At 36.0% G+C, this 72089-nt stretch overlaps 2 protein-coding genes, 1 long non-coding RNA gene and 1 pseudogene across 4 annotated transcripts; 1 reads left to right on the top strand and 3 right to left on the bottom strand.

Annotated features, from left to right (window-relative positions):
• Nucleotides 1-6956: 6956 nt before the first annotated feature.
• LOC136320031 (C-type lectin domain family 7 member A-like) lies at nt 6957-15402 on the bottom strand. 2 transcript variants are annotated; one of them, XM_066253178.1, is made up of 6 exons: nt 15331-15402; nt 12056-12169; nt 10177-10328; nt 8201-8307; nt 7930-7975; nt 6957-7826 (listed from the first exon to the last, which is right to left on the bottom strand). In XM_066253178.1, exons 1-4 carry the CDS (start codon nt 15332-15334, stop codon nt 8296-8298), a joined length of 282 nt encoding a protein of 93 aa, XP_066109275.1. In that variant the 5' UTR covers nt 15335-15402; the 3' UTR covers nt 6957-7826; nt 7930-7975; nt 8201-8295. The 2 variants fall into 2 exon arrangements, with proteins under 2 accessions (XP_066109275.1, XP_066109274.1); XM_066253177.1 differs by lacking the exon at nt 7930-7975.
• An 859-nt stretch (nt 15403-16261) lies between these two features.
• Nucleotides 16262-18289, bottom strand: LOC136320029 (uncharacterized). The gene is made up of 3 exons (XR_010728254.1): nt 18153-18289; nt 16666-16737; nt 16262-16357 (listed from the first exon to the last, which is right to left on the bottom strand). It is a non-coding gene; the product is annotated as an uncharacterized lncRNA (long non-coding RNA).
• Nucleotides 18290-25726: 7437 nt separating this feature from the next.
• Nucleotides 25727-26052, bottom strand: LOC136320028 (transcription initiation factor IIA subunit 2 pseudogene; annotated as a pseudogene).
• A 7889-nt stretch (nt 26053-33941) lies between these two features.
• LOC136320026 (C-type lectin domain family 1 member B-like) lies at nt 33942-64831 on the top strand. Its single transcript, XM_066253174.1, has 13 exons — nt 33942-34035; nt 35144-35263; nt 36352-36423; nt 36973-37124; nt 37943-38046; nt 42501-42550; nt 44689-44829; nt 47026-47122; nt 47360-47443; nt 54984-55097; nt 55694-55845; nt 61161-61267; nt 64492-64831. Exons 1-7 carry the CDS (start codon nt 34008-34010, stop codon nt 44730-44732), a joined length of 570 nt encoding a protein of 189 aa, XP_066109271.1. The 5' UTR covers nt 33942-34007; the 3' UTR covers nt 44733-44829; nt 47026-47122; nt 47360-47443; nt 54984-55097; nt 55694-55845; nt 61161-61267; nt 64492-64831.
• Nucleotides 64832-72089: the final 7258 nt, after the last annotated feature.

Here is a 72089-nt window from a genome sequence, read left to right as displayed (position 1 = left end):
CTTCTGTAGTAGGATTGTAGTGTGGGCTCAGATTGGCCTCACTCAAACAACGCCTCTAAAGGTTGCATGCTTAGTTGTTTAATGCAGCTCAGGTTGTAAATGAAACATTTGTGGGACTCCATATTTCAGGAGTCTCTTGGTCAGGAGCTTAGTATTGACAATGTGGCCCCCCACTCCAAATCTTTATCTCTCAGCCACTGCTGGATAGTCAAATTTTATTTCTCACCAATAAGACGAGCAGTAGGTTCAGACTGAGTGTGGCTGACAATCCATTATGCAGAAGTTTTTTTAGCTGTTGAGACCTCAGTCTCAGGGAGGAGAATGAGAAAGTCCTCTCCTGGGGCTGACTCTGTCCCTCCCAAATGTGCCTAAGCTCCTTGACCAGATCCATCAATAGACTCATAGGGACCCACACTTAAATATCCAAACTTCAAGCCTCTCTTCCTTCCCCTTGAGGACTCTAGACTAAGAGGACAGAATATCCAGTGCCCAGGATGGTTGAGTATGAAGCTCTTCCCTTTCCAATGCACAAGAGCCACTGTGCTGGTGCTGATCAGAGAGAGTGGAACTCTCCTTAGCTGGGCCTGGTGTGACGAGCTTTTCCTTAGAATACCTCTCTAGTAAGGGTTGTTACGTCCTGGTCCAATGCTTTCCACAGCTGGCCTCTGTATGTACCAGCTCTGGGCCTCCTAAGCAGGAATCCAGTGCAGACCAGTGGGAAAAACTGCCTGTGATGGGCCTTCAGCAACGTTCTTGGAGCCACAGTCAATTCAGAGTTTGTGGCTGCTTCTGCTGTGCCCAGGTGTACATGGAAATACCAAGCTGAAGTCCTTGGATGACTTTTACCCACTTTGGTCCTGAGGGAAATTCCAATCAAACGGCCAAGTTTCCCTAAGTCTCACCACTTGCAGCCTGTCTACTAGCTGCATGTTGGGCTCATTCACTAAAAAAAACCTGTGGGAGAGTCTAGAGTCTGCAGCAATTCTGGGATTAAGAAGGGTGGTGTGTGTGATCTGCCCCTTGGCCCCAAGTGACAGTCTGTCTAGACTTTTCTCAGACCCTAGTAAAGTGTGGCCCCAGGAGTCCAGTTGATGTGGCCTCTTAGACCCAGAGGCACACTCTGTCCCCTCTCAGGACAGTTTCAGCTGAGTTTCTTTTGAGGTGGAAGCACCAGTCATAGACTCAGGAGAGCGTGGTGGGAAGATCCAGTCTCAGCACCAGAAAACTGAGTCACTGATGCCACCCCTTGTTTCCTGGCCTCTCAGAACAACCCATCGCTATCCTTGGGATAGGAGAAACTCCCGAGGGCAAAGCAGCTGCTGTTTCCTAGGCTGATGCCACACAAAGGAGATGCTGCCCAAGAAAGATGGTCACTGCAGTACTGGAGAATGATTCAGCATATGGTTCTGGTGGCCATCCCCACATGTCTCTCCCTGGGCCTCCCACTTTACACTCTCCTTCTGCAACTCCAGTCCTCTCAGCTCTCTCTCGCCAGAGCCCCAGGTAAGTGTCTTAGAACGAGGTTTTATGTGCAGTCCCTTTAAACAGAGTCCACATCAGAGAGGTGTGTTTCTTTCTCCCGGACAGAAATCCTGTTCTTTTCATTAGTAAATGCTGTCTGGACACCTCTTCTTGGCTCTGGGGCTCTAAGTGGGCCTATGGGTCAGGAGCTGAGGACCCACACCTCTCACGGCAATCCATCCCGCTGTGAGAGTCCCTCCGGGCTTTCTACTTATCTCGGTGTGGCTTCTTCAGTGATACTTGGTTATAGATTCCTCTGAGTTTAGTCCAAAGTTGGTTTTTCAAGATGACTTCTTAAAATAAATTGTAATACAACTGTTAGGATTTGGTAGTTGGAAAATCCACCTACTTTATCGCCATCTTTCTTCTCTAATCAACTGATTTTCCACAAGTGTATTAATGGTAAATGATGGAATGCTTTTCTCAGGGGAATGTAATCAAGTTGTGTTCCCCTTAGAGTAGCTTAGGTCTAGTAGTCCTCTCTCCTTCCTCCTCCAGCCTCTTTTTGGTGAAATAATCCGCAATCTTAAGAGTTATTATCACAAACAAAACATATATATACATACACATATTTGGTCTCTATGTGACATGACAACTGTTATCAAATTTATTGTGGTAATCATTTCACAATATTAGTCAGGTCATTATTCTGTATACCTTAAACTTGTAAAGTTTTGTATGTCAATTATATCACAATGAAACTGGGAGGAAAAGCAGAACAATTGAAACTATCAAAGCAAAAATATCTCAGAAAGTAATGAGTGTTGGAAATGATGTGGAGAAATTGAAACCAGTGTGTAATGCTAGTGAAGAGTGGGGTGTTACAGCTGCTGTGAAAAACAGTATGTTTGTTCCTCAAAAAAGAGCTACCATATGATTCAACAATTCTTTTATTCATATGTATCCAATGGAAATGAAGTCCTAAACTGATGTTTGTACATCATGTTCATAGCAGCATTGTTCACATTAGGCAAAAAGTGGAATCAATCCAGGTCTCCATTTGTAAATGAATGGGTAAACAAAAAGTAGTATGTACATACAATGAAATATTATGTAGCCTTATATAGAATGGAAATTCAGACATATACTACAACGTGGATGAAACTTTAGGACATTATGTTATGTGAAATTAGCCAATCAAAGACAAATGTAATTTTTTATTCACTTCCATGAAGTGTCTGCAGTAGTCAAATTCAGTGAGAAAGAAAGTAGAACGGTGGTTTCTGAGGACTCTGGCAAAGGGGGAAGTGGGAATTATTGCAATTTCAGTTTTGCAAGATAATATTGGAGATTAATTGCACAATAATGTGAATATAGGTAACACGAACATTTTACTTAAAAGTATTAAAGATGCTAAATTTTCTGTTATGCCTGTTTTATAATGATTAAAAATTAAACAAACAAAACTGATAAAATCAAAGTAATAGGTCCACTGATTGTTCTAATGGTAATTTCCTAGTTTTTATATTATCATACATTTTATATGTAAGTTGTCATGCAAATGTTCAAAGTTATATATGATACTACCTTTGTGGAAATCTGGGTGTAAGATACATATGATTTCTCTGTCCTATATTTACAAAATCTTGTGAGTCTATGATATTTCAAAACAAATAAACAGAGAAAGCTAAAAAAAAACACTAAAAAATTAAAGAAGATATTTAAATTATATATAACAAAAACAACAATAAAAGGACTGTATTTAGATTTTTAAGAAACTTATTTAATGTAATAATATAAAAGACAACTTGAATGCTAAAAAAAAAACCCAGACCAATTATAAGAATAAGCAATTTCACCTATTGACAGAGATGTTTATTGCAGCAATATTGGTAGAGAAAAATGAGAAATACTTGAGATGTCTCAGAGCAGAGAAACAAATGAATGAACTCTTATGGATTTCATACAAAGGAATTCTGAACTGAGCTTAAAATGAAGTTCTAAATTTACTTACATCAATATGGGTAGAAGTTGGGAGACATAATGCTGAATAAAATAACAGCACAGATCGTGCATAGTGATAATCATCATTTAGATATTCTTCTATTTTGAATATCGCTCATTCATAATTATGTCATATAAATCAATACATAGTAGTACACATGTAGTCATGGAATACATAAGAGTTGTTAATATGTATTCAAATATGAAATCATGAACAAAGATACACATAAACTTCAAGATACAAGTTGTACATGTATCAGAAAGTGAATGGGCTTGGGGAGGAGTACAGTGTCCTTCTTAATGATATCTGGATCTGAAGCAAATATATAAGATATCAGTATTTATTATATTTTTAAGGTTAGATCCTTGTATCTGTTATAATGTTCTATGTACTTTAGAACTATATCTAAAATAAAATATAACCTTGATAGAACTGAAAAGAAAAATTTAGAAATCCACAATAGTAGAAGACTTAAACACTCTTTTAGTAACCAATAGCATATATAGTCATAAATTACTAAGGATATTGAAGAGTTGAACAAATCAATAATCTCAGCTTCCACCCTGAATAACTAGAAAAAGAAAAAACAGCAACCAAATCATGCAAAGTGAGGAAATAACAAAATTCAGAAGAGAAAATAGTAAAATTAGAAATAAAAAGATAAAAAAACTAAATGTAAAATAAGTGTTTAAGGCAGTGATTCTCAAAGTGTGCGCGAGTGCACACTGGTGCACCCTAGAAGATTTCTAGGTGCTCCATATGGTATTCCAGAGAAATATGTGCCTGTTGGGGACCAAAAAAAATCAGGGATTTTGGAGTTTAGATTTTTGGGGGACATAGGTATGGGGAATTGGCTGTAAGCTGACAGTGTTTCTAACTGCTCACCTCACTTGTCTGATTAGGTTGCAAAAGGCTGTTAAGCTGTGATGCTGGATTGTTTACACTAACCCCATATTCCCCGGAAAGATTGGAGGCAAATTTCTTCTATCCTATGTTTGGTGTCAAGTTGAGATGATATGTATGGTGGGGGTTTTCTGTACTCAACACAATTAAGAGTAAAAAGAGAGTAATTCTTTAATGTATTGACAAGAAAGTGAGAGTTTGTCTTTCAAATATATGCCCAAACATTGAGGAAATCATTAGGACACATCAAGCTCATGTTTCTCATAACACAAGAATGAAAAAACTTAACACATTCTCACTGGGACCTGCTGAATTTACTAAATCTTACTAAGAATGTTTCTATATCTATATCTATCTATCTATCTATATAACATTTTTGTCATTTTTAAAATTTTTTAACCCCTCTTTTTTATGAATTTTAAAAATATAACTCAAAAAATGTAACATAAAAATGTTTTTTAATGTCAGAATAATTTTAATTTTGTCATATTTATTTTGTTTAATTACAGTAAAAGCACACTTGGACTTTATATTTTTTTCTTTAATATTTGACTTATGATAACATATTTCTCAGAAATTGGTATATAGTGCGCCTACAATTATTTTTAGGATTTTAAATGCGTCCCAACTTCAAAGTGTTTGAGAACAACTGGTTTGAGGAGTGAGGAGTCCAGCCTCACTTCCTTGAAACACGAGTAACTACCTGATGAAGAATTTTTCAGCACAGGAGATTTGTCTCCTCTCCCTTATTTATTTATTTATTTATTTATTTACTCAATCATTATTTACTCTTATGAATTCACCGAAACTTTTTTATTTTGAGTTAGAATTCAATGATGCATTTTTTGTTGCTCAAATTGTTTTAGCTTTGGCTACGGGAAATTTTTACCTGGTTGTCATATCCTTTTTTTTTTTTTTTTACAGAGAAAGATTGAGTCAGAGAGAGGGACAGACAGACAGGAAGGGTGCAAGATGAGAAGTATCAATCATTAGTTTTTTGTTGTGATACCTTAGTTGTTCATTGATGGCTTTCTCATATGTGCCTTGACTGTGGGCCTTCAGCAGACCGAGTAACCCCTTGCTCAAGCCAGTGTCCTTGCATCCAAGCTGGTGAGCTTTGCTCAAACAAGAGGAGCCCACACTCAAGCTGGCAACCTCGGGGTCTTGAACCTTGGTCCTCCGCATCCCAGTCCAACGTTCTATCCACTGCGCCACCCTTTGACACACGCTGTTATGTTAGGCACTTCCTATTGTCCAGCACCACAGAATGCTCCAGGCTCACCTTTTATATTTCCTATCCCCATCTTAAAATCAGCCATTTCTCCAGCAGCCCTTGTTACTTTTACTGGGGTATGGAATTATAATCAAAATATGGCCTCTAGGGAAACTTTACTTTTCGGGGGAAAAAAAATTAAAACACCTTTGAGAAAACACAAAGTATTGTATTGTAGTTCAACTTACTATAAAATATGCTGTACACATGAATCTAATACAAGTTAACATTGTATGTAAACTGTACTTGAAAAAAGATAAGAAATCAAATAGACCCAGGCTCATAGAGAACAGGTTTGTTGTAGGTTGTGGTGGCTGGGTGAGGAGGTAAAGGTATTGACAAAAAGGAAAAAAAAGAGAAAAAATTCACAAACTCCAACAACTGTGTGCTGACTTCTGGAGTGAGGTGCAGTTGAGGTCAGTGGAGGAGGTACGGGGTGATCAATGGTGATTGATGAACTGAGGCTAGACTTGCAGTGGTGCACATACAATACTGTATACAGATGATGTGTTGTAGAATTGTGCACCTGAAACCTGCATAATTTTGTTAACCCAATAAATTCAATGAAAAGGGAAAAATTTTTTAGTACAAAATTTTTTAAAAGATTTTTATACGCAGCACCCACGTGTCCCAGACATGAATGTAGATTGTGTCATATTGAGTTGTACAGTTGAAAAATGTATCGTTTGGAGAACTAATTCAATCAAATAAATTAACAAATAAAATAAGTATATAAAATTGAAGTAAACACACAAAGACTATAAATTTAAAAAATAACCAAGATCTTGGTGAAAGAAGATAAATACCAATCAATGAAACCGAATAGAGATTTGAAATAGATCCATCCACATATAGTCAGTTGATTTCTGACAAAAATGCTATGATATTTCAATAGAATAATAGTGTTGTTTTAAAAAGTGGTGCTGAAATAGTCATTTATATGCAAAATTTTTTAAAAAAGAACTCAACCTGTACTTGCATCATATACAGAAATGAACATGAAATGAAGTATAGAATTTAATGTTAACTTTAACTTTTAGAAGAGAACATAGGACAAAAAGTTTCAACCTCTGGTTAATTTAAAATTTTTTAGGACACAAAAAAACTCCTTAAACCTTGTTATAAAGAATGAATTAAGAAAATGAAAGATAAAATTGAAAGACAATATAATAATATTTATAAAACATGTCTGATAAAATACCAGTACTCAAAATATATAAATAACTTTGTAACTCAATAATAACATAACAAACAACCCAAAATAAATTTAAAAATATTTTAATTAACATTATATTATAGAAGATATGTGGTTGACAAAAACGTGAAAAGATGATTAGCAACATTTATTTGAGAAATACAAATTAAAAATCACCATTAAATTATACTACACTCTTATTGAAATGATTTTTAAAACTGACAATATTGAATTCTGGAAATGTGCAAGCAAATGGAACTTTTATACACTGCTGATGGTACTGTCATTTTGCAAAAACAGCATTATAATTTTCCTACTAATAAGAAAACTAAGACTCCGAAGTTCAAACTTGCCAGAGAACACATATTCGTTGTGGTGCAGATCTTAAACTCATATCTAATTTAAAATACTATTCTCTTTCTAATATACTCTATTATCGTTGTCTGGAAAAGTAAGGAATGAAACAAATGCATACACCCTCACAGAATAATAACTTTAATGACAGTTGGCAATAATTCCCAGCCGCAACGTGCATTACAGTGACTGATTTTGTAGGACTGCTTGAGAAGTCTGTGTGAGTTGCAGGCATAGGGTATACAGAACTCTGCTTCCTAACCTCCATCAGGATCACTCACACTCTTTTACCCCACCAACCTGTGCTCATGCTCATTGTCAATTGGCGGTCTTCACAGCAGAGGGGCAGACTATGTGTCTGACATAACTCTTCATGATGTACCAATTATTCCAGCCTCAAATCAAGCAGAGGCTTAAATACTGGTACAGAAAATCAAAGATATCTGAAATGAAACAGAAACCCTAGAACTTCCAAGAGTCTTCTGTTGTTTTTGTTGTGTTCTCATTGTTAGGTCACAAGACAACCAATTTTCTTCTCACATACATAGTGCGAGCGTTTGTAATCATAAGAAGAAACAATCTTCCCTTCTGTTGTCATCCTTGCACAGTTTCCTGTCTTAGAATCTTCAAAATAGCTTAACATAAAATAGAAGCATATAAATGATGTAAAACATTCATTCACTATTGCAGACACAATAAAAGATATTCAGCAAATTTAAGGTGATAGGTTTTTCTTACTTTATAGACATATACTCTCGGTGCCCTAGGGTCTGTGAAAGAGTACCTTAAGAGAAATATAGGCATGAAGTTGAAAAAGCTGTAAAGACTCCTTCATTTACTGAGTTTAAGTCGTTACGATATGTGTGTGTACGTGTATGTACATATATATGTATGTATACATGCTTATATATATATGTGTGTGTGCATTTTTCCCTGTACACTTTCTGAAATGTAAACCAAAATCTGTGATTATAGAAATTCTTACTTTGCTTCTATTCTAGAGACTTACATTTCTGTAAATGGTCGTGAGCCATCTTCCCATATCCATTGACTGCTGATTCCTTTACGGTACAACCCAATCCAAGAGAGAGAGTGTAATTGGCTTCAAATGAACTTCTGTTATAAAATAAACATGCTTTATGAGTAAGAATCCTTTTATAATTCTAAAATAAAGATAATCTTGTTGAGATTTTTATTATTGTGAAAAACCAAAAATATAGAGATCATCTTCATCCTGATCTTATTTAAATTGTAAAATAATGGAAGCTCAGTTTTTGGTATTTTTTTAAATATAGAGGCATAATTGTGACAAAAAAACTACTCTCTTAATTTACCTATATTTATTTAGACTTACTGAAATCTTTTAATTTGCTTTCAATACTATGGCTGTAGCTTAAAAATGAGGTCTGAGGAAAGTCTGATTTCTGCTTTGGGCTCCAGGTGTGAAAGCTCACACTTTTCACTCTTTCTCTAATATTTCTGTAAGAATTCAGGGTGGGTTTAGTATAGTTATATAAGTATTTCTAAAAATCTGGTCACCATTCATTTAAATCTTATATATTTTTATCTCTAAAATGTCATTATTAATTTATGATAAACAGAGATAGAAAATCTGAAATATCACATTTGCTCCCTTAGCAGGCCACTTGTTTTAACGTTATCTTTTTATTAATTTTAGAGAGAGAGGAAGGGAGAGAGACACACACAGACAGGATAATTGATCTATTCCTGTATGTGCCCTGACCCAGGGATTGAACCAGAAACCTCAGTACTTCGGGAGGATGCTCCAACCAACCGGTCTATCTGGGACTTGGCCAATTTTCAATGTATATATTTTTATATAAGCTCTTTGTCAGTAAGCAAAATGGATTTTTAAAAATTTATTTTATTACCAGCAATTGCAATTTTCTGGTTAAAAATGGAAATATATTGATATAAGAGTTTATATTAATTTCAGGTATACAATGTAGTAAGCTTCTATTTGTACATATACAAAATGATCACCACATTGTCTAGTTAACATCTATTGCCATACAGGCAGTTATCTGTTGTACTAATAATAAGATTAATTCAGACTTTACAAATGTTTATTTTCTGGATTCAAATTTTTCTTTGTTTTCTGGATGGTTTTTAAATTTATATTCTTTTATAGTGACTCTTGAGTTGTTGAAAGCCATAAATATGAATAATTAGATTATCCAATCACTAAGAGTGATCTAGTGTTTTTAATCTACTTTGACCGAATATTTAAAAATTGATCTTGACATGGACTATTAAGATATATTGATTTTCTCAGAAATAATAGTAAATTAATTTTGTATTCAAAGCAAAATAAAATGATAAAGATTATGAAATAATTCAGTTCAGTTTTCTTTGGAAGCTAGTCCGAATTAAAATTTTAATAGAATTTAGAAATAATTGACCATCAACTTTAAATTCATATTGTTTTTCTTTTTACCTCTAACTCAGTGGTAATGTTATATTTTATAACTTTTTTAAGTGGTAAGATGCTTTTTTTAAGAGGAGCTGAAGCTAAACTTCTATAAAATTATCAATATAAGATATACAATTCTTCATAAAATAACGTATTTTAAGGCAAATATTTTTCTAACAGCATCATTTTTGACTTTATATTTGCTCTCTTGTGGAAATTCTACTTATGGAGGAGTTAGATGAATTAAATAAAATTATAATTTAATTTCCATTTGTGTTTCTGACTTTACCATAAGCACTTTGGATCTGAGTTAGGTTACTAATGTACACAGTGCTGAGACACTCAAATATTGTGAAGCATTGAGATTTAGCCAATAACTAATGGCCAAATAAATACAGGTGAGAAAAGATAGGTTTATAATTTTGTATATGAAAAACCATTTTCTTGTATTTTATTTACTAATTATTGTATTAGTTATTTTTATTACAACTCTAAAGCTACTTTTGCCCACCCCTGTACGGTGTGAGGTGGAAAACAAAGATATACATCACCAGTTCTTTTTCATCGTCTATCTTAACAAGTGTGGAGTCCATTTCATTGCAGAATTTCTTACTGTCTTCAAAGTTCTTAAGTTCATCCGAAAAATAATAACAACTGTTTCTATCACATGACCATTTATATTCACACATCCTGATCTTATTTCCTTGAAAACAAAAGATATTGCCAGACCAGTTAGTGTGTCTCCTGAAAAGATGTGGAGATGTTGAGAAATCCTACTTAGTCCTTCTTAAACCATTTGCTTTATGAGACTGATAAGTTTCTTTCAGATTACTAAAAAATGCTCTTGCCTGGTTAAAGAGTTTTATTACTTATATTTCTCCAAGTCTATGAATAATATTATTACAAATTTTAAAGAAATTTTCTAAGAAGATTGATATTTTTCCTCACAACTCAAACTGAAAGAACTTTACAATGAGAAGTGTTTCTTTGTACTATCTAGTCCAGTGATTCTCTCTCTCTCTTTTAGCAAGAGAGACAGAGAGAGAGAGAGAAAGAGAGAGAGAGAGGAACAAAGGATGGACAGATAAGATCAGAGAGACAAGAAGGAAAAGAGATGAGAAGCATCAATTCTTCACTGCAGCATCTTAGTTGTTCTTTGATTGCTTTCTCATATGTGCCTTGACCGGGGGGGCTACAGTAGATGAAGTGACTCCTTGCTCCAGCCAGCAACCTTGGGATCAAACAAGTGACCTTGGGCTTCATGCCAGCGACCTTTGGGATCAAGCTAGTTAGACCATGGGGTCATGTCTATGATCCACACTAAAGCCAGCCAACCTGTGCTCAAGCCAGCAACCTCGGGATTCCAAACTTGGATCCTCTGCATCCCAAGCCGTAGCTTTATCTTCTGTGCCACCACCTGGTCAGGCTAGACCAGTGATTTTCAACCGCAATGGCAGACTGGGATGTCACAAGAAATTGTAAAACATGGGGTACCTGACTATTTATTGAGGAGCACTGGCCTCTTTTCCCTTAGATTGTCAAGTAAAAAATGACAGCTAGGCCCTGGCCGGTTTGCACAGCAGTAGTGCGTCGGCCTGGCGTGCGGGGGACCCGGGTTCCATTCCCGGCCAGGGCACATAGGAGAAGCGCCCATTTGCTTCTCCACCCCCCCTTCCTCTCTGTCTCTTTCTTCCCCTCCCTCAACCAAGGCTCCATTGGAGCAAAGATGGCCCGGGCGCTGGGGATGGCTCCTTGGCCTCTGCCCCAGGCGCTAAAGTTGCTCTGGTCGTGGCAGAGCGATGCCTGGGAGGGGCAGAGCGTCACCCTTGGTGGACGTGCCAGGTGGATCCCGATCTGGCGCATGCGGGGGTCGGTCTGACTGTCTCTCCCCGTTTCCAGCTTCAGAAAAATACAAAAAAAAAAATGACAGCTAAAAAATCAATAGCTGTATGGGATGAATGAATCAAAATTATACTTAATTTTTTTGTCAGATTGACAATAATATATTTTTTGAAGCGCTGCCAAATTTTTGTAATCACCTTATATGTGACATGTGTAGAAAAGTTTGAAAATTACTGCTTTCGACTTAATAAAATCTGTAGGTACAGAGATAATCTAAACTTAGTACCTGATCTACATACCCATAATAAAGGTCCAAATAATGAATACAGGGTCTGGTAATGAAAACCTAGGTTTTTTGTTTGTTTTTCTGTTGAACTGGTACTACTTTAAAAAATATAATATTATGCATATAGAAAAATCTAACCTCAAGGACAGGTGATTTATTTTTGTTCAATTAAATAAAGAAGAAATTTGGATTTCACAATTGTTTATTCTATAAGAATATTCAATTTAAGCAGAATATCAGATGATTGAGGGAAACTGAGAAACACTTGTTGGTCTCAGTCTTCAATCCATTTACCTGCATACCTGTGTTAGGTGGTTCCTCTTTGGGAGTTAGGTTTTTAAATGTGGAATTGTCTTCCTTTATTCTGCAGTCCAATGGCGATTTCTGTGTTTGGCATTTCTGATGAGCCTGGAAAACTTTACTCAACATCATTAGCTCAAGGAGAATATAACATGGCATTGAATAAAAAGGAGCATTTTAATTTTAATATATTAGTCAATGGTGAAGAGTAAGGGGTATTTTTATTTGTGTCCACTTTAGGCATTTCCTCTCAGCATATAATTTACACAGACATCTATCATTTGTTAAAAATACATTGATTAATGAAAACACTTTTTAGTGAAACTTGATGACAGAACAATGAATTATGCAAAGATTCTGTCCTCAAGAAATTCACTCATTGTGATGCCCAGAGTGAGCAGTTAGAGTACTATGTAAATGGTAATACAAAGAATATTGAGTGTTGCTGCTAGAACTCAGCAGAGAGTTGAATGACTAACTGGAAAGTGTAGAATATTGTGATGCAATCAGTAAGACTTCACATGTTAATGTCCATCTTAAATTTGTCTTTTCTCTATGTATGAAAGAAAGGCAAAAAAGTGAAAAAGACACCAAAATTCTAGTTTGTTGCAATAGTTTTCTAAAGTAAACAAATGGAGTAAACATGAAATATTAAAGTAATGTAATCCAAAGTTATTCAGTACATCAAAAGATAGGTTTCACATAAGGGATTTTAGGGAGATAAGAATGGAAAGACAAACAAATATCATGTCATAAAAATATCAGGTTTTACTTCTAAAAAGTACATTAAAATTAAAAATACACAATGCCCCTCTCAGAATGGTGGCATGATAAGCTTAGCAAAACAGACAATATGAAATCAATTATTATGAAAAGAAACAAAACAAAACATTTAATATATTCAAAACTTGTCTTAAAGGTATATTTTAAATTAAGAAATAGCGACTAAATCATGATAAGAACAGTAAGAGTCTGTACAACTTGAGTCATATCCTGTTCTCTTACCCCACCTGAGGTCAACATCATGGAGTATACACTATAAGTGGTTGTCCCCAGAAAAAGTAAGCTCCTTTTCCTCTCAGGTCCCAGTCTATGATATCTCTACATAGACATCATGAGCTAAGGCTATCTCTCCAGCATTTTTTATTCCTCCTAGTTCTATGTTGCATAAGTTAAATTCTAGGCAATGTGGCTATGGGGTTGGAGCTCCTCCCCTCCACCCAACCCATACCTATAGAGTAGAGGAGAGCTCTTTTGGTTGGAGTAGGTCAAGAATATTGGAGCTTTGTTTGCTCTCATCTGAGCTCACATTCCAGACTATCTCTCAGTAGGAGAAAGGCAAGCCGAAAAAACCAGAAGTTACTCTCCCTTCCTTCCATGACCTGGCTCATAAAGCAAAGGTGTTACCCAGAAAAGTGGGCCACTGTCTCTGTTTCAAGCATGTCATTAGATAAGGAGCTTTAAATTTTCCCAAAGGAAGTAATTTTATTTGATCTGGAAAGTTTAAGCCTAAGGATGCTCTTGATAACCATGGACATTGAAGGGACTGTAGTGGAGGTGGGACGTGAGGAATAGGGAATGGTTGTAAAGAGCTAAGAAGAGGTTTATATCTCCATGAAAGCAATCATTTTAAAAATAGTTGAGTCAATTTATTGGATAGAACGGAAGACATAGCTAAAAAAAAAAGCCTTCTTGGGGTGAATACAAATGTCAAAGACTGGTTTCAAATACTACCCCTGAAAAAAAGACAAGCCAAATTAGATTAGACTTTGGGGGAGTTTATTCCTCAGAACATCGTCAAAAACTAGAGTCATCAGCCAGCAATTAGTAGAGTCTAACAGATGGCTGTGATACCAATGCAAGCAGGTATCTTAACCGTCTTAAGTGAGATCGGGGAAAGACAGAGTCAAAGAAGACTTTGCTAAAATCACTGTCATCTCTAGGCAATTGTGTACATGCTCAAAGCTATATCTTCTGGTTGAAAGGCTGAATGCTCTTCCCCTAATATTAGAAACAAGATGACAATATGCATGTCACCAATTTTATTCATCATGGAACTTAAAGGTGTTAATTAGTTAAATTATCCAAGAAATGACATAAAACTATCCAGATAGTTTACGGAGAAAATCTGAAGACATTCACTAAAACTACTAAGAGCTAGTGATCTACAATGCTACATGGTGTAAGAGCAATATAGAAATATAACCATATTTCTTTATACTAACAGCAATGTTAAAAATAAATTAAGAGAAAATATTTATAATAGCTTAAAAATAATAGAATACGCAGAAATAAATTTTTAAAAGGTAGTGTAAAAATCTACTCTTAAAAATTAAATGACTTTGGAGAAATATTAAAGAACTGAATAAATGGAAAAATGGCTCATATTCACCTCATATCACTTAACAAACATTAACTCAAAAGTGAATAATCCATATTTTATAAAACGGGTATGAAATGCATAGGCAGAGATGGGCTGTAGGCAGAAAGCTGTGCAGTGAGGGAACAGAATGACCAAATGTGCCAGGACAAAGAAGCTTAGAGAAAGTGCGGGAAACAGCAGGTGATCTAGAATAAGTTGAAGCTAATTAAACATGAGTAAAACTTAAAATTGTTTGGTTTAAGTAAGATTATGATTATAAAAGCAAATATAAGTAGGGGAATTTTAACATAATTCAGTGGAGAATGAAAAAACCATTAATGATTTCTCAGCATTTTAAGGACATGATCAGAAATATATCTGGAGAAGTTTTTGTGCCAATGTCAACAGGATTTTGGAGTCTGTTGATGTTAGACTTATTAGGAGGCAATTACAATATTATAGGAGAAAAATATGTTGAACTGAATTAGGCATTTATAAGAATAAATAATTAGAAAAGTAAATTTGAGCTTCAGAATGAAGGTTCCAAGAGGACTTGACAGTAATTAAAAAAATGTCAGAGAGGAGAAAGAAAGTTAATGTGCACACAGCATGATCAACCAGCAGCAAATGCTCATTATACCATTCCTGGCAATATCCTGGATACAATTCAGGCATTATATGTAAAAAACAAAAAACAAGAACAAACAAAAACACACACAAACAAAAAACACCAGAAGCTTTTAATGAACTTTGAAATGGCCAAATGATTACATTCGTGATGAAGGCAGGAGGAGGGGTTTCCTCGGTAGAAATGGAGATCATGGCTATGGAACTAGTAGGAGAGAAATACTAGTAAAAATAGTGACTCCTAAGAAAAAGATAAGTGATTTAGGCCACAGGTCTTGTTTAACTTACCCATGAATCCCAAGATTCCAGTTGTTAAAAGGAGAAAGAAACAGAGGATTCCAAGAATGAGGCACCAGGTAAATAAAAGTGAAGGGAGGAAAAGAGAGATTGAGGAACTCAGCAAATAGAGGACTGAATTAAAGAGGAGAGTTTACAAGGAGACTCCATAAATTAAAAACCTTACCTTTTGAATGTCTTCAGATTTGAAATCATAATTTAAATTGAATACTGACCAATTGGAACCAACAATAGACTGAGAATTAGATGCCTGGGTTCTGCTTTCGATTCTATCCCTGTGTTCTCTTGAGGAAATCATTTATTCTAACTTTACCAAAATAATTCCCTAATTTATCTCAATGATTTATGAATACAAAGAAATATTAGATTTATGTACTTGGTTTTAAAAATGTAAATATACTTTTAAATAAGTCATTTTTATTGATTCCAAATCAAAAGATATATATTATTTTGGAGATATCATATGCTTGCATACACATAACAATTTTCTCATTGGAGCCTTTCTCACTAGTGTCCTTCAACAGTAAGATTAACCACAGCTATTGTAGAGAAGAAATTATAATCCTACCTTTGTATCAGATCATGTTCACTAAATATTGTCTCTTGAAACTTTGTAGAATAAGTGATAGTGATATCAGGAGAGTCACAATTGTTTCCAAAGAAGTTGAAAAGAAACGCTTTTCCTATTTACTCCGTAATGCATGTATGTGTACAGAACTCAAACTACATTCAATCTCTGGATATTTAATTTTCAATACTGCTTTTTCTGAAGGAGCTTAAATTATAAAATATGATTTAAAAAACCTCATGAAACTGGAACACTACTTCAGAACAGAGTTTTCTGCCACATTTTACTTGAATTATGTACACATAGGCTCTGCAATTTGAGGACATATAAGCTGGTCCTCTACATAAACTCTACCTTTTTCTTTAGATGATCGAGGTCTTGTTATCTTCGTCTGACTGGACTATGAAGCAGATGTTTTCACATCTGAATAAATATGCTGCTCTTTTATCTCTGGAGATTAAAACAGAGATGTGGTTACTGCTTAATAGTCACGCTTTTTCTCACAAAGCATTAGGCTATTAATATGTGTGAATAGAATTGACAAAAGATTTTATTTCTCAAATAAAAGAAATCTTTGTAATTGTTTTCTTCTTTCTAGGTAACGTCCATTGGGTAAATTTTTTAAATGACAAAATCTGAAAAATAAGTTAGATATAATATGTCATGTGGTAAATTATGATGAAAATCTTTAGAGAAATGATTTAACAAAGAACAGAAAATTATATCAAGATTCAATAGGAATGGAAAATAATACTCACTTTTTTTTTGTTTTTGCTTCTTAGAAGGACGATATTTTACATCTGCATATGTTAAATTTTTTTCATTCATTTCTGGAAAATTTTAAGATACAAATATAAAAGGCACAAATTGATAGTCTTTTTCTTTTTTTTTCAAGGTTTTTAGGTTCTATCCTTTCTACGTTCTCTATGCATAATTATATTATATTTCATGTCATATAACTACTGATGAATGATTTTACCTTTGTCATTTTTTTTAAGAAAAATTTTTACAATCAATTATTTTCTTTCCCTTTTTTAAAATAATCAGTTATTCTCTCTCTTTAGATACTTGGATATTGATATTTTACTTGCTATACCTGGACTTCTCCAAACATAAAATTTAATTTTAATAGGTTAAAAATGCTATGATTTATGAAATTTTTATACTACACTTAAACATTGTCCCTGTCCAGAAAAGTACCAAGTAAAATTTTATGAGTCATTTGTATTTAAAGTTATATCATGTTACATAATGGATTAATATAAAATTTCTCCTTCATGAGCTCTCCTGATATATTTTTTTAAAATTTATCTTCACTTTTGTAAAGACTCATAGGCATTTGCTTCCTATAATCTCCTAAAGATTGTTGCCATCTCTACTAACATGGTGTTAGAAATGAATTCCTTAAAATGGAATGCACGTTGATTAACAGGCACTCCTATTGGGTGAGTTGAGGTATGCCATAAATTTGAAGGCATATGCTAAAAGCAACTAATTACTTTGAAATATTGATTTTACTTGCAAATTAAAAGTAAATTAACTTGTTTTAAGTACTTTAAATATTATTTAAATATACAGAAATTTATATGGAATAGAATTCTGATTACAGAAAAAGTTTAAACATTCTTATGTCCACTAGTTACCCATGTACCATCAACTTAAACCCTTTTGCATATTTTTATTTGCTCAACATCATGCTCCATTGTTATATTTTATGAGTAACAAATATATAAACTTCAGTGTGTTTATAATATTCACTATGACATTTAATTATTTCACACAAGATAACATCATAAGAAAACAGAAATATATTTATAATGCCTTTAAAAATCCTTTACCTCATCTAGAATATATCAAGAATGTGAACATGTATCACATAAATAGCAAAGTTTAGAGACAGATGTAATTTAGAGAATCAAAAAAATAATAATTGATTACATAATTACTTAATTACCCATATCCTGTCCTCAATGATATGCTCTTTCTACGCATTTGTTAATCCAATAAATATATTGAAATATTTGTTAACAAAGCTATATTCAACGTTAAACCAAGAAAACTTCATAGGAAGAAATTTACTTGCAAAACAATTTTTAAATCTGAATTGCTCAGCTCATGAGCCTGCAAGAATGAATGTAACAGATTTCAAAAAAAAATTATTCTTTTTGCTCTGTAAATGCAATCAAGTGGCACTGATAACAACGAGAGGTGCTGAGCCCACAGCTGTAGAGATAGTTGGTGATACCTGTGTCAGTGTGGGAGAATTGTTGATAGCAGTGGAGTCTGGTCCAGATGGAAGAGGTGGCCCTGCAAGCAGATGGACTGGATGTGGGTGAGCTGGAGCACAAGGCGATTCTTTTGCGCTCCCTTTCTTATCTGCTCTTGTTACCCATGAGCCTTCAGTACTGGTCAGCTACACAGAGATGTGAGAAAACAGTTTACATTTAATCTTCAGATTTCACCATCTGCATCCTTTCATGGAAGAAGGCCGTTATTTTTTTAACAGAGGAGCTGAGTGGGAAAGTTAATTTAAAGGCTGTGCTGATTTTGCATAGAATTCAAAGTGCACATTAAAAAAAAAAAAGATCACTATAACCACTATGACAACCACCACCAAATAGTCAAATAGTAAGAATCTAAATATAATCTCTATTTCAGAAAATAATGTTATGGGCTTTCAATGGAAATTGTACTTTATGAGAATTTTACATTCATCTTGTAAACTACTATAATATTAGCTAAGTGAAAATACATGAACACTAATAGTCTCCCCACATGCATCTGAAAAATGTTTGAATAGTAAAATTTAAGGTCTTGAGCTTTATTGGAGTGAAAGCCACTCGAGCCCTGGTTCTTTTAAAACATATCTAAAACATTTGCTTTATTTTTTGAAACAGTTTTCTATAATATTTTCATAGTCTCTTTTTCAGTTTATTCCAGCATAAATAAAATATACTTAGACAAATCTTCAGGCTTTAATGATTTTTGGTTCCCTTCCCCTCTAGTCTGTGTTCTAATTACAAAAAACAGAAATATATTAGCTTTCTCTTCAGTAGTCTGATATCACATTGCCCATGGTGTAATGGGTGAACCATGACTATGTGGTTGAAATACATAGATCTTATCTCAGTTGAAAAAGATTGAAATAGTTTTACCTGTTTCCACCATTCAATAGAATGAAAACACAGTGAAGAAATATATTTCAATTGTGGATTTAATTTATTCAAAAAAACACATTTGAGTTGGCACATTTGCAAAATTTTTTCATTGGGTTCTAGAATAGAGAAATGATGATTAACCGGAAATTGATTTTGATGTAAAAATATGTTTTTATAGAAATGATAAAACAGAATGAGTGTAATCAAAAGATTACCACAAGGTGTGAAAGAGTAATGTTTTCATGTTCTGGCTATATGCCCTTATTGGTTTTGTGTGGTCATTTTTCATTTTATTCTTCTCTCTCCAACTGCTAGAGTTCACTGAGAAACAGGCATCTGGAAAGCTCAACACTCAACACGGTTGTGATTGGAATATGAGAGCTTGAAAGTATTCGCTTAGACTCTAGCTTCTCACATTTGTGAACCCGTCTAATTTTCTTCAGATCTTCCTAGTACTACTTTCTCCACTTGATCATAAAGTTGTCTCTGATCTACTTCTTAATTCTTTTTTCACTATTATACTTTTGAACAGCAATTTATCTTTTCAAAACAATTATATAATGTAATAATTATTTTCAGCATAAAACACATCTGCTCCATTATTATAAATATTTCACTAATTTTTAAATCTTTCACAATCAACAGAATCGACTATGATTATGTCACTGTACAAATTAGCTTCTCCAATTTTAAAATATTAATTCACTCAAATTATTGAACACTTGGCAAGATGTCAACATTGTGTTAAGCATTTGCAGGTATTACCTCATTTAATCCTGAAATAATTTTAAATTTATAAAAAAATAATAACACATTATATTATTAGATAATAATACTAACTAATAGGTATTGTTAACATTTTGTTCGGTGTCCTTCTATCTTAATTTCAATACAAACATGTATATAAACACAAAAACATCCAAAACTTACAGTACACTGTAGAGTATGTTCATTTCATGTAAGACTCAATTAGCCTTCAGTTAGCACCATGATCAAAAAGCAATCTTCAAGGACTCAGAATTCAAAATATGGAAAGGAGAAGAATGCTAAGAAAATATTATCTCTGAGAACAGAATATATATCATTTATGAAGTACACAATATTTTAGAGAAAGAGAGAGGAAGGAAGAGAGCAACACGAAGGTAGATAGAGAGGGAGAGGGAGAGAGAAAAACATCACCTTTTTGTTCTACCTACTTGTCAACTGATTGACTGAAGTATAATTCTATTTAAAAGTATTTTTTGTGTACTTTATTTTTCAAAAGTTTCTTTAAGCTTTATTCTCTGACTTAAAAATTAAAAATCCATTTTTATTTTCTAACTTCCTTTATACACTAAACACCATAAAGTGTAAGTTCATTTTTCTTTCTGTCCCATCTAATATTTCATAATTTGAGCTAATAAGTTACATCTATTAGTATTCAGTATTTTGCCTTTTTTTTAAGCGAAGGAGAGAGACAGACAGGAGGAGAGAGATGAGAAGCATCAACTTGTAGCTGCTTCACTTTAGTTCATTGATTGCTTCTCATGCTTGCCTTAACTGGGGCGCCAAGGGAGGGGGCTCCAGCTGAGCCAGTGAATCAATCCTTGCTCAAGCTAGCAACTTTAGGATCAAACCGGTAACCTTTGAATTCAAACCAGTGACGTTGGGTTCAAGACAGCTACCATGCTCAAGTCAGCACCCCTGTGCTCAAGCTAGCGAGCCTGTGCTTAAACCAGATGAGCCCACATTCAAGCCAATGACCTTGGGGATTCAAAGCTGAGACCTCAGTGCCTCTGGTCAACATTCTATTTTGCCACTATAGGTCAGACAATATTTTGCTTTTGATGAAAGAAATGCTTTTTACCATGTAAGCAGCATTAAATAGAATTTTAACACGACAATAATCACTCACTAAAATGTTTTAATATCAGTCATACAGAAAATTCTCTCTGACCTTTTGAAAATTGGTGATAAACTTCTATATATATATTTTCAAATGCCTAATAGGGTTAGGTGTTACAAGTTTTTGCATAAAGTATAGTCTTTAAATGTAATTTATAAAATAAATTCTTATTTTAGAGTAATTTTAGATTTACAGAAAAGTTGCACAGATAGTACATAAAGTTTACTTACAGTCTTCATCTAATTTCCCTTAATGTAATCATCTTACATTACTATAGTAAAACCCAAATTACTAAACAAAGGTACATTAATAATAGTAAAACTAAAAATAAAATAAAATAAAATAAATAATAGTAAAACTACAGCTTTTATTAGAATTTTCTTACTTTTTCTACTCAAGTCCTTTTTCTTTTTTAAGATTCAATTCAGGAAACAATGTGACATTTATTTATTTATCTGTTCCTTTGTTGTGTGACACCATCTGTCCTTACTTGTGATGAAATTTTATGTAAAATGGCTCAATTTTTCAATTTTTATTCATCCTGATGTATTTCTCATGTTTAGACTGGAGATATGGGCTTCTAGAAACACTGTTACAAAGATGAAAGCACCCAACTGATAGTTTTATCAGGATTGCAGGGAACCACATGGCATTGGTGGTGATATTAACCTTATCATTTGGTTAGTATAGGCCAGTTTTTTCCAAGGTAAAGAGACCATTTTCTGCTTTCTTTACTCTGTTTTTTGGAGGAATGCCATCAAGTTCAGCCCACCCTGGTTAGGCTTAAATTCTCCTCCTAAAGAGGGAATATTTTAAAATCTTCTGTAAAGATTTGTCTTTTCTCTCCCATTTTATAAATTATTCAATTATTTAACCATAACAGTATGGGCTCACAAATATTAACTTTATACCTAAATTATAATCCAATACTCCTTTATTTATTTTGTTGCTTAAATTGTTCTAGCATGGGCCATTCGGAGGTCTTTCAGGTTAGCACCTTTGTGTCTTTGGCACGCCCCGATCTTTTTATTTTTTGAGTACTTCTTTACCTTCTGGCATTTAATATGGTCTGAGCTCATCCAGCATCTTCTCTGCTGTGTCCTTAGAATCATTTACTTCTCTAAGGAGCTCTAGTTCCTTTTACTGGTGAATAGTATTAGAAACCATGTTCTGGGTGCCGGGTATGTTTGATGCTCCTGGGACTTCATTGATTCTAGGGTCGTTATGCGAACAGAGCCAGGTGATACTAAGCCATGTAGCACACACATATATATTTGTTTATGTATAATCTATTGCATATATATTAAGCTAAACATGAGTTCATACAGATGTTTCTCATTCTAATCCAGTAGCATGAGATTTATTCAAACCTTCTCTCATTGTTATTTGTAGCTTGCCTCTGAAAGTGTTAAACTTGTCTCCCAACGACCACCATTTATTATTGTTTAAACCTAGTATACATGTAAATCAGTTTCAGAAGTTTTAAACCATTCCATCATGAGAAACAAACTGACCAAATAGAGTAGTGTTTATGTTCTTTTTCTAGACTTTTTCAACCTTTGACCTTACAAATTTCCAGTCAAATGCCAGTTTCCAAAGCTATTTCAGTCAGTTTTTATATTTTTTCACCACCTTCTGTAGAGTTGCATTATACGTTTGTATATATATTCACAGTCTGCTAATTGTGATACCCTGACCTCTCGATTAGTACACAATTCTGTGGACTTTAACAATGTATAGAATCATGTACCTACTAGCCCCGTGTAGTCAACCTTTTTATACCTACTGCCCACTTTTTTATCTGTTAGTAGTAAAATTTTCTAACCGCCCACCAATTCCACAGTAATGAGGATTTATAAAGTAGGGAAATAACTTTACTTTATAAAATTTATAAAGCAGAGTTATAGCAAGTAAAAGCATATAATAATAATTACTTACCAAGTACTTTATATCGGATTTCGTTAAACTTTGGCCCATAAATCCTTATAAAACAACCTACTATAGTTAAATCTATCTTTTTATTTATACTTTGGTTGCTCTACTACTGTCCACTGTGAAAGCTGGAAAGCCCACTAGTGGGTGGTTGGGACCAGTTTGACTACCACTCTACTAGCTTGTAGGATACTGAATAGTCCTTTTACCACAAAAGTTCCCCTGTGCTCCCACTTTGTATTTAATCATTTTTCCCTCCTCTAACGCCTGGCAATGTCTGATTTGTTTTCTGTCTCCATAGTTTTGTTTTTTGCAGAGATCATATGAATGAAATCATAGAATATGTATTCTTTCATTTAATTTAGTAAAATCACATGATTTATTCCTGTTGTGTGAATCAAGAACCCATTTTATAAAAATACATTTATTTTGGAAAACTACATAACATAGAATTTACCAATGTAACCATTTTTAAGTGTGTAAGTTAGTGACTTTAAGTACAGTAACAATGTAGTATAACTATCACCACTACCCATTTACAGAACTTTTTAAAAATCATCCTAAACAGTCACTCTATTTTCATTAAACAATTACTGCCATGTTTTTTCTTCCCAGTCCCTGGTAACCAGTATTCTATTTTCTGTTGCTATAATTTGCCTATATTTTCTGCCTTTATTGAATTCCAGATTCTTAATATAACTAGAATGATATATTTTTCTGTTTCTTCTAGCTTATTTTGCTCAGCATATTTTCATTGGTCATCCCTGTAGTAGCATGAATCAGAAGTTAATTCCTTTTTACAGATGAAGAATGTCCTATTCTATATATATTCTATATATACATATAGTACATTTTGTTTATTCATTCATAAAAACAAAATGTTGGTACTTCAATTGTTTCCATCTTTTGGAATAATGCTGCAATGTGTATTTGGTGTACAAACATCTGTTAGAGTTCCTGCTTATAATTTTTTGCTATATACTTTATATTTTTATAGACTTGCAGGAACATATGGCACTATCTATGTTTAATCTTTGAGTAATTGACAAGTAGTAGTTTTTATATGGGCTGCATCATTTTACATTTCCCTCTCTCTCTCTCTCTCTCTCTCTCTCTCTTTTGCCTTATGATAGACTCCCACATGTGCCCCACCAGAATCCAACCAGCAAGGGGGTTATGCTTTGCGTATCTGAGGCCATTGCTCCGTTGCAACTGGAGTTAGGTTTTAGTGTCCAAGGGCGAGGCCATGGAGCCATCCTTAGTACCCAGGGCCAACTTACTCCAATTGAGCAATAGCTGCAAAAGGAGAAGAGAGAGATAGAGATAGAGATGGAGAGAGAGAAGCGAGAGCGGGAGGCGTGGAGAAGCAGATGGGTGCTTCTCCCGTGTGCCCTGACTGGGAATCAAACCTGTGACATCCACACGCAGGCCGATGCTCTGCCACTGAGCAAACCTGCCAGAGCTTTACATTTCTTCCAGCAATGCACAAGAGTTTCAATTTTACATTTTTGCCACCATTTATTTTATTTTAATAGTAACCATCTTAATGGCATCTTAATGTGCAATGGCATCTCATTACAATTTTGATTTGCATTTCCCTAATAACTAATGATGTTGACTAATGACTAATGATCATATTTGTATATCTTCTTTATTTTTAAAAAAGATTTTATTTATTGATTTTATATAGAGAGGAGAGGGTGGGGAGAGAGAAGTATCAACTCATAGTTGCTTCCCTTTAGTTGTTCATTGTTTGTTTGTTGTATGTTTCTTGATCGGGAAAGTCCAGGGTTTTTAACTGGCAAACTCAGCATTCCAGACCTATGCTCTATCCGCTGTGCTACCACAGATCAGCAATTTGTATATCTTCTTTAGGTAGTGTATATTCAAGTCCTTTGCTTAGTTTTGAATTGAGCTGCTTTTTGTTGAACTGTAAGAGTACCTTATATATTCTGGATGCCAAACTCTTAGCAGATACATGATTTGCAAATGTATTCTCCCATTTGAATACTCTTTAGCATTTCTGTATAAGGGCTTATGTTGACAAACCCTCAGCTTTTAAAATCTGGGAATGGGTAAATTTCTTCCTCTTTTTTTAAAAGAGAATGATGCCAGATCTATACTTTTAGATCGACAGTTTTCTATCAGCCCTTTAAATCTGTCATCCCAGTGCTTTCTGGCCATAAAGTTTATGATGATAAATTGACTGACAACCTTATTGAGAATCACTTGTGCATGATGTATAATTTCCCTCTTGTGCCTTCAAGATACTCCATTGTCTTTGCCTTTCAACAATTTTATTTCAATGGCTTTCTCTGAGTCTTTCCTACTTAGATATTATTCAGCTTGAATTTGTAGATTTTCATTTTAATCAGATTTGAAAAATTTCAGTCATTATGTCTTCAAATTATCTTTCTGTGTTTTTTTTTGCTTTCTCTCTTTTATCTTCTTAGACTCTCGTAATGCATATTATATCTATTTGATGATACCCCACAAGTTCTATTTTATTTTTACTATTTTTTTCTATTTCTCCAATTTATAATTTCAATAATTCTGGGTTGGGTTTTTTTTGAGTTTTAATATGTGTTTATTAAAAACATTATCAGGAGGACAATGATGTTTGATTTCTCTTTTAAAAAATGTTCTTTTTCTTCATGCTGTATAATAAAGGTAATGCAAGAGGCTAAGGAGTTATGAGCTTCTTCCTACCTGATTCTTTAACTGTACAGCACAGTGTAGTCATTTCTGCAATGCTAGAATAAATAAAAATGTCTCTCTTATGCTTCTCTTTAAAAAGTGATGAATAATAACAGAAAATAGCATAACAAAACTATCTTTTTCTATTCATTTTGTGGTATTAGAGCCAGTAGTTTTACCGTCACATTCTACAATTTTTACTTATCCACTTTAATAAGTTGTCACCTCTCTAAATTTACCATCATTCAATACGGAAGTCCACACATTACCACAGAATCTGTACATATTTAGAGAGCCCCTGAAATTGGCTCTGTTCCTGATCCTCTGAGCCAATACTGTATCTATAACCTTATTTAACTGAAAGAGAATTTGAAGGGCAAGTTGCGGGGTGATCTGTTGAGACTGTATGAGCTCATTGAGGCTTACTTGTAGACTGTTTCCAAAGTGGTATTTCTGTGTAACTGATATTCCATGGCTGAGACGGAAGAAACCATTTTTCTTGTTCAGTCTTGCATTGATGTCCTATGAGGAAGGCACTCCCTGCTGCTGCGTAGCCCACTGAAGCAGAATGGTCAGGAGCACAGCAGGATGTACCAACCACCTCTCCCCTACTGCCTGTTCCACAGCCGCAGGAAAAAAAAACAACTCAATAATTCTGTTTCTAAGTTCACCAGTTATTTCTTACGCCTGTTCATCTGTGTTGTTGAAATTTTCCTGTGAATTTACCATTTCAGTTATTTGAATTCCAGTTCCAGAATTATAGTTTGGTCTCTTATTATAATTTTTGTCTCTTTATTGATATTCTCATTTTGTCATATGTAATTTTCTGATTTCTTTTATTTATTTTTTTTACTGTTGTTCTTGTTTGTCTCTCTTGAGTATATTTAAGACAGTTGTATTAAAATCTTTAGTTATTAAATCTGATTTCTAGGCTTCCTCACATTCTCTGTCAACTTAGTTCCTATTAAAAGGCCCCATTTTCCTGTCTCATTGTATGCCTTGTGTTTTTTTTGTTGTTGAAAACTAAGCATCTGATTATAACAATGTAGCAAATCTAAAAACCATATTATTTCCATTCCCCAGGGTTTGTTGAGGTTTTTTTTTTTACATATATATTATTAAAGATAGTCCATTTTTAAGTGAATTTTCGTAACTATTTTTGCAAAAAATATTCCTTGTCATGTCTGGTTATTGAAGTCTAGTCTCTGTTCATTTAGTTTGTATCAGTTAATATTTTGAAAAGATTTTCTTTAATACCAAGACCTAAAGAAACAAACAAGACAAAACACACACACACAAACCTACCAACACACTCAAGAAAGACAGAAGACAATCAAAAAGAACACCAACTAGCCATTAGCCTTTGTTGATTGGCTTTGTGCTGGGACACTCCTTAAATACTTGGTAATTATTGTTCTGAACTAGGAATAGGACTAAGTTTAATGTTTAAGGTCTTTTTGGTTTGTTGCTAAGAATGTGTCTTGTTCTGAGCATTCACATCGCTTTCTAAATACTTCTAAACACATGGCTGCTTTTCAGTTTCCATAGAATCTTACCCTCGCTTTTTCTACAAGCTTCAGGCATTCTCTTGTATATCTTGACCTGTAATATCTTGCTTCGGGGTTCTTTGTGTCTTAGTCCACCTTATAGATTTTATAAACACTGACCATTACTTTCCCTGCCAGAGTTCTGAGTTAGTGGAACAGAGATAAATGCTCTGCATCACTCCTTCATGAATTCTCCAGACAGGTTGGCACTGTTGTGGACGATAATTTGTAAATATTGTTTGTTTTTCTCCCTCTGGTTTGAGGAATGCAACTAGTATTAGACTGCCACCATTTGAAGATCAAGACCACTGCTGTATTAGAGAGGGAGGAATATGGGCAAGTAAAAATGTACAAACTTTCCTTTGACTTTGAGAGTGGCTTTCTCATGATTGGGCATTGGCTTGCTTGCTCTAAAATGTTAGACTGTTTTTTAGAGCTCCAACAAAATTGGATCTGCCAGAATCGGCTTGTTTTCAATGTTGCTGTGGAAGAGTGCAGCTTGGAACTTAAAATTGAATTGCAGTAGTATACATCTTTTCTGGTTCTTTCTCAGTTCTTAAAATGCATAGTAGAAATTATGTATAGCATAATTATAATAAGTTCCACGTTTGCTATAGAGGAATTCAAATTTAATCCGTTTCTTATTCTGTTTTTCTCCTCTTTCTCTCCAGATCCATTTTGTATTTTTATGCCCACATGTGGAGAAAGTCAATTCAGTGGCACATTTTAGTATCTCAAATGTTTAGTTGAAAATAAGTGGCATACACAGGTTTTGCATTGCATAGCAGCTTTTATGTTTAGTCAATATTACTATGATGCTTGTGGTGGTAGGCATTGAAAAGGAAAAATAGAAAAAACTTCTATGCTCCAGAGTTACAGTTTTACTTTTCAAGTTAGAATTTCACAATACCTTTTAGGATGGTATGGATATATGGGGAGAGCATTATACTGAGTGAAATAAACTAGTCAGAGAAAGACAATTATCATATGATTTCACTCTTATGTGTACTCTAATGAACAAAATGAACTAACACCCAAAATAGAGATAGACGTATGTATAGAGAGCAAGCTGACAGCTGTTAATTGGTGGGGCAGAGTGAGGGAGGTGGAGGAATAGAGAAAAATGGATGAAGAAAAGAGGAAAAACTTGTGGACACAGATAGCAATGTGGTGATTGTGTGCGGGGGGGGGGAGGGGGGAGTGGAGGAGGGTATGGGAGGAAAATGGCGAGGATGAAGACTTGACTTGAGGAGATTAACACACAATGTGCTTTACAGAAATGTCTTGTATAATTGGGCACCTGAATCTCATGTAATAATGTTAACCATTGTCACCTCAGTAAATTCAATTAAAAATAAATTATTGCTTTGAAAGAATTTTACAGTACCTGAATTTTAATAATAAATTATATAATTTTGGAATATGTTATATATAAATCTCTTAAGAATGTAATACAAGAGAAAAACAACAGGTCAATCTGGCCTATTGTTTGTTTAAGACAAAATGTCTAAGCAATGATCCTTGACTAATAGTAATCTCAAAAATATGTTCAGGTTTGTTTTGATACGTGTGTGTAGGAAGCAGAAATTTTTGTTTAAAGCAACTCCAGTGTTTTATGTATAACACTAATGAAAAATATTTGTTTGCAGAGTTTGCTTAATAAACCATACTTTTTAAGTTCCAGTGAAACCAACAAAAAAGAAATAAGTGCACATCCATACAATTTTGCGATTGAAGTCAGTGTTAAAATGTAAATAAAATGTTGAAAGCGTCCTCAGAGACTGTGTTGTTTGTATTATATTCCTCTAATTTATTATATACTGTTCCTTGTAAAGAGAGGAAAATCAGAATCATTGCATTTCTTAATATAACCAAACTTATTTAGTATCTGCAAATAGCAATTGACTTACAAAAATGAATCTCTCAGAGCTATATACAGAGTTTGTATGATGATCCAACTTTGTTAACTCCAGGTATGTGGACTTCAACACTGGTTTTCTGAAACAATATGGCATTTTTAAAAATTATACTGTAAAGTCTTCAATTCAGTTAAGTCAATAAAACCTTAGATTTTCAAGTTGAAGTGAGGGAATTCTACTGTAGGACATAAGGCCATATAAAGTTTGAACAAAAAGATTATTAGTGATGACATTCTTAAAGTAACAATTATTAAATTTAGAAAGGTAAATAGAAAGCAAGGATACATTTGTTATGTGTCTATCATTTCTAAATGAAAAAGGAAAAATACATTAACAGAAGAAAAAAATTTAAATAATAGCCTGATATGAAAATGAAAGATGATGAAGAAAAGATATAATATTTTTCTATTTTATTTAACAATTTTTAGTATTTTGTGTTGTTCTATATTCTTACAAATGTAAAGCATATTCTTTATTGAAAAAATTTAAATGATGCATTAGAATAAAAAAAAAGAAAATAAGCAGTAGTCATGCACAGTGGCATCTACTGCCAACACTTTAAAAATATACAATTCCATTTTCTTTCTATGGTGGTATGATTTTTAAGTTACACATTTCTATTTATTCAGCTTTATTGAAGTGTATTTGACAAATAAAATGGTTAGTTATTTAAATTTTTACATTGTGACTATTGGATAAGTTGAAAGGATACTTCCCATCTACCGGTTAACGCTTCCATCATACTTTATATATATTTTGAGGGGTTGGGTGGGAATGAGAACACTGAAGTTCTACTTTCTTAGCAAATTTCAATTACACAACACAATGTTATCAACTGCAGTCCCTTATTTTGTGTATAATAGACCCTCAGACTTTATTCATCTCATAATTGAAAATTGGTATCTTTTGACCAACCTTTTCCTCTTTCTTTCCCACATGAAAACCACTTTCTACTCTGTTTCCATGAATTTGACTTCTTTAAAAAAATATTTTTTTTTTAAATGACACCATGCAGTATTTGGTTTTCTTTATCTGGTTTATTTTACACTTAACATTAATGCCCTCATGATCCATTTGTGTTGTCACAAATGCCAAGATTTCCTTCTTTTGAATGACTTTATAATATTCCATTGTGAGTGTGAGTGTGTGTGTGTATGTGTATAAATGTATACATATACTTTTGGAAGGTGGGTGACATTCACTCCCTTCCCCCCACAAATGTATATAAATATTGTTTCTATTTCTTGTCTAGTGAGACTAATGCAGCCTGAGCATGAGATTGCAGATGTCTATGGGAGATCCTCTTTTCATTTTCTTTGGATATATACCCAGAAGTGGAATTGTTGGATTATATAGTAGCTCTAATTTTAATTTTTTTGAGGAATCTCCATATTGTTTTCCACAGTGGCTGCACCAGTTTACATTTCCATTAACAGTGCAAAAGGGTTCCTTTTTCTCCAAGCCCTCGTCAACATCTGTTATTGTTATCTCTTCGCTTTTTCTTAATAGCCATTCTAACAAGGGTGAGATGCTATGTCATGGTGATTTTTGATTTATTTTTTCTTATTGATAACTGATATTAAGTTGTTGAACAGCTTTTCATGTATCTGTTGGCATTTGTATATTTTCTTTGGAAAAATGTTTCTTCAGTTCTTCTGCCATTTTATTAGTCAGATATTTTCTGCTATTGAGTTGTATGAATTTTAAAAATATTATATTTTGAATATTAACCTTTTATCAGATATATAATTTTTTAAATATTTCTTTCTTTGTATTTTTCCAAAGTGAGAAGCAGGGGATGCAGGGGTTGGGGAAGTCAGACAGACTCCTGCATGTGCCCGACTGGGATCCATCTGGCATGCCCACTAGGGGGTGATGCTCTGCTTATTTGGGGCGTTGCTCTGCTGCAACCAGAGCCATTCTAGTGCCTGAGGCAGAGGCCATGGAGCCATCCTCAGTGCCTGGGTCAACTTTGCTCCAATGGAGTTTTGGCTGCAGGAGGTGAAAAGAGAGAGAGAGAGAGAAAGGAGAGGGGGAAGGGTGGAGAAGCAGAAGAGTGCTTCTCCTGTGTGCTCTGGCCGGGAATCGACCCGGGACTTCCACACATGAGATTGACGCTCTACTGATGAGCCAACTGGCCAGGGCCCTAAAATGTTTTTTCTTATTTTATAGGTTGGCTTTTTATTTTGTTGATGGTTTTCTTTACTGTGCAGCTTTTTAGTGAGATGTAGGCTTTTTATTTAATTAATTTGTCTACATGAACATATATCTATGTCACAAAGTAATCTTCAACATAGTGATTATATAGTATTTCATTATATTAATAGAAAATTAACTAACCTTCATTTATGGATGCACATCTTTTCTAGTAATCTGGTCCTTGGACACAGTACTGCTATAAGCATTCTCTGTGATAAAGTTTTCCTACAACATGAATTTTTTCTTTATGCCGAGTCACTCCTTTTGCTTTTACCTTCCTATCTCTGTTAGAATTTCTATAAAAACTGATAATTGTAATACATATATATATGCTTATAAAATGAAGGAAATATAAATCAATTTTTACTCTACAGTCCCACTTGCCTATGATCATCGACATAAACAATTTTCTATACTAATATGAGTTAAACACATTTGCACATATTGTTTTTTCTTCTTTATCATTTTCTCTTTCTCTTGTTCCTTTTTAATTTCCCTCCTGTTTTCCTTTTTTTATATGCTATTAAATGTGTTCAATATAGTATGCAATTTGTTCTTTATTTCCTTAAACAACAAAACAGATAGAATCTTCCTTCTAGTTCATTCTTTATAGCATTATCTCTTTAAAATGCATAGCTATTTAATTATCCAAGTAAAAAGGTAGTTAATTATATCATAAGGCTACACAATAAATCAATTTATTTCATTCTACTAGAATGGATGCATTCATGAATGTGATATAGGATACTTCCATATAATATTTTTTCATATTTTTCATTATAAGTGATGTTCAATTATTAATGATTGATACCCCCTCATTTATCTGAATCCTGACCTACTTTGATGTAATCATATCTTTAAATATGGAATAAATAAGTTAAGAAAGAAAAAAAATTATTTATATTTTCTCTGTGTTATCTTAAGGTACCTCATCCCTTGGTTTTACTGTTCTCCAAGTGGTTACTATTTGGATATTTTAAAATTTAGAGAAAATATAGAGGTTAAAATTTTCAAAATGTGTATGGAAGTAAAACAAGAACATTTTATCACAGAGATGTTTGATCATTGTATATATATATTAAGAAGCAGTAGTGTGATCCAAACAATTTAACAACCAGCTCTCTGCCTTTATGACCATTTTAAATATAAAAAAACAATATACCAAAAGGTAGTTTATTATTTCATGCACTTAATACTTAATAGAACAATACAAGAGGTTCACAAAACACTATAGATTGTTATAAGAGTTTTAAAATATTAATAAAAATATTAAATAATTCCTGAAAAAAACAATAAAACTTATTTAAAATATTTCCATATTGCTTCTCCATTGGTGTCCTCACTTGCAGTTTTTTTCACCTGTGGACGGACTGAACATTACTATGGGAGCTTAGAATATGCTGTTGCACAGATGAACATTACAAAAGGAATGTAAATTTGTGATTTTCACATTGGGTAGCTGCCCAGGCGCCCACTTTAGAGAGAACCCTGATCACAAGTGCCATTTTAACAACTGGTTTGCCGAACTCAACAAAAAAATATCGGTTCTGTTGAACTGGTGATAACCGGTTGAATCCCACCACTGTTAAGAAGCATATTTAAGGATAGAAGAAGCCATTTTTACAAATTTGGACCAGTTTTCTCATGTGAAAGTGAGACACTTAGAGGCACTGAAGGTATAAATTTCAGCAAAATTGTAAAAAGAAAAAAAGGAATTACATTACTACATGATTGTCACCTTTTGATCATAATTAAATTTCACATTGTTTAGTAGAGCAGGGTCTCTCAGTTTCACATTGCTGACATTATGGGATAGAAAGAATTCTATCTTAATACTAGAATCAATTTCACATAATTTAGTATTTCCCTCATATAATGATACTAATGAGGATAATGTAATCTCAACTGAAATTTTATACCTAGTGTTTAAGGATATTTAATAATATCTATATGTGAAATTTTTATCTGTGTGGGAAGTCCTCAAGACCACACTCATGTTTAATGATTCTCTAAAAGAACTATAGGACTGGGCATACAGTTTTCTTAAGCTGAGATTTATGGCAGCAGAATTGCAAAAGCAAAACTACCAAAGGGAAAAGGTATGTGAAAGTGAAGTTGTGGGGAGACCAGGCTCAAGTTATAAGGACCCTCTCCCAGCAGAGTCACACAGGTCATGTGAATTTCCTCAACAACAACTTATGGCAATGCCTGTCAAATGTTGCTCACCAAGGAAACTCACTGGAGAATCAGTGTTCAGGGTGCTGACTGGGGGCTGATCACCTAGGCAGCCCCTGGTTGGCATGTAACAAAGTTTCAGTCATCTAGAATGAAAACATGTGTTTATCACAAAGTATAATATATGGTTTGCAGAAACAGTTTAGGCCCAGTGAGCCACTCTTACCAGGTCATTGTTGTGGGAACGCCCCTGAAATCTAAGTTTCCACATGCCAGCCAAGGCAGTCTTATAAGCAGGCCTTGTAGGACAGTAGCCAGGTTCATTCTTTTCCTCACCTCCTTTTAAATAGTTTTTATGTTTTTCATTCAACTTAATAGTTTATAATAAATCACATGCTGGATTTTCTCATTCATATAATTGACGATATTTTAAAAACAATAATAAGTGAAAAATAATGACATTAATTTTCAAATAACTGGAGCTGACACTATCTCTGATTTTCACTCTGTTTCTTAGCTTTTACCTTTCCCTATTCACTATGTGAAATAACTCTTGTGATCCTGGGAATCTTCAGTCTGCTGCTCTTGATGTTATGTGGATTCCTTGGATATCAGTGTAAGTTTCATTACTGTATTTCCCCATGTCAAGATGCACCCTTTTTCGAAAAATTTGGAGTCTAAAACCTGAGTGCGTCTTATACAGTGCTTGTAGATATTTTGACTTGCTTTTCACACTTGTTGTGGAGTTGTATGAATTTTATGATGAATAAAACTTGAGTTCAATAACTTTATGTAACACAGTTGTTGTTGTTTTTTTTAGTTTAGGGCCCCAATATCAAGATGTGTCTTATACATGGGAGCATCTTATCATGGGGAAATATAGTAATTATCGGGAGCGGGTATGAAAATTAATAGCCTATTTGTCAAATTGTCATACTTCTTTAAACCATTTTCGGATAGTAGTTTTTGGTAAATGTATTATTGCCATGCTGAATAAAAAAAGAGAAATGGCATGAAAATATCACAACTTTTAACTATATGAATGAATTTAATTTTGTGAGCTCTCAAGTGTACATTTTTTTCTAGGGAGGATATACTATTGCAATACTCCATAAGATATTGATAGTAATGATTAAGTATTATGATTATTTTGAAAATTATAACTTACTAAGAAATTTACCTCAATGAATTTGCTGTTGTCTTTACTCTGAAAATAGAAAACTTCTTTGACAATTTGTTCAAATTATTCACGTGGCCAGCAGCTTATATTAAATCAATAGAATGCTTTTATTTTTAAAATCATTTGCTATCTGTTATTTTAAAATAGTAAGTTGTCTTTGATGACATTAGTTTGAAATTCAAAAATTTAGACTTTTGTTTAGGAAGTGAAATTCTACCAATTAAATCAACCAGTCATAAAAACAAAAGATTTGGGACAATTGTTATTGTTTTTGTTTGTTTTAATTGCAATGAACCATTTTTTTAAATGATAGAAACACTTTGAAACATAAGAAATTATGAGAATATTACAGATTTAGACTAGACTTTAGAAATAATAGTGAATAAATTAAAATACACTTAGCTAAATTTTTTTTCTAGTTTTTGAAAACATTTATAGGGGAATTTATTAAAGAGAAAACTAAAATTTAAACTTCATAGTCTAATACAGTACTGTTTCATAATGGAGGACGTACTTCATATGTATTTGGGATTCTTATTCTTAGACTTTCAAAGTGTTCAGGCATCAGAGATCAAGATGAAGAACCTTAATCAATGGGTTGAGTATTTCCAAAACAAAACAGAAAACTTACTTCAGATTCAAGAAGTTCTTGAACAAAATAAAGGTAATATCAGAACTAGAATAAATTACTTTTACAGAATGCTAGATTGTTTTTCTTGTGTCAGCCCTCAAATTGTTGTTTACACTGTGGAATAAAAAACTCTCTAATATAGCGATATGCACTGTGGAATAAGAAACTCTCTAGTATAGCAACATGATGTCTTCTTCCCTCTTTAATTCTTCATTCCATCTTCTGAAACTCAGTCTTGTATTTACCATAGTATCTTCCTATATTAATTTATTGGTCAATAATACATTTATTTATCCCATTTATTCAGTGCACACTAGATGCCAACCACTAGGCTGGTAATCAAAAATAAATATAATATGAACTCTGCCCTTGGGAGGCTTAGAGAAAACATATAAGTCAGAAATAAGGTGTCAAGGTGAGTAGTAAAAGTTTATGCAAGATATTCAGGGACCATAAAAGTAGAACTCAAATATCTGAAAAGCAATCATGTTTTCATTATATGCAAAGTAATTAGAAATTTTTTATGATAATTAAATTATAATATAAAAGCAGTCTATGTTTATGATAAATAAATACTTTGCAAAGACCTTGCATTAAAATGTTATTTTTTCATGTGATGTATTAAACTTATATTGAACAATTAAATGAACTATTTGAGTCTATTTTAATGTCTTATCATGTCACAAAACTAGTTTAGTTTTGTTTTAATTGAGATGAGATTAACATATATTGTGCAAGTTTGAGGGTACGATATGTCGGTTTGATACAGTTATGTATTGCAATATGAGTCCTACAGCAGTGTTGCCTAACACCTTCATCATGTCACGTAACTGTCATTTACTTTTTGTGTTGAGAACACGTAAGATCTAGTCTCTTAACAACTTTGAGTTTATAATACTGTACTGTTGCTTATAATCACTATGTTTGTGCATTTTAAAAGGCTGGTATCTAAGCAATCAATTATTTCCACCAGAGATGAAACTAACTCAGTAGGGAAGGAAACTGGACTAAAATTACTTGCATATTTTGCCACTTGATCATTATTATGACTCTTGAAATGGTGAAAAAAAATTAGATGTAACGTGTTCCTATCTAATGACAAATCTCTTTGTCCTCTACAGCAACCATCAAGTGGCTCCGAAAGCCGAATGAATATCTCACTGAGGCTTTACAAGGACTCAATGCGAAACAAGGTAATTTAGAAGTGAGATAATTCTGAGTTGTTGACAGTTCTTAATAACAGTCTCATTCTTTTTTTTTTTTTTCTTTTTCTGAAGCTGGAAATTGTGAGAGACAGTCAGACAGACCCCCGCATGCGCCCCACCGGGATCCACCCGGCACGCTCACCAGGGGGCGACGCTCTGCCCACCAGGGGGCGATGCTCTGCCCCTCCGAGGCGTCGCTCTGCTGCGACCAGAGCCACTCTAGCACCTGGGGCAGAGGCCAAGGAGCCATCCCCAGCGCCCGGGGCCATCTTTGCTCCAATGGAGCCTTCGCTGCGGGAGGGGAAGAGAGAGACAGAGAGGAAGGAGGGGGGGTGTGGGGAAGCAAATGGGTGCTTCTCCTATGTGCCCTGGCCGGGAATCGAACCCAGGTCCCCTGAACGCCAGGCCGACGCTCTACCGCTGAGCCAACTGGCCAGGGCCAACAGTCTAATTTTTTAAGAGGGAAAAGCTATGAAGCAGTAAAGCCTTGTTTATGAGCATCTTTCGGCTCTCAGTGATAAATATTTTTTTTCCTAGGAGACCAGTGTGGACTTCCTCTGCATCACTGGGTGCAATATGGAGACCAGTGTTACCACCAAAGCGTGGCCATGGTTTCTTGGTTAAACTGTTCTGATCTTTGTGTTTCATTGAATGCTACATTTTTAAAGACAGAACGGAATCAGTTGATGGTGAGATTGTATTTCATTCTTTAATTCTGAATTCAGACAAACAGCAGGTACCAGTCAAAGGAAGAGTTCAGCTGCAGATCTAAAACCAGGGAAAAGGACACTTTCTCATTTAATTTTTTCCTCATCTTTCTGGTGTGCTCCACTTCAGCGAGCCACACATGCCCGCCCTGCAGAAACCTTGCATTTGTCCTCCTCTGCATGTGTTGCTCTTTCAGCTATAATCACAGCTGACTGCTTCTTCTCCTTCAGGTATTTGTTCAGTTGTCACTCTCTCAAGAAACCTAGCCAGACAGTCCTATTTAAAATTGCAACTTGTATGTCATGGCTCTTCTCCCCCACCAGATGCCCTCCTCTGTACTCTTCTCACCTTCCTCTAATTTTTTAAGAGCACTTGTCACACTTTGACATATCATATCATTCATATGTTCATTTATTTCATCAGGTCCAACCACCCCTCAGGCAGGTATTTTTCTCATTTTTACTCAATGATATATCTCAGACTCGAAGAACAGAAACAGAGTTGAATAAATAATAAAATGAGTCTTATAAAGTAATTCTTTTTTTTGCTGTAGTGTCCTCTTAAATATAAAATTTTTCATTTGTTATTTTGTTTCTTCTTTTTTATTTAATCCCTGGTTTGAGAAATGTATAGACAACAGCAGTCTAAATTTTTTTTGATATTTTATTTATCAGAAGGCATGCATAGACTGCATAGTTTTTATTATCATATTATTTATTTCTCACTTGATACAAGTTCCATATATTCAGCCTTAATACCCTTTTACTATGAATTACTTTGTGGGTTCTGGCTCCCTCAGAATATCATGAAGTTACTTGCAGTTAATCAGACTTGGCTTGGCCTCTCTTATAAGGAAGCAGACAATGGATGGAAGTGGGAGGACGGCTCCTCTCCTTCTGGCCTGTAAGTACATAATTCAGTTCCTTATTATTTTTGTGTGTGTGTGTATTTTTCTGAAGTTGGAAACGGGGAGGCAGTCAGGCAGACTCCCGCATGCGCCCGACCGGGATCCACCAGGGGGCGATGCTCTGCCCATCTTGGGGCCTCGCTCTGCTGCTACCAGAGCCATTCTAGCACCTGAGGCAGAGGCCTTGGAGCCATCCTCAGCACCTGGGCCAACTTTGCTCCAATGGAGCAAAAGGAGGGGAAGAGAGAGACAGAGAGGAAGGAGAGGGGGAGGGGTGGAGAAGCAGATGGGCACTTCTCCTGTGTGCCCTGGCCAGGAATCAAACCTGGGACTCCTGCACGCCAGGCCGATGCTCTACCACTGAGCCAACTTGCCAGGGCCAGTTCCTTATTTCTTTTGCAATTTTTTTTGCTTGAAGTATTGAAAAAAAATAGAGATGATTACTGGGGACAGAATTTAGGCCTTTTTATTCCTTGCTCTCATTATTTCATATTATACTGTTAGCACGTAATAATTAGAAAGTCATTTAGATGTTTCATAATTTGTATATGTATGCCTCTAATATTAGATGCTCTGATGATTACTATCTTAGATAATGAATATTATATAGGGATGACCCTGATTATATATAAATTTGGAACATCTTTAGTACAGAATTTCTGGTCCGCAGCCAAAGAATTGGGCCTAAAAGTTTCAAGAACATATTGTGAAATTATTATCCAGAAACATTGCATTAGACAACTATGACAATTAAATTAACAAGTGATTTCATCATTCCATGACAATCTTATTTAATATATCAAAGTTTTGATAATTTTGATAGCTGATTATTTTAATTTTGTTCTCTTAGGTTATTTTCTGATGTTTAGTGAGGCTGTTTTACATGCACACACACATATACAGGTTAGGAAAAAGTAAGTTTATAGTTTTTTATATAGAAAAAGACATGCAGGTTATGATTATTACAATAGTTTTATATTCTCTGTTTTGTGTACTTACAGTTGTAAACCTGCTGTTGCCCAACCCTGTATGTTATCAACACATACCTATATAGTATTCTAAGCTTCATGAGTAACTTTGGCTGAATTTTGTATCTAATGTAATGTATTCACAAGCTAACTTTCCTTTCTTGGTCATGCATGATTTAGTAGTTTCTATCGTGCTGATCTGTACTTAAAGATCATTTTATAACCCAGGTTGTCTAAGCACTTACATGTCTGTCTCATCTCTCCTATAAATGTGTCAGTTCTTTTTTTTTTTTAAATAATTTTATTTTTTTAATGGGGCTACATCAATAAATCAGGATACATTTATTCAAAGATAACAAGTCCAGGTTATCTTGTCGTTCAATTATCTTGCATACCCATCACCCAAAGTCAGATTGTCCTCTGTCACCTTCTATCTTGTTTTCTTTGTACCCCTCCCCCTCCCCCTTTCCCTCTCCCTTTTCCGCCTCCCCCCATAACCACCACACTCATATCAATGTCTCTTAGTTTCATTTTATGTCCCACCTACATATGGAATAATGCAGTTCTTGGTTTTTTCTGATTTACTTATTTGGCTTCGTATCATGTTATCAAGATCCCACCATTTTGCTGTAAATGATCCGATGTCATCATTTCTTATGGCTGAGTAATATTCCATAGTGTATATGTGCCACATCTTCTTTATCCAGTCATCTATTGACGGGCTTTTTGGTTGTTTCCATGTCCTGGCCACTGTGAACAATGCTGCAATAAACATGGGGCTGCATGTGTCTTTACGTATCAATGTTTCTGAGTTTTTGGGATATATACTCAGTAGAGGGATTGCTGGGTCATAAGGTAGTTCTATTTTCAGTTTTTTGAGGAACCACCATACTTTTTTCCATAATGGTTGTACTACTTTACATTCCCACCAACAGTGGATGAGGGTTACTTTTTCTCCACAGCCTCTCCAACATTTGCTATTACCTGTCATGCTAATAATAGCTAATCTAACAGGTGTGAGGTGGTATCTCATTGCAGTTTTGATTTGCATTTCTCTAATAGCTAAAGAAGATGAACATCTTTTCATATATCTGTTGGCCATTTGTATTTCTTCCTGGGAGAAGTGTCTGTTCATATCCTCTTCCCAATTTTAATGGATTGTTTGTTTGTTTGTTGTTGAGTTTTATGAGTTCTTTGTATATTTTTTATATTAGGGCCTTATCTAAGCTGTTGTTTGAAAATATCATTTCCCATTTAGTTGGCTGTCTGTTTATTTTGTTATCAGTTTCTCTTGCTGAGCAAAAACTTCTTAGTCTGATGTAGTCCCATTCATTAATTTTTGCCTTCACTTCTCTTGCATCACTTTCATCCCTTCATTTTTCTTGTCCTCTAACTTCCTGATTCAATCCTCATTTTAATCCATCATGCTTTTAATTCCTTCCATTGTGGTCTTCAGTTCTGATATTGAATTTGTTATTTTAAACTAATTCTTTTTTATTACTTCAATGTCCTCTTTTATATTTGCTATCTCTTTATTTAGATGTTCGTTATGTCCATGTATTGTTGTTCTAAGATCTTTGAGCATCCCAACAATCATTATTTTAAACTCTGCATCCAGTAATTTGGTTATATCTACTCATTCAGGTCCTTTTCTGGGAATTTCTCTTGATTCATTTGTGTTGCATTTTTCTGCCTTCCCATTTTGTCTGTGTATAAGAATTTTTTGGCCACTGGAGTCCAATGGGAGTGCCCTCTGTGTTACCTAGTTGTGATTTGTTTGCAGGGCTGCCACCTTCTCTGCCGCAGCTGCCTAGGGTATTCTGGTATGGGTGTTGTTGTTGCCAGTCCACTGGGGCTGTCACTGCCATTTCTGCCTCTCTTCCATGGAAGCGTCTGTGGTCATGTGCCTGGGTCTACAAGCCTTGGTGGCCTTGGTCTTCGCCCCGCACTTTCAGGTGGGGTTATGCACAGTGCCCTGCCTCATACCTTGGCACTACAGGGGTGAGCACCTTTGCCACTACAGTCACTGCTTGATTCCAGGATTTTGCCCCGCTCCCACGGGAGGAGCCCACTTGTGGACCAGGGTGTGCTGCATGCCCACACTCAGTTGTGGGACTCTGCCTGTTCTGGGCTTGTGTCCCACCCCAGCAAGAGGAGCCAGCTTACACAATTGGAGACAAGCTTCAGTTCCACTGGCCTGGGGAGTCTGCGCACCTGTGCCCTTGCTCAGCAGTGGGTATCCGCCCCTTCCAGGGCTCCCGCTCTTCCCACAGAGGTAAGATTGCAGGCAGGCCTGCAGCTGGGCCTGACCACTTTAATGGCCCCTCCACCCCTGCTGGGCAAGACTGAGCTCACACCCTACCTAAGTTATGGCCCACGGGCTTCTACCCCTGCTGAAAGGATCTGTGCTTTTGCGTCCTGCCACCACCAGCCCTCGGGAAGGCCCTCAACAGTGTGCGCTGGGACGCTGTAGCTCAGACTCTAACACTCAATACTGTAGGCCTGAAAGTTTCCTACTTTTAAGCGACTCTGCTCTGAGTGCCATGGAATAACTTGTTTGGCTGGTGTCCTGCTTCCCTTTGCTGTTATTGCTCTTTCCACAGCAAATATTCACTCAGGTTTGGGGAGTGACTCAGCCCCAGGGTTAGGGTGGTTGTTCCTCAAAGTGTTTCTCCTAGATTACACTCTCTTCCTGCTGCTCCAGTCTTCTCCTCTCTCCCTGTCCCCTGGAGCCTTGGGTGAGTGGTTGTGAGAGAGGTTTTCTGCATGGTCCATTTAAGAAGAATCCTGGGTCTGAGAATTCTGTCTCTCACAAACAGTACCCTGACTTGTTTCACAGCTAAATACTGTCCATATGCCTCTTCTAGGCTCTGGGGCTACAGGATGGGGCTTTGTTCCTGCGGCCCAGGACCCTCACCTCTCCACTAAACTCACTTCCTGCCATGTGAGTCTCTCCAGGCTGCCGTTCGCTCCAAGGAGCTGGGCAGCCCTCTCTGCATTTCTGCTTTTCCTACCAGTCTCAGTGTGGCTTCTTCAGTTTTTCTTGGTTGAAGAGTCCTCTTAGTGAAGTCCAAAGTTGGTTTTATCACATGATGGTTCTTAAAATTAAGTGGTAATCCACTTTGGTTCTGGGAGGTGGAGTTTGTTACGTTCGCCTACTCTATTGCCATCTTGCCACTCCCTCACAAAATTATTATATGGTCTTTAATTATATCAAAACTGTAAGCTTATTTAAATGCCCTAAGAACTAAAATTGTTAAAAATTGCTTATCATTGGTGGTTTACCCAGTTTTTAGGGATATATATGTATCAGTTGATCTGTTAAACATTGATAAACGTAAGTTTGTACAACTTATTTAAAAAACAGAGGTAACATATTACTGTACTATATGCTAACTTTTAGGGTGAATTTTCCACTTCGTTTCTAACATAAAAAATGTTATTAAATACAGCCCAATCTTAAAGCTCAATGTCTCCAACAGACTCCCTTTAGAAGAATGTGTGATGCTGCTGGAAGTGATGGACATCGAAGGTCAGTGGTTTCACTCACGCTGCTTTTGATGAAGGCGAAGCACAGTTTGCAGTCAGCACTTAGCTTTCCACCACATCACAGCACTGAGAGTGTAAAAACCATACTTCTTCGCTCTCATTCAAAGTCAGAGTACTGTCGTAATTATACTTCAACAAAATAAAGCACATATTATTTGTAGCAATAAATACATTTATAACATACAATTCTGTTAAATGACACATTTTGGATTTGAGAATTTGACATGGAAGACATAGATTGATACATAGGGCAGCCAAGTGGAGTAATTTATACCAGTGAGCATTTAAGATCATAGTCCTTGGCCATGCCTGAAAGCTCCTGTTTGAAGAGAAAGCACTCCTGCATGGAGAATTTCTAGAATGCTTTTTGTCTTATTTATGTCAGAATCCTTCTCCCTGAAAGCAATCAGTTATTAATAGGCCCTAGCAAAGGAACAGAATAAGTCAAAGGCAAAGATGTAAGGAAAAATGCTAAAGTCTCTCAAACTTGCTACTGTTATTTAGAAAGGGTGAGAGAGACAGTTTTGCTGTGGGAGTGATGAGGAAGGAGCCACAAACCACAGACGAGAGCTTTGAAAAGACTGCCAACGGTGTGGCTGACATGGGAGTGGATTTGTGTTATTACTACATATTCCCGTGATGATTTTTAAAGCACCAGCACATTGGGGGGTTTAGCCTGCTTTTATTTCCATTTAGCACCTACATCTAAGATTAAATAGTTCAAAAAACTGCTCATTGAATTAAAAAACAATAAATTTTAAAAGTGCTCTGATAGTTTTTGCTACAACTAGTGCAGGTTTGGGAACCTTTTTGGCTGAGAGAGCCATGAACGCCACATATTTTAAAATGTAATTCCATGATAGCCATACAATGACCCGTGTACGTTATGCATTATCCAATAAAAACTTGGTGTTGTCCCGGAGGACAGCTGTGATTGGCTCCAGCCACCCGAAACCATGAGCATGAGCGGTAGGAAATGAATAGATTTTAATATATGAAGAATGTTTTATATTTTTCACGTTATTATTTTTTTTTATTAAAGATTTGTCTGTGAGCCAGGTGCAGCCATCACGAGCCACATCTGGCTCGTGAGCCATGGGTTTACGACCCCTGAACTAGTGGAACAGATGATTTGATGTTGACGCTTTAAAGCAGTGGTCCCCAACCTTTTTTGGGCCACAGACCAGTTTAATATCAGAAAATATTTTCACGGACCGGCCTTTAGTGTGGGACGGATAAATGCACAAAAAAATTTGTGACTGGCGTAAAAACTATGGTATTTTTAAATGTAATTGTTGAACTTATGAGACAAGTGTCATGAGTGAGTCTCGGATGTAACAGAGGGAATCTGGTCATTTTTTAGAAATAAAACATCGTTTAGACTTAAATATAAATAAAATGGAAATGATGTAAGTTATTTATTCTTTCTCTGCGGACAGGTACCAAATGGGCCACAGACCAGTACCGGTCTGACCCAGCGATTGGGGACTACTGCTTTAAAGGACAACATTCAAATCCATTTAATACTTTAAGCCTATCTCTTTGTTTCAGTATTCATTTTTATTGTTTAAAGAGAAAGTCTGTTTCTTCAGACAATTTGAAGAGAACCTAAGAAATAAGTAGAAATCTGCTCTTCTTTACACCAGTCAGCCCAACATTGTATGTATTTATATTTACTGCAGTCTATCATGCGATCTGGGTATCTTTAGCATATTTGTCAGAAATATAAGTAAATGTTTATGCACATTTTGCTGTTTATTCTTACAACAGATAAGAATTGGAAATTTACCTTCATTCTATTAAAAGTATAAGTCATGGCAGTTAGAATATAAATATTTTCCTTTTTATTTTTATAATTATAATTTTTTTCTCATTATTCACTTGCTAATCTCATGGGATTCTGTGATAGTTCTTTTTCTTTTTTAAAGCTTTATGAAAACTGCTGAAACCCAGGTTTGAATTGATCTACAAAATACAGCGTTTTGTTACCTATGATTTTTGTCTGACAGAGTGTAAGAGTAAATGAGATACTGACACCAGTGGAAACTTTCTGTGTGTAAATAGTTAACATCACATTAGATGTGGCTATCTTTCTTCTGACATGGTCTCTCTGATGACCAGGCGTACGTATCAACCAGTACTTGCTAGGCTCAAAGCAGAGGTGAAAGTCCAGCAGAGCCAGCACAAGCTAGCTGTGTTCCTGACCAAGCTTGTCCTCCAGTTGGTGAAATCTCAAAGCCTATGCCTTGGGATAATACGCAGGTATCATCAGCCAGGATGGGTGTGTGACCCAAGTCTATGCTGGTATGCTGTTGAGAAAAGAGGGGTAAAGTTGAATTTGCTATAGGGAAGTTATGTAGGAAGTTGGGAGGGTTTCTGATTGTTGCAGGAAAGAGTTGACCTTGGAGTTCATGTTAATTAATATCTAATGCTAATTTTATTCTATAGGTGAAGACATAAGTGGATCAGAATGAGAGGGGGTCAAAATATTGCTATGAAGAATATGATTTTTTAAATCATCCACTGTTTGGGAGAATATTTAATATTTTTCTAAATTATATAAACCTGTGTTTTTTGTGCCCTTTTACCTCAATAAGTGCTGCAATGAGTGATCCAAAGCTTAAATGAGGAATGAGTTATCCAAAGCATAAATTCTTTCATTTTTAAGTGTAATATAAAAATTTTGAATATTTTGATAATATGATTATTTTACCTTCAAAATAAACCTAGGTCTATATTTACAAATTTGTTATCTTATTAAGAATATGAAGATTTAATTAAAAGACAACTAAACAAAAACCAGATAGATAAGAAAACATAACTTTAAAGCCAAATTTACGTTATAATTTTGGTTGAAAGAATATTTATTGAAAAACAAATGGTAATGTACATATATACATTTTATCATTATTTGATGATTTTTTAAAAAATCAAGTTTTCTCAAGTTATAGCGTAATTAAAGGGTGAAATGAGATATTTTAAAAACCAATAATTAAATCTAGGAAAAAGAATTTTGTTGCTTTTTTTTTTTATACTGTTTCTCAAAATATTATTTGGGGAAAAATATTTTCTCTTTTTTCATCACTAATTATTTATTTATGATTCTAGAGGAGAGAGATTGTTATGCATTTTTTGTGGATTTATTATTTATAAAGCAAGTACAGGTGAACAATTACATTTTTGAATAAAAATCAATATAGAAACTATATATATTATATATACTTAAATAAATATACAGTTTTATATATAATGTGTTATTATATAATAAATATATAAATATTAAATATTTATAACAATATATATTATATATGTATTTGAACTAGAAACTAATTTAATATATTTTTGAATTTTTATATATTTATAATATATTATATATATATTTATTTGAACTAACGACTATCATTTACTAGCTATAGAGACCTTGAAAATATTATTTATACTCTTTGAGGTTGTTTCTTATAAATAGGAAAAGAAATCATTGTACAGTATAGTTATTAGAATTACAAGTTATACATTTCTCACTTAATGTTACTTTTTAAATGCCCTCTCCTTGAGTCTTATTATTCCTGCCTTTCTTTGGCACTTTAAGAGAGAAGTTATGACTCCAGTGACTCTAAGTTTCAAGGAATAACATAAATGGTTGAGTAGGGTCTGACATAAGCCAGTACAGCAAGGCGAGGAGTTTGTGTGTGTGTGCCCATCCTAAAGTGGAATCAATCACTCTATTTAGTGTCAAAGATTACTCTACATAGTTGTCATCTGGAATAACACAAGCATTAAGAGATGGAATTTAATATTTCAGAAGATGGTATAAATCTAGATTTTTATGTGAGTATAAAATATATTAATTTTAAAATTTTGGCAATGAATTCAATTATTTTAAAAAGAGCAAAGGCTTCACATAACATGCCATACACTGTATTGGGCCATTATTTAATTGTGTAGGACTTCTGTTGAAAGGTCTCACAAAGAGAAATTTAAAAAATTAGTTTTTATAATATTCTAAGATAAATGTTTACTTTAACATGTTTACTTCATTCTATCATGCTTATCATTCATTAGCTCTCCTTGTGACTTCATAATGAATATTGCCATTTTTTATTTCTTTATTAATTTTTAAAATTAATTTTATCGGGTTGATATTGGTTAATAAGATTATATAGGTTTCAAGTGCACATTTCTATATTTCTGTGATACATGATCTATACATTTTATTGTGTGCCTACCATCTAAAGTCAAATCATCTTCCATTGCCATATATTTGGCTTCCTTCACCTTTTGCAACTACTGCCCCCCACCACTGCTCTTTCCCTTTGTTCCCTTTGGTAACCACCATGCTGTTGTCTGTGTCTGAGTTTCAGTTTCCTATTCCACATACAAGTAGAACCCTTTCTAAATATTGTTAATTATGCCCTATAAAACTCTGCAAAAGATTCTAGCTGTGTTCTTTGCCTGCAGCCCTCAGAAATGAATAAGGAGGGAGTAACATATGCAGAGCTACAATTGCACCATCCAAAGAGGCAGAACAAAAGACGTCCAACTAATAAAAGTAGAGGTAAAATTTTGTTATGAAAATAATAGCGATAAAAAAAATGAAATCAAGATAACTGTGTCCATACATCCTTGATTCTCTACTATTCAAAGGATATATGTTAATGTAATATTCAATTTGTGATCACAGTAAATAGTGTTATTAATTTTAAATTCTAGACTAAATTATTATTTTGTTCTGATTCTGAGGCTTTGCTATTCCTAATGCTTACTATATATTTTGCTTTCTTATTTTGCACAGAATTCACATTGCAAAACACTGTGATAATCCTGGGAATTATATGCTTTTTTCTCCTGCTGTCGATTATAATCTTAGGATATATGTGTAAGTAACAGACACATTTCTGACCATAACAATGAACCAGGTTGATAAATGAGGTACTTCATGGTAACTACGGACTTTCTGCTGAATCTTTGTAAACCATAACCTTCTGTAGAAATGTCAGAAATGATGTAGGTGTTGATGATGACGATTTTATTATTTTGTTGTTACTTAGTTTTTATGCCACTCTAAAAAGTGTAACAGCTATAACTGCACAAAATTTTGCTGTATGTATGGTGAAGTTTACATGTATTTTCAAAGTTATTTTTCATACAGAATGAGATTTTCCATATGACTAAAGATTAGAAGAATTTATTTGAATATTACTTTTTCTTATCATAATGTGGTACTGCTTAAATCACAAAGAAAATAAACTCAATCTGTTTTCTTTATCAGTTTTGATATGTTCCAAATCTATTAAAAAATTTGTACATAACATTTGCCATCAATATCTTTTTTCTAATGTTTATTAATTCTTTGGTTCACTCATCAACAAACAATGTTGAGTATCTTTTAAGGGTCTTCAAAGGTAGAGACATTTCAAAACGTCAGTTCTCAATACACTCAACTAAAAAGGGTGGATTTTGAAAAAATGAAGCAGATTTTTAAAATTTAATTTTATTAATTGGTTTGAGAAAGAAAGAGAGAGAAATATCAATTTGTTGTTCCCTTATTTATACTTTCGTTGTTTGAGTCTTGTTTGTGCCCTGAATGGGGATCAAAAGCAAAAACTTGGTGTATTAGGGTAACACTCTAACCAAATGAGCTACCCTACAAAATCCTGAAGCAATTTTGAAAATAAAATATTAGTGCTGGGATAATAACATGAAGATATCAGATGAATGGCCTATAACATGTTGAAGTCAAAAAAGCATCACAATTGATATAATATAAAAAAACTGGTGAGAATTGGGAAGTTCAGGTAGAGAACACTCATCTAGGTAGAGAACAACATAAATAAAGGACATATTCTGTTTTAGGAACAAATAAAAGAAGTGGTTAGAAGTAGGTTTCACTGTTATACAATTCATGATAATCTTTTATATTGTGTTAGAAATTTTAGATTTGTCCTAAAAACAAAAATAACCATTGGAAGATTTTACTTGAGGGAGCAATATGACTTATGTCACTTGAGTAGACAAGGATTTTGGAAAAGTCAGTCTGAGTAGACTGGAAAATGGTTAAGGGGATCAGATAAGAGAATGTTTCAAGAATTAGAGACTGATGCAGATCTGCATTTATAGCAGAAGCAGGACTGTGAGGGGAACTTCATAGTGACTGTTTCAACATGAAGTAGCAGGTGAGGCCCTCTGAGAGGTGTGAGCTAAGTGCCCTAGATAATTTAGGAAACGTTTAAATACTTGAAATAGCTGTTGAATTGAGAAAATAGCGTGACTCAGTAACTGCGCTGTGTAGTATTGAAGGGAGAAATGGTGATGAAACCCATAATGCTAATCAGCCTTGATCTGCATCAGTAGAATTTTTTGACTTGTCATCTGACTTTCAGAAGCTTGTGTGATGGAGAAGAGGTGGAGAGTGATGAAAAGTTTCAGAATTGGCTGTTTTAAAATGTGAATTAAGACTATGTTGCAAGATTGTTGGAAGTTTTGTTAAAATTAATTTCCTATTATGTGGCCTTGGATAGACAAAAAGTAAAGGAAAAGGGATCAATTAACCATGAGGAATGGTAGTATTGAGGAAGTGGAGGTATTTTTTTGTTTGTTTGTTTGTTTTGTTTTTGTTTTTATTTTATTATTATAATTTTATTTTTTTAATGGGGTGACATCAATAAATCAGGATACATATATTCAAAGATAACATGTCCAGGTTATCTTGTCATTCAATTATGTTGCATACCCATCACCCAAAGTCAGATTGTCCTCTGTCACCTTCTATCTAGTTTTCTTTGTGCCCCTCCCCCTCCCCCTTTCCCTTTTCCTCTCTCCCTTCCCCCCGTAACCACCACATTCTTATCAATGTCTCTTAGTCTCACTTTTCTGTCCCACCTACGTATGGAATAATGCAGTTCTTGTTTTTTTCTGATTTACTTATTTCACTCCGTATAATGTTATCAAGATCCCACCATTTTGTTGTAAATGATCCGATGTCATCATTTCTTATGGCTGAGTAGTATTCCATAGTGTATATGTGCCACATCTTCTTTATCCAGTCATTTATTGATGGGCTTTTTGGTTGTTTCCATGTCCTGGCCACTGTGAACAATGTTGCAATGAACATGGGGCAGCTTGTGACTTTGTGTATCAATGTTTCTGAGTTTTGGGGGTATATACCCAGTAGAGGGATTGCTGGGTCATAAGGTAGTTCTATTTTCAGTTTTTTGAGGAACCACCATACTTTCTTCCATAATGGTTGTACTACTTTACATTCCCACCAACAGTGTATGAGGCTTCCTTTTTCTCCATAGCCTCTCCAACATTTGCTATTCCCTGTCTGTTAATAATAGCTAATCTAACAGGTGTGAGGTGGTATCTCATTGCAGTTTTGATTTGTATTTCTCTAATAACTAAAGAACATGAGCATCTTTTCATATATCTCTTGGCCATTTGTATTTCTTCCTGGGCCAAGTGTCTGTTCATGTCCTCTTCCCATTTTTTTTATTGGATTGTTTGTTTGTTTGTTGTTGAGTTTTATGAGTTCTTTGTATATTTTGGATATTAGGCCCTTATCTGAACTGCTGTTTGAAAATATCATTTACCATTTAGTTGGCTGTCTGTTTATTTTATCAGTTTCTCTTGCTGAGTATAAACTTCTTAGTCTGATAGAGTCCCATTCATTAATTTCTGCCTTCACTTCTCTTGCCCGTGGAGGCAAATTCATAAAATGCTCTTTAAAACCCAGGTCCATGAGTTGAGTACCTATGTCTTCTTCTATGTACTTAGTTGTTTCAGGTCTTATGTTTAGATCTTTGATCCATTTTGAGTTAATTTTAGTACAGGGGGACAAACTGTAGTCCAGTTTCATTCTTTTGCATGTGGCTTTCTAGTTTCCCCAGCACCATTTATTGAAGAAGCTTTCTTTTCTCCATTCTGTGTTGTTGGCCCCTTTATCAAAAATTATTTGACTATATATATGTGGTTTTATTTCTGGACTTTCTATTCTGTTCCATTGGTCTGAGTGTCTATTTTTCTGCCAATACCATGCTGTTTTGATTGTCGTGGCCCTATAATAGAGTTTGAAGTCAGGTATTGTAATGCCCTCAGCTTCATTCTTTTTCTTTAGGATTGCTTTGGCAATTCGGGGTTTTTTATATTTCCATATAAATCTGATGATTTTTTGTTCCATTTCTTTAAAAAATGTCATTGGAAGTTTGATGAGAATTGCATTAAATTTGTATATTGCTTTGGGTAATATAGCATCTTGATTATATTTATTCTTCCTAGCCAAGGACAAGGTATATTCTTCCATCTCATTATATCTTTTTCGATTTCCCTTAACAATGGTTTATAGTTTTCATTATATAAGTCCTTTATATTCTTTGTTATGTTTATTCCTAGGTATTTTATTTTTTTTGTTGCAGTCGTGAAGGGGATTATTCTTTTGAGTTCCTTCTGAGTTGTTTCATTGTTGGCATATAGAAAGGCTATTGACTTCTGTATGTTAATTTTGTATCCTGCGACCTTACTGTATTGGCTTATTGTTTCTAGTAATCTTTTTGTGGATTCTTTGGGGTTTTCGATGTATAGGATCATATCATCTGCAAAAAGTGATACCTTTACTTCTTCTTTTCCTATATGGATGCCTTTTATTTCTTTGTCTTGTCTGATTGCTCTGACTAGAACCTCTAGTACCACATTAAATAAGAGTGGAGAGAGTGGACAACCCTGTCTTGTTCCTGATTTAAGGGGGAAAGCCTTCAGTTTAGTGCCATTTAATATGATGTTAGCTGATGGTTTATCATATATGGCCTTTATCATGTTGAGATATTTTCCTTCTATACCCATTTTGTTGAGAGTCTTAAACATAAAATTGTGTTGTATTTTATCGAAAGCTTTTTCTGCGTCTATTGATAAGATCATGTGATTTTTGTTCTTTGTTTTGTTGATATGGTGTAATACGTTAACCGTTTTACGTATGTTGAACCATCCTTGAGATTCTGGGATGAATCCCCCTTGATCATGATGTATTATTTTTTTAATATGTTTTTGTATTCGATTTGCTAGTATTTTAGCATCTGTATTCATTAGAGATATTGGTCTGTAGTTTTCTTTTTTTGTGCCATCCTTGCCTGGTTTTGGTATGAGGGTTATGTTGGCCTCATAAAATGTGTTTGGTAGTATTGCTTCTTCTTCAATTTTTTGGAAAACTTTCAGTAGAATAGGAACCAAGTCTGAATTGGGAGAAGTAATAAAGGGGCAAAAAAACCACAACAAACAAACAAAAAAAACAGAAAAAAAGGAGGTATGGACCCACAAAAATCCAATAAGGAAAAAATTTCGGTCAAGAATAAAATGATTTGCTTTTAGGTGTTGGTTGACTAAGAATTATGATGAGAGGAATAAGAGGGAAACAGGAAAATGGGGGGACATATCAAAAAATTACTATTGTATTTAGTGGAACAAGAACTAGATAAAATGGAGAGCCAGGGATGGGAGCACTGCTAGTGAGTTCAAAAGGTCAAATAAAAAACCCCCAAAGTCCGCAAACATAAGTTTGAGTCCCAGATAAGATAATTTGTTCGTTATTTAGGTTTGAATGAGAGGAGACGTAAAGGAGAAAGGAAGAAACTAATATAGAGGGAGAAAAGAAAGAAAGAGAGAGAGAGAAAAAAAGAGGGTACCACTAAAAGAAGAAAAAAGAAAAAAGAGGAGAGAGAGAGAGAGAGTTAAGGGTTTTGGAGTGCAACCCTCATAGAGAGAAAGGAAGAGGAAAGAAAAGATAATGGGAGATGTAACACTTATGGGTAGTGTAGTTCAAGGAGAGGAGAGAGTAAGACCAGCAGAGAGTTAAACGACCAAATTGGAGGAGGAAAAAAAGAAAAAAAAATCAAGAATGAAGGTAAGCGAAAGAAACGAACAAATATAATAAAATGGGATAGGTTATAAAGTCTGTGGATTATTCTTGATTTTGAGAGGTTATCTTCTTGCTTTTTCTTTTCTCTCCCTCTTCCGGGTTCTGCCCCTTTGGCATGCTCAGGTAGAGGTTTGCAGTTGATAAGTCTCTATGGTGATTCATGTATTGTGCTTCAGTCTCATTGGCAGTCGAGGCTCATTAGCATTTATAGGCTTCAACAGTGAGAGAGTCCATGTTCTGGAGCCTCTCTCCTAGTCTTTCCTTCCTCAATTAGTAGCCTGATAATCCAGCTATGTGGTTGCTGCTGCCTCTGCCTGGATAGTTAGAGGCTCAAAGAACTGGCCACTCCCCACTCTATTCCCACTCAGCACAGGGCTCTGGGTAAGGCTCAGCCAGTCAGAGCTGCTTGCATAATCAGGTGGGTCTTCCAGCCAGTCAAAGACCTCTGGCTCTGCCACTCTGTCCAGTAACATGGGTGGGCACCCACTCCTGGGGTGCTTGGAGGGAACTCTTGCTCACTATCTGCGTGCGCAGACCAGGATATCAGGCCGGAAGTCTCACCCTCTGAGTGAAATCCCTCCCACATGGAAAAGTTGCAGCATTGGAATTGGCTCTCGCTCCCTCCCCATGCGCGGCTCCCTCAGGGTGCTGGGGCGGCTCGATATTCTGCTTTTGACCCACACAAAGGACTCCGACTCTGCTCCTCCATGGGACAACATGGGTTCCCACTCCTGAGGCTCTGGGAGGAATCTCTTGCCCTCTCTCCGTGCGCGCCAACCAGGATATCAGGCCAGCTGCCTCACCCTCTGAGTAAAACCCCCACCCGCACGGAAAAGTTCCAGTGTTGGAATTGGCTCTCACTCCCTCCCAGTGCGCAGCTCCCTCAGGGCACTGGGGCAGCCCTGAGATTCCTCTTTCAGCCCACACAAAGGCCCCTGACTCTGCCCCTCTGTGCTGTAACACAAGCGCTCACTGCTGAGGCAGTCGGAGGAATCTCTTGCCCACTATCTGTGCGCGCCGACCAGGAGATCGGGGAAAATAGCTGCCCCACTTGTCTTTCTTTGTCTGGATTTGGCGTGAGTCTTAGCTTGTATTGCCCAGGTTGCCACAGGAACAGTTTTTCCTTGGCTTGGATCTCCGTGCTACAGCCTGGTTCAGCCATTTGTGCCGCGGCCTGGATCTATTCACCCCCTTTACCCACCTCAGTTTCTATATTCTCAGTTCCCAGTGAAAGCCACCCTGTTAAGGTTAGTGAGGAAAGCGGAGCATTTCTTGCTCCCTATTTCCTTCGGGGTTTGATTATATATTTAGCCAATTTTTCGCTTGACCATACCTTCAGATGTATTGTGAAACATCTGGAGGCTCCAAGGATAGGTTTTTCTGTTTCTGGTTGAAGATCTTGTTGAGTTTTGGGGGAGATTTATTGGTATCGCTTCCTACCGCGCCATTACGCTGACGTCATCTCCCCGACGTGGAGGTATTGATGTGTCTTTTTAACTCAGGTTCAGTATATAAACATTGGAATGGATTGCTGAGTTGGAGCAATAGTGGCATGTACTGTAACTGAGGGCATTCAGAGACAGTGTAATTCATGTGCTTAGGTTTTTACAGTAGACATCGCATTTGGTTGACTGATGGTGGGTAGTAGCAGAACTGGAAATAAAGATAGTTGTGAAACAAAACCTCAGTGGACTTTAAAAAAATGTTCACACACTTATAAAGCCATTTACTTTCTGTTTTTATGTATTTTTCATGTATTTTGGGAAGATACTGCTATTTCCCTGAGAATTTTAATCTTTGTTTTGCATATTAGTAGCCCTCCGAGCTGTTTCCCCATGTATATTCAATGAATTCATTATAAACTTGCACTAGACATAGAGCTAAATCCCTAAACTTAAATTTCCATTTAACTGAAGAAAAATATCATATGACCTCAGTCATTTGAGGAATCCAATGAACAATGTGAACTGAGGAATGGAATTAAAACAGAGGAGGGATCAATGGGACCAGAGGAAAAGAGGACAGAAGGGAAGGGAATGATAGAATGGGATAAACCTGAAGGGAAGGGGGGAGATGTTGAGGGGAATACGGAGATGGGGGATGCATTTGGAGCAACACTAGAATCTATGTAAACACAATAAATTAAAATCAATAACAAATTTGCATTTAACTGTATATGCAAATATAAATGCTAAATAAAATAGTAAATTTTATAAGTTTTGAAATCTTTATTTCAAGAGTAGATGGCATAAAAACTAATTTTCTATATCCAGTTTATGTTTTTATTTCATAAATGTTAGCTACGTACCTTAATAAGTAATATGCAGAAAGTTATAGTTTTATTTCAAAGTCCATTTTATCTGAGACTTCAAAACTTTTTAACATTATATTATTTTCCAATTGTACTTCTGCTTAGTCAATATCATTCATTTTGTCATTTATGAGTAAATAATCACAATAAAGTGATCTACTAAAGCCATTCATGGCCTTTATTTTATAATATGGATTACAGTTTTTCAGATCTCTTCTGAGCAAAAAATACGAGATATGAAAGACATATCCAAAAATGCTTCCTCAGCAGAAGTTGAAGGTCACTCAAATTCCTCAGTTTCACCACCTTGTCCAGGTATGTACTGAATACTTAAACTGACAGCTCACAGATTCTTTTTTCATGGAATTGTCCCCTTCTGTCCCACTGTAATATGTAATTTTAAAACTTGACATGAACTTTGTCAGACCTTTATTTTTGCTCTCTTTTTCCCATTCATATTTTTATTATAGCTAATTGACTGCTTGGCATTCACAAAGTAAAAGCCCTTTTTATATTAAAGTATTAATTTGATTATTTAAGTATTTTATGTTTCTGGATGAATTTTACCCACTATCGATCATTTGGAATTAATGCCATTCCCATATATTCACTTTGATGACTTGTTTTCTTTGAGGAGAACTGCACAATATAGCTGCAGTTCATTTGTACCTGAGAAGGCAAGAATCCTCAGCACTGTCCTCACAATGGTGTTGGCTCTGTCGGAGACTGTCTAGCTCAACAGTGTTTTATCTACAAAATTTGGCATAAGAGCTATTTCTAATACTCAGACTTTGGGGGTACAGGGAAATCACTTATTCTCAGCTCATACAGTCTGAAGTGAGACATGCAATACATAAAAAGTAGGGTCTCTAAATGGTATAGTATAGATGATGGTGTTTTTTGTTTTCAAGGTAAAGATTCTAACCCATGTGAAGGAAAATGGTCATGTTGTGGAATAAACTGTTACTATTTTTCAAGAGAAGAGAAAACTTTTAACGGGAGTGTGAAGTCATGCAAAGACCTTGGTTCTAGTCTCATTAAGATTGGCAGCAAAGAGAAGCAGGTACGTTCACCTTATTAAAACTGAGTGAGTGCTTCCTGAGAAGTTCATATGTCTTGAGTTAGAATCATTGGTGAATTAGACTTTTCTCCAATACTACTTTGTAAATGTGTTTTGGAGCACATGTACATACAGTGTGTCTGTAAAGTCATGGTGCACTTTGACCGGTCACAGGAAAGCAACAAAAGAGAATAGAAATGTGTAATCTGCACCAAATAAAAGGAAAACTCTCCCAGTTTCATACCTATTCAGTGCAGTTCGATGTGCACTCATGCACAGACTTTTGTAGGGCTCCTTAGGTAGCTGTCCCGTGTAGCATCTAGAGACTCATCACTGACTGATGGCCTACCAGAGCAGGGTTTCTCCACCAAACTGCCAGTTTCCTTCAACTGCTTATCCCACCGAGTAATGTTGTTCCTATGTGGTGGCACTTCGTTATAAATGCGCCAATATTCACGTTGCACTTTGGTCACGGATTCGAATTTAATGAGCCACAGAACACACTGAACTTTCCTTGTACCGTCTACATCTCGACTGGCATGGCCGTGGGCTGCTCCACTGTATACGGTGTTACATCATCATCTGCACATATGCACATGCTGCCACATCATCCTACAGAAACTGGGAGGGTTTTCCTTTCACTTGGTGCAGATTTCACATTTCTATCATCTTTTGTTGCTTTCCTGTGACCGGTCAAAAGGGCACCATGACTCTATGGACACACTGTACTACTGAAGATTTACCTCTAGGGGAGGGACACAGTGTAACAGAGACCTGAAAGAACCATTGTTTGTTTTTTAATATTTTTAAATATATATATATATTTTTTTGTATTTTTCTGAAGCTGGAAACGGGGAGGCAGTCAGACAGACTCCCGCATGCGCCCAACCGGGATCCACCTGGCATGCCCACCAGGCCAGGGCCTAAATATTTATTTTTAGAGAAGGGGGAGAAAGAAAGAGAGAGATAGAGAAAGAAGGGGAGATGGAAGAAATAGTGAACATCAACTTCCATATGTACCTTGACCAGGCAAGTGCATGGTTTTGAACCAGTGACCTCAATCTTCCAGTTCAATGCTTTATTCAGTTTGCCACCACAGGCCAGGCCAGAACAATTGTTTTAAACCAAGAGAAATAGCTTTGCTGTTAGTGCCATGGAATAATATTCAGACTCTTTATTCTGTTTCATCTTCACATTTTAACATACATCAACTGTTCAATATTTAGCCCATTGGTATTTATCCATGGCACAGATAGAAAACTATCTTAAATGTTCTGAATGGTCTAAAAGACTACCTTTCATTGTACTGGGCTTTCTTCTTCCACCATCAATACTTGGAAGGGATCATACTTGTTAGGGAAGATGAGTTATAGGCCTTGATAGATATAGAATAAAAACTAAAGAGAATAAATATAGCTGCAATTATTCTTCAAAAATTTATTTATGTTTTACTCATAATATGGAATAATAAAAGAAGCTTCTGTGGGAAAATCTAGATCACATTTGTCATCTATTAAAATATTTGGGAATATAAAGTCAATCTGTCAGATTCTGTGTATTTCTTTCAAGTAATTCAATCTAGGTACTAATTCTGTTTATAATATTTAGATTTAACAATGTCATTTTTATTCATGTTTTATGAAGTATGAGTTAAAAGCCCTATATTTCTCATTTATAAAATTCTTATATTATTAATTTGTCTTTACGAGAAATAACTGCACTAAATAATAAATTATGACATCCAAGGAATAAGAAAATCCAGATATAATTTATAAATATCTTGACAATTTACTATATTTCCTCATGTTTAAGATGCACCTTGATTTTTGGGCCCGAAATTTGAAAGAAAAATATATTACATAAAATTATTGAACTCAAGTTTTATTCATCATAAAATTCATACAACTTCTCACCACTGTCAAAACTCCTATTCATTATTAGCTTGTCCTCATCAGTGTCTGATGAGGAATCACTGTCTTCATATATTGCCTCATCCTCAGTTCCATCTATGGCATTTGAAATGCCACACTTCTTAAATGACTTGTCAATGATCTCAATCTTGATATTATCCCAGGATCTTTTCACCCAAATACAAACTTCTTCTATAGTTGGTTTCTTCACTCTTCCTGCTGGTATCAAATTGTCCCCAGAAGACTTCATCCATTGGTTTCATTCATCTCTCATGGCAGCTTTGAAGGATTTGCTAATGCTGGCATCAAGTGGTTGGAGCTAGGATGTCAAGCCTCCAGGTATGACAGGAAGTTTTGCTTCTTGCTCTGCAGCAATCTTCTTTTTGTTTTTTGGTTATGTGTGCCCTAAACTGATCAAGCACCAATAGGGCAGCTTTGCGTAAGAGCCCACTAAGTCTTCTCCAAAGTTTCTCAAACCAGATCATCATCACATTCTGATCCATCCAACTCTTGTCATGAACATGGACAATCACTCCTCTAGGAATGTCTTCTTTTGGCATTGTTTTGTATTTGAAAATCAGCATAAGAGGCAGCTTAGTTCCTTCGGCACAACAAGCTAGAACAACTGAACAGTGACTCTTTTCATGTCCACTTCTCTTCATAGTTACAGTTTTCACTCCCTTTTATAAACAGTTCTGTTACTTGAGACATCAAAATGAAGGGGGACTTTGTCCATATTTGCATTCTGTCCCAATTCAACATGATATGTCTTTTTTACATTGAATGATAAAACAATGAAATTCAAGGACCTTCTGCTCATAGCTTTCAGGCATTTTTTGGGCAAGTCTAGTGCATGCTTAGTCCATTCTGTTTCATAAATCTGAAGCACCAATTGTGTTGTCCTTTGAAATCAATAACTTCTTTTTCATCAGCAATTCTTTTGCCTCATGCTGAATCATCTTTGTGGACACAGGAATTCAAATTGCTCTTAGCTCTTCAATCCATATCTTCAGTTCTCTCTTTAAATCAGGCCATTTTGCTGACTTGCCTCTCACAGCCTCTCACAGCCTTCTTCTGCCATGACATTTTCAGTAGGGTTTCTTCTACCCATAGCCAGTCTCAGATTAATTTCTCATTTGGAGGAGACCCAAACTTATGTTCAGCAGCACGATTTCCATTGACTTTTGCAAATTGGTTGACTTTTAACTTGAATTCAGCACTGTACAAAAATCTTTTCTCATCCATTTCTGGGCAGAATGTGGCAAAACGTAACCTCCTGTAATATACCGGTAACAAGTGCAAAACAATGAGTACAAAGACATATGTGAAAAAGCGGAAAATTCAAGTAGAAAAAATCTACAACCACTATAAGAGGTACCTAGTTTTTAGAACACAAATTTTTTCCAAAAAAGTGCGTCTTATACATGGGGAAATATGGTTAACTTCATTTGTTATCAATCAATTCTTAAATTATATAAGTTTTATTCTACTGTGAGGAAACTATATTATACATATTTTTCTTATAATTTTCAACTTTGTTCTCTTCAGTTTTATTTCTTCCATTCACATCTCTGCACTATAGAGTTTTAATGAAATTGCTTATATCAGTCACCCTTGTATTTTCATGAGGTACTCTAGCTCTTTTGCACTTTCTCAAAATATTGGCAGTTAGAGCAAAAGCTAAGCTTCATACTCTATTATCTCATTTGATAATAGCCTTGCTGTCAGTTTCTAAAACTGAAATATAGACATACTCTACAAATCCTGTGAGAGACTTTCTTGTAGATCATATTATTTCACACTAATGCTTTAGGATTTTCAGTCGTTCACTGATTTATAAAGTCTAAGAGTGCAGTTTAAGCAGTGAATTAAATCCACTGATATTTGAAATCAGAGATTGAATTTTACATTTGGTATACCACTAGCATCTAGCAAAAAGAAATGTGAATATAATAATTAATAAATATTTAATTTTATTCTTCAGAGACCTATAAATGACAAAGTATGTTTTTGACATGTTTCTATAATATCTGATCTTTTTCCTAGGGATTAAAAGAAAAACTGGAAATTTTCCTCTTATACAATTTGGTTATACTGAAAAATATTGGGGCATGGTGTCAAAAAAGAGACAGAATAATTGCATTGTTATTGTATTTAAGAAAGTAAATTAATTTATCATTTCACATCTGCATCCATTAGAAATTAGTTGAACTGAACAAAATATACCTATTGGAATAATGATTTCTATATTTTAAATTTATGATTATAAAATAATAACTGGTGTAATTACAAATAATGAACAATATTTTATGTTAAAGATGTTCCAGACACATTGCATACATTTTCAGTTCACACAGTCTTCAAATCAAATATGTTTCTCATGATAGAGATAAGGAAAATGTTCAAAAAAGTTTATCTTAAGTTTATATAGCAAATAAATGACATAACCAATTTTAAAACCTTAAGCTATAATTTCTTTATGTTTAATGTTGTATAATATGCCACTTGATTATAGACTTTAGACCATTCTCTAAAGTGTGGGAATTTGGATTCTTTACATGATTTTTACTGTTGTTGTTATGAACAGTCTTTCATTAAAGACTCTTATACAGACCCCTGTGGAGGAGTTTCCCATGTGCCCTCTCTTCTTTTTGTCACAAATTACCTAAATGTTTAATCACTGGGTAGATGGGTTTATAAAAATTCAACTTTTTGTAATAATTCCAACTTATATTTAATATGATTTTTGCAATAATTTAAAAAAGATTTATTTCACTTCTACCATCCTATAAATGTGGTCTTTCTTAATTGTTGTGTATTGAATGGTTGTAAAATATATTTTTGTAGCCTTTATTTGCATTTTCCTGATCTCTTATGAGCTTGGCACCTATCTGAATTTATCGACCAAATGTTTTATTTCATGAGAAATATCTGTTCTTTATTTTTGCCCATTCTTTCTTATTGGGTAATAATTGTTCTTAGTAATTTAAAAAATATTTTAGTTATTTTTAAAAATAAATTACAGCAGCTATTTTCAGACTTAAATCTTCTTTTATTTTTCCATGCTCTTTATGGTATATTTTGAGAAACAAAATTCTAAGTTAACTGCACTCATATTTACCGATCTATCTCATTATATGTGGTGGTGTTTATTTATTTACTTATTTATTTTTAAGTTTATCATGTCTCTTTCTTGATATCTTTCAGCCAGTCACAGAGACCTGGGTGATTCATTCATTGAGGACTTTCTACTTCCATTTCTTTTCTAAGCAATGACAGAATGATTGCCTGCTGTATTTATCTTAGGGGTGTTTGAAGATACATTTGTTCAGTATTTTTAAAGATATCTCTATGTGTATAGTATAAACATTGATAATATAAATAATACTAGTTTTAATTTTTCCACAGAACTTTATTCAATCAAAGATAAACTACAATTTTTGGGTTGGATTGCATAGAAAAGGAACTGCACATAAATGGCTGTGGCTGGATAACTCCACGATATCTCAGAAACTGTAAGTTTTCATTTCATAGTCTCTCCCTCCATTTTGTCTCAGTAACTTATTCATAGATTATAAACCAAGAGCAGGAAAAGATTTTTGAAGATTAGGGAATATCTCTAATATTATTTGATCTCACTTCTCAGCTGAGCAAATAAATGCAAACTCAAAGCCCCAAAGAACATTGTTTCTTTCCCATGTTCTTTCATGAGGGGCCCAGACACAGTAAAAAAACATTTTGCTTTTGTATCTTTCCCTTGTATATTCTGTGATACTAGCTGTGGTGATAGGTGTGGTTGTAGGAAAGAGGAAATATCTAACAATGACAGACAAGTTTCATAACCCAACCCTCAAGTGAAGTTTGTAGCTGTTTACTTGTTCTTTAAGAACAAAACAAGGTTCCATTTTCAAATACTCATTTAGCAATCTTGAATCTCTAATCTGGTCATCATTTTGTCATTTTTGCCATTAGTTTTCACAAATCCACACAGTTTCTTGTTGTCTTGTCTCATTAGTAAGTTAGAATAGATTTGTTGGTTAATGTCAGGAAGGTGGTTTAAAAAATGAAGAAAAAATACTGTTATAATTAAACCTTATAACATGGGGGACAATATGAGAGCAGTAACTAATTGATATAGTGTTATTTGAATGCCCAGAAATGTCACACACTTTTCTAGGCACTCGAGCTATAGTAATGAATAAACATGCAAGCATATCCTGCTACTTAAGGGGTGGTAGTGGTAGGGAAGGATGAATGATGACATCCCAAATATACCAAGTAAATTATATAACATCTTAGAAGATGAGAAACGCTATATAGTCCCTACTTCTTATATATATTACAAAGTTCCTTTTCGTGTATGAAGCTAAGAGGAAGATATGTCACCGAAATAGGATGGTCAGGGGAAGCCACCTTGACATAGTGATGTTGGTACAAAGATCTGAACGAGCAAGCTGTGTGGGCTTCCTGGTGGTATTCATCCAAGCAGTATGAAGGGCTGTTGTGAAGGCCTTGGTGGCAGTGTAGTTAGTATACTTGAAGAACAAGCAAGGAGGCCTGTGTGCTGGAGCAGAGTGAGCATGGAGGAGAGGAGCAGCTCAGAGAGGTGAGCAGGGTGAATGCATATAGGGCATCAGAAATCATGGTAAGAACATTGACATTTTTTGGAAGTGTGATGAGAAGTTAATGGAGGGTTTTGAGCTGAAGACTGACAAAAGCAGGCTTTCTGTTTTAAAGACTTACTCTGGATAATCAGAGACTAGCTTATGTGTTCTTGTGAGGGTATAAGTTCGGATGCAGGCAGTCTAGTTAAGATTCTATTAGGGTCATCTAGGTGAGACCTGGTGGTAGCTTCAAGAAGATGGTCAGGGTTGGTGCTGGTGAAATGATTCTAAATCTACTTCAGAGTTGTTTGAAAGACAGAGATTTCAAGGATGGTTTCAAAGTTCTAGTTTAGGAATTGTAAAAGAGGATGTTGCCATGAACTCTGATGGGGATTTCTGCAATTCAGTTTAGATATGTTTCATAAATCTGCTAACCAATTAGATCTTTATGAGGATGTAACATGAGCATTTTGCATGCTATATGATTATGAAGTTCAGGTAAGAAATCTGGGCCAGGAATGCAAATTTAGCATCTATCAGATAGTGTTAATACTGTGATGTTGTAAGATTAAAGTTTGAGTCATCAAGAAATCAAAGGCCTGGCCCTGGCTGGTTTACTCAGTGGTAAAGGGTCAGCTGGCGTGCAGGAGTCCTAGGTTCGATTCCCAGCCAGGGCACAAAGGAGAAGTGCCCATCTGCTTCTCCACCTCTCCCCCTCTCCTTCCTTTCTGTCTCTCTCTTCCCCTCCTGCAGCCAAAGCTCCATTGAAGCAAAGTTGGCCTGGGCACTGAGTTTGGCTCTGTAGCCTTTACCTCAGGTGCTAGAATGGCTCTGGTTGCAACAGAGCAATGTTCCAGATGGGCAGAGCATTGCCCTCTGGTGGCCTTGCCGGGTAGGTCCTGGTTGGGCGCTTGTGGGAGTCTATCTGATTGCCTCCCTGTTTCCAACTTCGGAAAAATACAAAAATAGAAAAAAAAAAAAAGAAAGAAATCAAAGGCCTGACATTTTTGACACCCAAATGTTTAAGATAATGTGATAGGAGAACCAGAATATGTTACTGAGAAAAGAAATTATAGAGATAGAAAAACCCTGTGAAAGAGTAACTGAGGATAATGGAATATACCGTAAAGGGCAGTATTATTGAAATACTATGCACAATTTAAAAGATGAAAGACTTCTCATTGATAATATTTTTTTTTGAAATTATGAGTTACTATCAGAATCAGAAACATGTGGGGGAAATGAAAAAGGAGTTTCATTTTCTTCTTTATATTGCAGTATTGCCCCATCATTTAAAACCATGTTTCCGACTGTTGCTCAATTTCACAATTTAGCGAGAGAGAGACGGAGAGAGGACTGGGAAGGACACAGAGACAGAAAAGGAGAGAGATGAGAAGCAACAACTCATAGTTGTAGCACTTTACTTGTTCATTGATTGCTGTCTCATATGTGTCTTGACCGGGGGCACCAGCTGAGCCAGTGACCCCTTGCTCAAGCCAGTAACCTTGGGCTCAAGCCAGCAAATATGGGGTCATGTCAATGAGCTCCAGCTCAAGCCAGCGACCTTGGGGTTTTGAGCCTGGGTCTGCATCATCCCAGGTCAACACTCTATCCACTGTGCCTCTGCCTGGTCAGTCAATTTCAAAATGTTTTGATGATTTGTTTAGTGTGGAAGATATTGACCTCAGTGGGAAAGAAGTGCACTGTCATTTTAAATGCAAATATATCCATCTATACTCAAAGTAAGGCTAGCGTAAGAGAGACATGCTTTACACACAGTAATCTGAGGCATAGGAAATTTGAAATTCTTTTTTATCTAGTTACAGTGTGTCATAAAATAGATTTATTATATTTAGTCAATTCCCAGATGTTTCAGAAGTCTCACAAGAAAAAAATTAGTGTGTACACAATTCATCCATGTATATATCTCATGTTATATCCACTCATTCTCTACCTCCAACTGTCCACAGCTATATTTCCATCAGTTTTATATATAATTGTTACTTTCTTTGATTTTGTAACTATATATCAGCCACATTCTTATGTTTTTAAAAATAATTACACACATATATTTTGTGATAATCAGATTTTGTCTAAGGAATGCCTTTCTAAAATAAATATATTTTCTGATGCAGGAATTTTCAACAGACTATGTCAGATGGAAACTGTGGACACATCAAGCCAGAAGCTATTGTTACTGCTGCTTGTTCTAGAGAGTTTAAATTCATTTGTGAAAAACGATTTTCCTGTCTTGGTAATTAGCAGGACTATAATCAAAATCTTCATATTTATATTTTTTAATACTTATTGAGAAAGAATCCCTGGGTATTCACTCAAATTAGCCAACTCTGCCTGATTTGTCAAGAATTATGATCTCTCAAACATCCTTGGGCAGAGGGGAAATAAAAAGTTTTGTATAATCAAGTTAAATAAATCATAAAATAAGCTTAGTTTTTGGAGACTTTCAGAACTAATAAATAAGACATGAAACAAAGTTTTGATTGAATGAATTATATTACATTTATTTTATAATAGTTGAGTTAAATTTATTTGATCAGGTAATTAGTGTATTTCACTGTTTAAAATATGAGACACAAAATGATTAACAAATAACATTCTCCATCTTATCACATAATCACCTAGTTCCCTTCTTAAAGGCAAACATGTATGTAGTTTCATAGTTATTAATCCAGAGATATTCTAAGAAAGTATAGCTATGTACATGCTATCTGCTAGCATGTATATAACTATAAATGGTAGTCCTACTTATTTTTTTAATTAAAAACATGTACCTTTCAGGTTGTTCCATATCACTTTTCATAATCAGTTGCAAGTATTACATAGATGGATGTATAAAAATTTCCTTAACCAGTGTTATTTCAAAGGATATTTAAGTTTGTCCTAAATTTTGCAATTATAGAAAAATGTTTCAATGAATAGCACTAAATTCAGTATCATTTGCCAGAGAGCATAGGTAGAGGGTACATTTGTAGCAGTTCAATATCTGTATCAAAATTATGTACATTAAATTTCAATAGATATTTAGTGTTCAGAGCTCATGTAACTATTCCCCAAGCAACAATATTCCCGAGTGCCTACTTCCACCATAGTATGTTACCAGTCTTTTTGGTTTTGCCAGTAAAATCTTTACCGATACATATTTGTACATACCTTTCTGAAAATTAAGCTGGAAGAATCAGGGCTGCCTTGCCAGAGCGAGGCTGGGTGGCCAGGCTAAGGTTTCCTCCAATGACAGACACTTAGATCACTTGATGGCTGCAGAAGAAAGGACATCACCAGGCAGCGAGTCCCCATAAGGACTTTGCCCCAAGTCACATTGCTGATAAATGGCAAAGCAAGATTCAAACTCTGGCACTCTGGACAGCTCCTGAGTCCCACAGGTGGTTGGGGAGAGCATGTCACATGCAGACAGACTGAGACCACCCAGGGGTCAGCACAGTAAAAGGAGAAAGTCAGAAAAAACCTCACTAAGAAGATGACATTAAGACAAAGACCTAAAGGAAGTAGTATAGCCATGTGGACATAGGGAAGAGCATTCTCAAAGGAGGGACCAGTGAGACCAAGGGCAGAAATAGCCCTGGTAAGTGGAGAAGACAGGGGTCCAGTTGGCTAGAGTGGGGTGATCAAGCGGGAGAGGTGGCAAGAAATGAAGCCAGCCCTATCATGAGGTCTGGTAAGGCCTGACTTTGCCTTAGGGAAGCCTAGGGTGTGGAGTGCTGGAGAGATGTGACCTGCTGTGCTCTGAGAGGGACCCTCTGGCTGTGTGCAGAGAGTAGGCTGTGGGGTGAATCCAGGGTGGGGGCCACAACCATGAGAAGGAGGTCTGGTGGTGGGTGGTGTGACCACATGACCCATGTGGGACAGTGGAGGGGTGGGGAGTGGGTGGGTTCTGGGTTATTCTGAAGGTAGAGCCATTGGAATTGGCTGATGGATGAGATGAGAGCATGAGAGACAGGGAGGGAACAAGACAGCTCCAGGTGTTTGGGCTGAGCACCTGGAAAGGTGGACAGGCCCCAAGTGTCAATGGGAAGGCCAGGAGAGTTTGAGACCTCAGCCAGACAACCCAGTGGATTTTCCAAGGAGGCCAGTGGCTATGCCAGTTTCCCCTTTGGGAGAGAGTTTGGGGTGATCACATATGTGTGGTTCTTTTAGGAGGATAAAAACTTCTTGTTCACATAGGAGACAGAACTTGCCTGGGATAGGTTAAGAAGACAATGCCAGGCCAATGGCCCAAGGCTCTGAGACACCTTGTGATCCTTCAGGACCATTCAAGGGCTATCTTCAAAGCAGAGGAAAACTTGTAAACCCAAACTTTCCAGGAGTTCACCCTCCTCTGGCTCAGTGATGCCCTGGCTGCCAGCCCCAGGGCCCGCGACTTAGGAGCTGAGGGAGTGGACATCTCGGGCGCTGAGACCCAGGGGAAGGACTGCAGATGCTCAGGGGCCCTCTGACCCCAGAATGACCTTTGTCCCGAGCTGTGTCTCTGGGGCTGGTGAGGGCCAGTGATCAGCTGTGCCTGTGGGAAGGGCCACGGAGACATGGAGCCAGAGGTCAGCTCCATTTCCTCACACTGCTAATGTGGTGAAGTACATCAGTAACTCCAAAAAGTGCCTGGATTTTATTTCAAGGGGACTGATTGATCTAGAGCTGAATGGTAAACGGAATCCTAAAGTTATTAGAAGTTTCCCAAAGTCTATCAGATTTTATTAACACGGTAATTCCTTCCTTACTCTTCTCAGGGAAGTCAAAAAGCAAAAACAAAAAATACCAAAAAATAAATAAATCAGAAAAAAATAAGAACTATATGATTCCTTACATAGGTGGGACATAAAAATGAGACTCAGGGACATGGACAAGAGTGTGGTGGTTATGGGGGTGGCGGGATGAGGAAGGAGAGAAAGTGAGGGGGTGGCGGAAGGAGGGGCACAAAGAAAACCAGATAGAAGGTGATGGAAGACAATTGGACTTTGGGTGATGGGTATGCAACATAATCAAATGTCAGAATAACCTGGATACGTTTTCTCTGAACATATGTACCTTCATTGATCAATGTCATCCCATTAAATTAATAAAAAATTTAAAAAAAGAGAAAAAGCCCAAAAAACTCAAAATGCCAACCAGTTGGGTTAAAACTGGTCTTTCAAGAAAATCACCTGAGTTTTTGGGTTTTTTCCTCTTGAGAATAATGAGGTACCTGACGGGTTCTCCACGACGGTCTTTCCTGCAGCGCAGTGGGAAGATCATATGTTCTCTAGGGTCAGATAGGACCACCCCAAGAGATGGGCATTTATCACTCCCAGTCACAGAAGGCGGAAACAAAGGCCCGGAAAGTTGGGGAACTCTACCTGGCCCCCACCACCATGTTGCCCTGTTTAAGTCCGCAGCCCAGGAGCGCACTACCGGGGAGCACGCCACCCAGGGTGCAGTGCGGCCTCAGCAGTCACTCACACATCTCAGTACTGTTTGGCTCCAATGAGCACGCACTTTTCTTGCAATTAAAACAGAGAAACAACAGATAGTAAAAACATTAAATGAAATAAACATTTTACTTTTCTCCTGGGTTATAGTGAGCATTAAAGGAGTTATTACATGTAAAGCAAACTAGGTAGGGCCCGGTATGTGGTAAATGCTGGGTAAATGTTAGTTGTTATAATAAGTACAGCAATAATTATTATGACTATCATAACTTTTCAAGCAGCTCTTCAAAATCATTAAGATCTGTCATGTAACTCCGAGGGAAACGGGGATCCACTTAATACTGGGGTGTTAGTACCTGGAAGCCCAGGGTTGCCGAGAGTCACTTGTAGCCACCTGTGTCAGATAGGAAGGTGAGAAGCCCAAAGGGGTTCCAACATCCCACCCCCAAGAAGCTCTCATGTTCTTCTCTAGTGCTATCAGATTTGGGGGCTTCTCTGCACTGTAGTGGGAAGGGCAGGCCTGTCCCTTTAGTCTTGTGACTGGGTGCTCTCGGAAGTCTGAGAAGGCCAGAAGAGCAGGAAGGAGATGTGTGGACAGCAAGTGAGTCAGGGCCGAGTGATGAAGCCCTGTGAGTTCCAGCCCTCCTCCAGCCTGACAGGTGAGAAATCAGGGGACAGAGGTTCCAGAGGCCAAGAGAGGAGGCTGTTCTTTTGGCCCCCAGGTGGATGGCTGGGGAGCTTCTCATGAGACTTCTCCCATTCTGCAAGCTGAGACTCCTGAGCACTGTCCCTGGGAGAAGTAAGAGGATGTAGTTTTATTTTTAAAATGAAGAAGATCTTCAAATAGTCATGTAGGAGTAGGAAACTTTCTTTTATTTTTACCCTTTGAGATGCTTTTTTGTGCTCTAATAATTAAACTGACGTGAGACAAATTAGCAAGAGTACATACCCAGATGTAATCACGTGCATATGTGTGGGAGCCTACATTCATGAGAGGCTCAGTGAGAGAAAGTAAAGATGAGGTACATGTGGCCCTCCAGGCTGAGGGTGAAATAAATCATTTTGGGACTCAGAGAAGAAACCATACACAGGAGGATAAGAAGATAGGTGTTCAGTAATTAGAAGTTTGCTCTGCCCTATAGATAGGTCATAAAAATGATCTCTGGTGATAAGTTTAATTATGGGCCAGTTCTCTAATTTAAACTTTTTTTTTTTAAGTGAGAGAGCGAGACAGACAGAGACAGAGACAGAGTCAGAGAGAGGAAGGAAGAGAGATAAGAAGCATCAACTCGTAGTCGTGGCACCTTAGTTTTTCATTGATTGCTTTCTCGTATGTGCCTTGACCAGGGGGTGGCAGCCCAGCCAGTGACCCCTTGCTCAAGCCAGCAAACTTGGGCTCAAGTCAGTGACCTTTGGGCTCAGGCCAGCGACTAAGGTGTCAGGTCTATGATCCCACGCTCAACCGGTGACCTCAGAGTTTCGAACCTAGTTCTTCAGTGTCCTAGGTTGATGCTCTATGCACTGTGCTACTACCTTGTCAGTCATAAATTCTTTAAGCTAGAAGTAAAAGTTTCTGGTGAGGCTGCAAGGTCTTTATTGCCCTTGAAGCAATAAAGGCACACCTTGAGGTGACTAATTCTGAACGACCACAGAAGCTTGTAAGCATTTCACAGAATAGACTTCTGTAGATATCGTTTGCAAAACACATGTCTAAATGGGCAGTAACAGGGAAGAAATGGTAAATGAGGAGCAGCAGAAATACTCTGCAAGCAGATGCTTTTGAGGGCCTATGTCAAGTGATGACAACACACCTTGGGTTTTAAAGGCAACAGAGAAGACAATGAGAAACAGGCTCGGGGTGGTGTGGGTTGGGGCTGATCCATACCTTGTGGAGCATAAAATGAAAAACTCATTTAGCTTTAAATGACGCTTTTAAAGAAAAAGAACCCTGAATTATGTGTGGGATATAAGAAGGGCTCATTTAACTGAGGTTCCCTGTGGTCTGCTTGAATAGCTTTCCAGGAAGCCTGTCTCTGGTGGTGACTCAAACACAAACATTTAGTAAGAAAAACTCTGTCTTTATGTCTGCTCTGCCCTGACAGTCTGTGACCTTGACCCAGCCACGTCACCTATATGGGTCCTAAAATATGGTGTGTTCAAAGGCCCTGCACACGCATAAGGAAAGGGCAATAATAACACTGAGGATTACCTCCTAAGGGAGAGATAAATGGCATGAAAACTTTGAAAGACATCAAATAGGTTGATGTGCTATATTTAATGCTGTGTGGACCAACACATGCATTAAACCACTTAATAGCTGCCTAATGTATCTTATATTTTTATTTTTGTTTCAAAGCGAATTGCAAATAATATGAAGACGCCAATAATGTGGGGAAACCTACCATTTGAATGGAGCAGCCCTCTTCTCTGTTCACTGCACTAGGTTACAAGTTTCCTATACCCTCTCCCCCCACCCCCTTATTTGCACTATTCTATCCTGAATTTGTGTGTGCCCACGTGTGTTTGTGTACATTTAAGATTTCTCCTTCTATAATCCTCTTCCTTCCTTAGTTGTGCTGAACACACTGACACAGATAGGCATCAGTGACCAAGCTAGTGCCTTGTTCTGATGGTTTGAAACTTAGCTCTACTGGGCCCCAATTCCATCCAAACCACGTCAGCATCAGGTTCGGCTTGGCCAAGGGGCCCAAGTTATATTATCAGGATTCTAGTCTGCTTCCCATGCTGGCCTTACTCTCAGGGAAGTTTGTTGCACATCGTAGCCATGCTGGCCTCTAGACAGAACAGAGGTGCTCATTCCATAGTTCTGTTGCAAGGCCTGCTGTGCATTTGCTGAGTTTGGGACACAGGTCTTCCTTGATCTGGTTATGAAGCAAAGGAGACATGGAAGAACCTTTCTATTGATAGTACTCAAGTCTCAACCTTCCCTTAATGCAGCCTCAGAGGAGAATAATCAAGCTCAGATCACCAGTCTTATAACCCAAGTGGGATAATTTTTACTCATTATTATAATCCAATATGGCTTGGGTATGTATGTGCTATAGCAATAGGTGCGCAGAATATATTGTCTTGTTTAAAAGCCAAAGAGGAAAAACTGGGACACAAGTCTCTCTTTTCTTCTATTTCCATCTCTAGGACCTGGATCACTGAGGGTTGACTTGGGACTTGGGTGGGGTAAAATAATCCCAGGCACTGAGGTGAGCTTAGAAGGATCCAATACAGAGACAAGACCCCGAGGACTGGGTGGTGCACTGCCAGGGTGGTCAGGGAGGGCCTCTGAGCACATCATGTTGTAGCCAAAACTCAGTGAAGGAAGAAGTCAACTGTGAGATTGGGATGCGTCTTAGAGGGAGCAAATGCAAAGGCCCTGACGTTATAAGAAGTTCACTATTTGTAAGGTAAAATGGCAGAATTACTGGAGCAGAGGGAGTGGGCCTGAGTGTTGGGAGGTGAGCCCATACTAAGGGTTCAGGGCCAGAATTTCATGGGAGATAAAGTGTGTACAGGAGAGACCCTAAGGTTTCATGGGAGATCCTAAGATCAAGGGTCTTATGGACAGACAGTGGCTCCTGAGTCCATTTCTCCTGCCTCTCTGCTAGAGTTTTGTTTGCTTAGTCCTAGGGACAGGAAGCCCATTCCCTTCTGAGGGAGTCTGTTTTGACCCCGCACAGCTCAGAGCAGCTTGACCCTGGAAGGAGTTGCACTTGGCTTCCTCATGGTCTGAGCTTTGCCCTCTGGGTCTCAAGACTGCTTTCATGGACAATGACTAGTGGGGAAAGAGTGTTGAGGTAAAGGACATGCTTTGTGATTCCATGTACATAAAGTTAAAATCATGCGCAGGTGTGCATGTCATTAGTGGGTACCTGTCTATGCTGGAAAACTGGATAGGAAAGTTTGCTACATGACCAATGCACTGAGTATGTGAGGAGTGAAGGGTGACGAGGGAACAGATCAGAGGTGGTCACAGGCTTTCATCAGATCATGATATTATAATTCTTAGATCAGAATTTGCTGTATTCACTTTATGCCTTTTTGTGTGTGTGTGGTGGGGATATCATATCTGATTTGATTTTTAATTTATTTTATTTACTGTGTTTACATAGATTCCAGTGTCACCTTGAATGCATCCCCTCCTCCCCTGTATTCCTCTCAACATCTTCTTTTCCCCCCTCTGCCCAAAGCCCCCCCCCTTCTCTTCAGGTTTATCCCAACCTATCATCCCCTTTTCCTCTGTCCTCTTTTCCTCTGGTCCCTTAGACCCCTCCTCTGTCTCA

Source organism: Saccopteryx bilineata, chromosome 1 (assembly GCF_036850765.1).
Source record: "Saccopteryx bilineata isolate mSacBil1 chromosome 1, mSacBil1_pri_phased_curated, whole genome shotgun sequence".
Taxonomy (NCBI): Eukaryota; Metazoa; Chordata; class Mammalia; order Chiroptera; family Emballonuridae; genus Saccopteryx; species Saccopteryx bilineata.
Note: the sequence above shows the minus strand (reverse complement) of the source record. Positions and strands in the feature narration are given on the sequence as shown.

Excerpts from the sequence above, each read along its gene's own strand:
- LOC136320031 (XM_066253178.1), bottom strand. Across the intron at positions 10,329-12,055 it reads AGAGGAACCACCTAACACAG|GAAATAAGATCAGGATGTGT; the intron begins GTATGCAGGTAA and ends TTTGTTTTCAAG.
- LOC136320026 (XM_066253174.1), top strand. The coding sequence starts at position 34,008 with ATGTTATGTGGATTCCTTGGATATCAGT. Across the intron at positions 35,264-36,351 it reads AGTTCTTGAACAAAATAAAG|CAACCATCAAGTGGCTCCGA; the intron begins GTAATATCAGAA and ends TGTCCTCTACAG. Across the intron at positions 37,125-37,942 it reads CAGAACGGAATCAGTTGATG|AATATCATGAAGTTACTTGC; the intron begins GTGAGATTGTAT and ends TGGCTCCCTCAG.